The sequence below is a fragment of the Chrysemys picta genome, chromosome 1 (genome assembly GCF_011386835.1).
Source record: "Chrysemys picta bellii isolate R12L10 chromosome 1, ASM1138683v2, whole genome shotgun sequence".
NCBI classification, from domain to species: Eukaryota; Metazoa; Chordata; order Testudines; family Emydidae; genus Chrysemys; species Chrysemys picta.
The window spans coordinates 321,969,127-322,028,170 of NC_088791.1; the positions used below are offsets into that span (position 1 = coordinate 321,969,127).

The 59,044-nt window shown below is 42.7% G+C and overlaps 1 protein-coding gene across 3 annotated transcripts; it reads left to right on the forward strand.

Annotated features, from left to right (window-relative positions):
• The first annotated feature begins 16,596 nt into the window (after positions 1 to 16,596).
• Positions 16,597 to 50,184, forward strand: TMEM123 (transmembrane protein 123). Of its 3 annotated transcripts, none has more exons than XM_042854821.2 (6): positions 16,597 to 17,052; positions 29,040 to 29,102; positions 33,654 to 33,683; positions 40,190 to 40,375; positions 42,987 to 43,140; positions 45,739 to 47,406. In XM_042854821.2, exons 1-6 carry the CDS (start codon positions 16,971 to 16,973, stop codon positions 45,761 to 45,763), a joined length of 540 nt encoding a protein of 179 aa, XP_042710755.2. In that variant the 5' UTR covers positions 16,597 to 16,970; the 3' UTR covers positions 45,764 to 47,406. The 3 variants fall into 3 exon arrangements, with proteins under 3 accessions (XP_042710755.2, XP_065437620.1, XP_005300408.2); XM_005300351.5 differs by lacking the exon at positions 45,739 to 47,406 and adding an exon at positions 47,413 to 50,184 and having other exon boundaries at positions 16,603 to 17,052; XM_065581548.1 differs by lacking the exons at positions 29,040 to 29,102; positions 45,739 to 47,406 and adding an exon at positions 47,413 to 50,184 and having other exon boundaries at positions 16,600 to 17,052.
• The last annotated feature ends 8,860 nt before the right edge of the window (positions 50,185 to 59,044 follow it).

Genomic DNA, 59,044 nt, shown 5'->3' on the forward strand with positions numbered 1-59,044 from the left:
AAGGGATCTAGAGGTTATAGTGGACAACAAGCTAAATATGAGTCAACAGTGTGATGGTGTTGCAAAAAAAGCAAACATGATTCTGGGATGAATTAAGAGGTGTGTTGTGAGCAAGACATGAGAAGTCATTCTTCCGCTCTACTCTGCGCTGGTTAGGCCTCAACTGGAGTATTGTGTCCAGTTCTGGGCACCGCATTTCAAGAAAGATGTGGAGAAATTGGAGAGGGTCCAGAGAAGAGCAACAAGAATGATTAAAGGTCTTGAGAACATGACCTATGAAGGAAGGCTGAAAGAATTGGGTTTGTTTAGTTTGGAAAAGAGAAGACTGAGAAGGGACATGATAGCAGTTTTCAGGTATCTAAAAAAGTGTCATAGGGAGGAGGGAGAGAACTTGTTCACCTTAGCCTCTAAGGATAGAACAAGAAGCAGTGGGCTTAAACTGCAGCAAGGGAGGTCTAGGTTGGATATTAGGAAAAAGTTTGTAACTGTCAGGGTGGTTAAACACTGGAATAAATTGCCTAGGGAGGTTGTGGAATCTCCATCGCTGGAGATATTTAAGAGTAGGTTATATAAATGTCTGTCAGGGATGGTCTAGACAGTATTTGGTCCTGCCATGAGGGCAGGGGATGGGACTCGATGACCTCTCGAGTTCCATTCCAGTCCTGGAATCTATGAATCTAATGGTCCCTTCTGGCCTTAAACTCTATGAAACTATGAAATAGCTGATGTATTTAAAAAATCTGGATTTTATCTCCCATGTATCTCTTAGCTGTGGGCAGAAATTCTCCAGGAGACTTAATATTTAACAAGAAATTTGAAATGCCCTATTTATCTGTCTCCATTGTAACAGCATTCCAAAGCATGAAGGAGGAACTAATCAGACTGCTTGGGGTTAGGTGATTGCCCATCCTTTATGCAAATTGCATCCTTCAGTTCTAACACCCAGATGCAAACTGAATCATAACTGTAACCTCCATTGCCCATCCAGCTGCAGTAGTGATAGTGTGGGATTAGGAGCACTAGTGTTGCTAAGAAATGTGACCCCATGCTTTGTTATCCTGCATTTAAGATATTAACAGAGCTTCATTTAGACAGCTAGAGGAGAAGTCCTTCTGCATTTTTTGTTCTAATTTCCCCCATCTCTGATGGATTACACAGCTAGATGTTGGCTCCATGGATGCAGAAGACACAAAATGAGGACCCATAATAAACATAAAACAACTGGGAGAAAAGAAAGAAGACCTTTCCCATAACATTCAATAGAAACTCAGATTCTCGGGAAAGTTTCCAGGTCCAGAGGCTGTAGGCCAACTCCTCAACTAGTGTAAATCAACACAGCTACAAGGAAGTCAACAGAGCGACACTGGTTCACAGCAGCTGAGGTTCTGGTCATATAAATGGAGAACATTACAGCTAATCTATCTGTATGCCTATGCTTTCTGATTGTGTGTGTGACTATAGAATGGATATAGAGAATACAATGGTGACCCTTACCTCTGTCGGTTACCTCCTGCTCACTCACAAATTTATTTATGTTTTAATCTTTCCCCAACACTTCCTCCAGTCCTTTCTCCAAAGAGATCCAGTACTGATAGGCAGCTGGCCTCCCAGTCTGTCATGTCCAGGATAGCCAGTTAAGATTATGCAAGCACTATTATGACATCCATGTGACTGTGGCATACCACATAAACTGCTGCTGACCAGGTACGTGCTGTTATTACATGAACTCTCTCACTTTGCTGGAAAGGACTATGGACAAGATCCTCAAAGGTATTTAGGCTCCTAACGCACTGAAATCAATAGATGTTAGGAACCCTAAATACATTTCAATATCTGGGCCCATACATGTAAGTAGTCCAATAGGTGGCTAAATTTGCTCCAGTGTAGAATTTCTCATTCCCTCTAAATCATTTTGAATTTTGGTTCAGTCCCTCTCTCAGTTTGCCATACTTTCCAATATTGGTTTTATCTGAAAATCTGCTCTTGGTTGAATTTATATAAAATAAAAGCACCAAACAAAGAAAGAGAAGAAACTGCCTTGGAGAATGCACAATGACATTTGAGTGTGGTTGGTTGGTTTCCTTTGCTTTTTAATTCGGTTGATCAAAAAGCTTGATTAAACCTTATTGGACTGTATTACAAATATTGATTTTTATATTTGTCGCAGCCCTACGCTCTGTCATGGTGTCTGGATGGCCAATTGCCGGTCAGAAGGTCACATCGGTGTCGTGTGCAGCACCTTGGTGCTGAATGCAGTGCCTTGGTGTCGTGTGCAACACATTGGGGCCGTGTAACCGTTCTCGAACCTTCCGCCTGCTCAATTGTAGGTCACATTGGTACCATTCATAGATTCATAGATTATAGGACTGGAAGGGACCTTGAGAGGTCATCGAGTCCAGTCCCCTGCCCGCATGGCAGGACCAAATACTGTCTAGACCATCCCTGATAGACATTTATCTAACCTACTCTTAAATATCTCCAGAGACGGAGATTCCACAACCTCCCTAGGCAATTTGTTCCAGTGTTTAACCACCCTGACAGTTAGGAACTTTTTCCTAATATCCAACCTAGACCTCCCTTGCTGCAGTTTAAGCCCACTGCTTCCAAGTTCTCTCCCTCCTCCTTATGACACCCTTTTAGATACCTGTAAACTGCTATCATGTCCCCTCTCAGTCTTCTCTTTTCCAAACTAAACAAACCCAATTCTTTCAGCCTTCCTTCATAGGTCATGTTCTCAAGACCTTTAATCATTCTTGTTGCTCTTCTTTGGACCCTTTCCAATTTCTCCACATCTTTTTTAAAATGCGGCGCCCAGAACTGGACACAATACTCCAGCTGAGGCCTAACCAGAGCAGAGTAGAGCGGAAGAATGACTTCTCGTGTCTTGCTCACAACACACCTGTTAATACATCCCAGAATCATGTTTGCTTTTTTTGCAACACCATCACACTGTTGACTCATATTTAGCTTGTGGTCCACTATAACCCCTAGATCCCTTTCTGCCGTACTCCTACCTAGACAGTCTTTTCCCATTCTGTATGTGTGAAATTGATTTTTCCTTCCTAAGTGGAGCACTTTGCATTTGTCTTTGTTAAACTTCATCCTGTTTAACTCAGACCATTTCTCCAATTTGTCCAGATCATTTTGAATTATGACCCTGTCCTCCAAAGTAGTTGCAATCCCTCCCAGTTTGGTATCATCCGCAAACTTAATAAGCGTACTTTCTATGCCAATATCTAAGTCGTTGATGAAGATATTGAACAGAGCCGGTCCCAAAACAGACCCCTGTGCTACAATTCCAGTGGGCCGTGTGCATAAGCCTAGTGTGCCGTGTGCAGTGCCTGTTACGTAGAGGGCACCAGCTCGGAGCCTGGTTGGTGTAGGGGCGGAGAACCAATTAGATGCTAGCACGTGCAAGGATCTTTGATCAAAACTATGTCCCTAGTCTAAATCAGCAGGAGTGTCCGCATGTTAGCTGGAAGGCCTGATCACCCTTTCAGCCAGGATCTCCTCCGGATTTAGCCGGCTCGTGTCGTGTTCTTTTGGATTACATCTCTTCATGTCCCTGGTGTCTGTATTGCTGGTCAGCTGCGCCTGGAGTGTGGTATGCATGTATTAATTTTTGTAGACATTTTGTTGGTTAGGCCCTTTTTCTGTATTACTTGGTACCAAATCTCTTGTACAGTGTACAGAGGGCGAATTGTTACAGTTTATTCAGTTTTGTATACTTGTTCTGGCTTTTGGTAAATAGTTGGTTGTAAATTACCTGATTCCTTGTTGTTAACTGTATATAGCTTGTTTTATACTACTGCTTCTTTGTGTTAAGTGTATATAGACTGTTTTATAGTGCTGCTCTGGTGACAGTTTTGGTTGGTCACTTGTTCCTTTTTCAATTGAGTTTGTATTGTTAGTTGATAAAAGTGCTCCTCCCCAGTCCAAGTTGTGATTTGTTCCCTATTAATAAACTGCCACCTGTTTTTTTTTTTTATTACAATCTGCCTCCGTTTTCAATTTCCCTCCTCCACTCAAGTATTCGAACCTGTATTGATTTCGGACAATATTGTTTTACAATGAATTGAAATTTATACTTCATTTCCATGTCCTGCCAAACGAATCAACTAAATTAATTTTTATTTGTGTTTAATACAGTGTGATGTCATATGTATGGCCATATGTAAAGCCAACACTTGATTTTGGAAGTATGTTGCCTTGCATTTGTGTATAGACATCTAAAATGCTCCCAACCAGATGCCCCCATGGATTTCCCTCGTTTCTCCTATAATTCTACTGCAATTTGCCACATCTACTTCTCCCCAAACATCTAGTTCTCTATTAAGGTCACCTTTTTTTACCTGGTGGCTTTTTTCACCTACCCCCTCTGAACTTAATTTTAAGCTCTTCTCATAAGGTTGGTAAGTCAGTGCATGAAGATGTTCTTCTCCTTCTTGGTCAGACAGACCCCATCTCTTCCCAGCAAACCTCCTTCCTGCAATAGCTTCCCATGGTAGAGGAAGTCAAACCCTTCCAGAGACCCATTTTCATATTATGTGAACTTGCCTACCATTGAGTGTGTATTGAGCAGAAAGAACACTCAGTGCAGGAGACAAGGGGGCTGAGTTAAACTGCAGATGTCAAGTTCACATACTTCCATTTTCAGTGACTAATCTCTTAAGCCAGTGGGGATGGCCACGGTACAAAAGTATTTCTGTAGATCAGCATAGTCCCAGTCACAGACCAGGATCCCATTGTGCTAGGACCTGTACAAACATAGAACAAGATGTCCTTAACTGTCATTAATTAACACATATTAACAGCACAACAAACAGACAAGAGGATAATAAAGCAAGCAAAAAAACCCACTTTTGACCAGGTAGTGTACGGAGAGATTTTGGCAAACCAGTAAAGTGCCTGAAACCACTATAGCTTATTGCTAAAAGCAACCTAGTCAGCAGGCTGTAAAGTGGCCATGCAGCTTGATCAAGGCAGGAGGGGAGGGAGTTTTGGGTGCCACAGAAAGGGCAGCTTGACCCCGCGTCCTTCCTGATAAGAATTGTGTTGAAGTTGCTGATACATGCATTTTAAAAAAGCAGGATGTGACCCAGGAATGTCTATTGGGGTCTCAAGGCTGCAAACTCTGGAAAAACCCACACCTGGTTAATCAATAATCAGAAGGAACCTCTTGCTTGACCATTGAAACTGCGTACGTAATGAGTTTTCTTTAAGGGACATGTCATTCTATTACTAATGTATAAATAAGGGGGAAAGTTTGAGGGAATTGGACTCTTTTTGGACTCTCCCTCTGGATACATCTTGCGGTCACCACTGGTGAAGATTTGGCCACCGGAAGCCTGCCGCTGTGTCACTCGAGAGCCACACTCAGCTTTGGTAATTATCAAGGGTTGAGGGCGTTTTACTAACTTGTTGCGGATGTGTGTAAGTGCGTGAGACTAAGTAAAGTTTAGCTTTAAGTGAAAGCACTCTTGTGTTGTCCTGTTTGTGACAGCCATCTATCGGTCAGACAGCCGTGTCTCCCCTGATTTATTTCCTGACACAACCTAGCACAGAGTAAAAGTTATCAAGAGCTTTGGGTTGAAAGAACCCCGGGTAACAGTACCAGCATATAACTAATATAATGCTACATATTTAGGGAACTTTCTCCCTGATTCAGGATCTGATGTGACTAAGCCCCTGTTCCATACCATTGTGTAAACTGGGGACTTGTACAATTGCACAAGATGGAAAGTATACAGTGGCACACAGCTGAAGCCTACTCCATTTTTAGTACATAAACAGGAGGCCACTCTGCAAGAAGCTAAGGGCATGGTCAGCACAGAGAAAGTTTGCCTGTCTCTGTGCTGGTGTTATGCACCCCTCACTGTCTACACCTGGCTCCACGAAGTCGGGCCTTTCAAAAATGCAGCATCATGTAGGAGCACAGGTAATTGTAATAATCCTTGTTCATTGCAGCTATTAACATTAGAGCAAGGCATCCACATATAAGTCCACTACGGATGGACCACTGATAGGAAGAGTGTTCATGCATGTGACAAGTAACACCATGAACTATGTAACGCCACAGAACAAATTAAGATCAATAACAGAACAACATTATGTGTGGCAAAGCCATGACAAACACTGTGCAGACAGCAAGGAGCTCATAAATTAGCACATCATCACCCAAACACTTCCTCCAGTCGACTTAGATCTTGGGCAATAGTAGACCCTCAAAAGGAAGCCACACAGCTTTACATCCATGGTCACTGTGGTGTTAATTGGCTGCACTTTACAAGAGCTGGATCATCAGTTGACTTTGAGTGTATTTACAGGGGGCAAGGTTTTCACAACACAAGCCTTGTGCACGCACACAAATAGTGTTCTGCAGCAGTCCAAGTTGAGCTGCAGCAATGAGCTGTGGGATCCTGCCTGTAGCAGGTCTTGGGCTTGGAATTCATACACTTCTCTCACTAATGAGGATCAACCCATACTGAATGCAGCTTGACAATACTCCATCACTTAAAACACATTACAGTCAGAGAGGATGGTAAATATTCCATTTATACACATTATGTACAAGGCCCAAAATGTCTGAGGATGCAAGAAAACAAATGTGGTAAATACAGAAAATGCATTACTACAAAAAGAGCTAGCAGATTGACTCCTGCTAGCAAGAAGCTTCTTTACAATGTACAGTAAGATATTGGGCTTAGCCCAACTCAGTGCTAGGTTGAATTGTTAAAGTCAGTGAAAGTTTTGTCTGAGTAGGGTATGAGGCCCAGATCCTCAAAGGGATCAATGAGAGCTTAAATACCTCTTAGGATCTGAGCAAGATAACAGAATTTGACCCGATAACAACAATAATAATAATTTGCATTTCTAGAGAGATTTTCTTCTTCAAAGCATTTTACAAACATGTTTTCTAACTCTCTGCTTCAAATAAAACCCATTATTAACAGACAATTATATTTTTCTATCACAGCACAGACAAATAGGAGAATGAAGATGACACAATTTATTAAAGGGATTTTAAGCAGGTTCTAGTATGGAAAAAAAATTAAAAGATCCAGCACTCTAGAGATGACTCTTAGCTGTGTGCCTTATAGCTTAAAGCAAAATTCCAAGAACATTACTTCGCTCTTTGAAATAGTTTCTCAATAAATGACAACTCAAAATATCTGCTTCCACCTAGTGGTGCAGGTTTGCATACCATGTGTTATTTATATTCCCTTTTTTAGATATCTTTGCCTAAAGGATAAAATACATCAGAATCTATGGAGACAATTCACACTTCTGCACAAAGCCACAAAAGCACTAAGAATGTATATATTTGTTAGCAAATAGGATCATTAGGGAGAAGGAAATGGATAATCTCAGAGAGAGGCTCTCTCTTTCTCCTTCACTTTATTCTATATAGGTTTTTATACTGTTATCATCAATGCAGTATCTGAGCAGTTTCCCCTAGTACATTAATAATATGACTAACCTCTGTCATAGTAATATCTTTTATTGGACTAACTTCTGTTGGTGATAGAACTGCATAGAATTCTTCTTCGGGTCCTTGAAAGATTGTTTATTTCGCCAACAGAAGATATTCCCTCGGCTAGGTGACCAGATGTCCTAATTTTATAGGGACAGTCCAGATATTCGGGGTTTAGGTGCCTTCCAACCCCACCCCACCCCCATCACGATTTTTCATACTTACTATCTGGTCACCCTATACCTCACCCACCTTGTCTCTCTAATATCCTGGGAATGACATGGCTACTACACGGTTGCAAATAACATTTGTCATGTCCAGTTCATTCTCTCTCATCCTCCTCTCATGGGGAGAATTGTGTGTGCAGTTTTGTTTTGGTAGGGCTTTGATTTTCGGTTTGTTTGGGGGTGAGGTTATGTGTACACATTGCTCTGTATTTATATTAGAGAAGCCAGGCGGAAGAAATGCACCTTGCACTGGGAAAGGTGGGGAGGTTTGTGGTGGTCCTTAGTTCCTTTGGGAGTTTGTTCCACTGTCACAGACTGTCCCTTGAGAAAGCTCTATCTCCTGCACAGACAAACCTCACCCTTATAGTAGAAAACTTCATGGTACCTGAGAAATAGGACCTGTCAGCCACAGTCCTAATCCCAGGGATTTACCTGATATTTTAGATATACTGGGCCCTGGCCATTGAGCACCTTGAAGAGAAGGACTGAGACCTGAAACCTGACTTGATATGTTCATGTTGCAGAAGTATGTACACAGGTTCACAGTGTCTGAAGGCAAACAACAAACAAAACTTCAATTACCACTGAATGAGGGGGCCTGTGGAAAAGAATAGTACAATTGTGTAATTAAAGAGTGTGTCAAAATGCACATACACAGTACTCAGACTACCTGAATCCTGGCATTTCCTAACTTTCCATTGCTCAATTTTTCAAACTTACTAATCGTTATTTTAATGCAGATTTTATATATTTGTTTGGCGTATAAATATATAAAAATACAGACATTGATTCATATAATTTTAGTGCAAACATCCCCATTTCATTGTTTGTTTATTTTTAAATAAAAAGTACAGGACTAGATTCTGGCATTTTCTATATTGAGCTGTAAAGAAAAATATTTTGAAGGGTTTTAAATTGTCGAAACAGAGGAACAGAGATTGTCTCACATAGGGAGGAGTGGGTGATGCAGTGCACACTTTCCCAAGCCAGCAGAGTTGCTGGACCCCAAGAGATTCCCCCTCTATTCCTGAGTCAACCTTTGCCAGAAGCAAGCAGACAGAAGGACAAAAGTAGCTCTCCATTTTAATAAAGACTCTTGTAACTTCCTAGGTAAACTGTTCCCTTCCATTCTTTAGTTTGACTATTACTCAGGCTCTTTTCTTACTGGCAAACTTGAATTTTGATTTTTCTACATTATGGCCAGTCTTTATCATCTCTCTTGTAAACTAAAATATGCCAATCCCTGAGAGGACATACTTTCTTGTTTTTTCCTGATTCAGCAATCATAGCTCTGGGGATTGAGCTCCCATTTAAGGTACTTTTAATGATGACTCCCAGTCCTTTATTTCATCTATCAGGATGTTCAAAGAGAGCAGCTATCCTTCACTGAACGCCATTGCTCTGACTTTGGATTCCCTTGTAGAATGTGTGGGACTGGGGTAGCTGTCTCAGCTGGATTCTTAATCCAGAGGAAAGACGCTCTGGATCAAGATCACAAATGGCACATAGATTTGGGATTAAAAGTACATTTTACTTTTACTCTATTTTTTTATTTCTCAAAAGGAACAGGACAACAAAGATAAAAAACATTGTGAATAAACAATATAGATATTGATGTATCTTGTATGAAATGGGACAGCTGCTCTTCTACTATAGGGATGGATGACATATCAATAGATAAGATAAAAAGACAGGCCCAACTGAGAGACTAAACCCATATTAGGGCCAAATTCTGCTCCTCAGTTACATGAGTATGTCACCCCCTGACCAGGGCCCAAATCTGTGTAAAGAAGAGTAAATCTGGTCCAGAGGGAGTATAAAACAACTTCCAACTGTTTTTATTTTCTGTGTCTTCCAGCAGATGGTGGTAGAAGTCAATAGTATTGTTCATGCTGTAGCTGTATTACATTTCCTTGACTTTGGCTTGCTCTATGATAATTTTATATTTGTTATCAGGGCCAAACCCTCAGCTAATGTAAGTAATATCATTTCATTAAAATCAAGGAAACTTTACCAATTTACCACACCTGAGAATCTGATCTTTGCAGTTTAATACTAATTAATCCCCTTCTATATTTATAGGGAATCATGTTTCCTCAAATGGTTTTAAATCTGATGTCAAATCATTTCAAGTTTAAATGTGTTTAACAAAGATTAACTGGTTCAAGTTAACATACTTGGAAGCCCAGATATGTTAAAACTGTTTAAGAAGGGTGGTTGGGTCTAAACTATAAAGACAGTTCCAAATATGGACCACAATTCAGGAAAGCAGCCCTATTCATCATAGCACATGAATGATGTAAGCAAGTTCTTAAAATTTGGATCTTAGATCATGGTCATAATTTAAAAAAATTAATTGACACAGCTGGACACCATTCACATTTGAAACATAAAGTAGCTTAAAACTTTCCTAGCTTGAAGTGGTTTGAAACTGCTTCAGAAAATGTGGTCCTCTTACAAGTGTAGATGCGAGGTTGCATATATGGTAAAGCCATGTATACAGAGTACATGCTGATCTTAATCATACAAATTTCCTAAGCACTTTACAGAATATCTAATTGCTTATTTTTAAATCCTAATCAGAGAAAAATTAAAATGATTTGTGCAAATAATTGAATTCTAAGTATTGTGTAACAACACTCTTATTTTCTAGATCTACTGATAGCTAGCTCTGAGCCAACAAAACAGTATTTTCAGCGTTTATGGTTCTTTACTGAAGCAGGTCTATTCTTTATCTAAGAACATGAAAACAAAAGAATTCATAATATTGTTATCCCTTTTGACCTGAGCAATTAGGGAATATTTTGGGTCTTGTGAGTTGTTTCCACTAGGGGGAGAAATGGATGATGGAGTCAGGTATTTTTTTTTATGCAATCCTTTTTATTTACAAAGAATGTACACAAAGTTCTATTTCCCCAACGACAGCAGGAATAGTTTCTTGGCTCACAACTCCAAGCCTCTTTCTATCCAGCAGTTTACCCAAAAGCTCTCTCTCTCTCAGCTTTTTCTGAGATCACACTACAAATACTTCTCTGGGACTCCTTTGTGCTTCTGTGGTGTCACACTCCCTCTCCCCCAACCCCATCCCCCTGCATTTGCATTCAGACCCCAGTGAAAGCTCCTTCGACTGTATGACTTAACTCCTATTCCAGCTTTACTTGATGGTGGCTTCTATTATGTTAGCGATCTATTTAGGGTGACCAGACGTCCCGATTTTATCGGGACTGTCCCGATATTTCCTTGTTTGTCCCGCGTCCCGACCGACATGCGGTCGGGACACTGGACAAACAAGGAAATGCCCCGAGCCTAGAGCCCGGAAGTGCTCGCACCCCCCCCCCCCGCCCCGACTCCGCCCCCTCCTCCCCCGATTGGCTCCCTCCCCGAATCCCCGCCTCTTCCCCGGGCTCACCATTCCCCCTCCCTCCGCAAGCGCTGGAGGGAGGCCCGGGAGACTCAGAGGAAGCGCGGGGCCGGGGTGAGTAACAGTCCGGCCTGGCCGTAGGGCGAGGAGGGGGGCGGCCCGCGGGGCCAGGCGGCGGCTGCTCTCCCCCCCGGGCAGCGGGACTCGGGAGCAGCCGCTGCTGCAGCTCCCACTGCCGCGGGGGAGGAAGCGGCCATGGCGCTCCGCGGCTGCAGCTCTAGCGCCCCCGAACCCCCCGAGCCGGGGCCTGCTGCGGGGACCCAGCAGCGCGTACGCTGGGCCCAGCCCCTGGCTAGGCACGTCTGGGCTGCCCAGCTGGTGCTATCCTGCGGCGGCCCCGGGGCGGAGGCATCGGCAGCCCAGCCCCGTTCGTTCCCCTGCGGGACGGGGGGGCTGGGGCCTGCTGCCCCCACTCCGGGGCCGCCGCGGGATAGTACCAGCTGGGCAGCAGCCCAGACGCGCCTGGCCAGGGGCTGGGCGCAGCATGCGCGCTGCTGGGTCCCCGCAGCAGGCCCTGACTCGGGGGGTTCGGGGGCGCCGCAGCCGCGGAGCGCCATGGCCGCTTCCTGCCCCCGCGGCAGTGGGAGCTGCAGCAGCGGCTGCTCCCGAGTCCCGCTGCCCGGGGGGGAGAACAGCCGCCGCCTGGCCCCGCGGGCCGCCCCCCTCCTCGCCCTACCTCCCAACTGAGTCCTGCCTGCTCGGGGCCAGGCCGGACTGTTACTCACCCCGGCCCCGCGCTTCCCCTGAGTCTCCTGGGCCTCCCTCCAGCACTTGCGGAGGAAGGTTTTTTTTTTTTTTTTTGCCCCCCCCCCCCCCCGCGTCACCCCCCCCCCCCCCCCCCCCCGCGTCCCGATATTTGTCTTGGGTGATCTGGTCACCCTAGATCTATTCCACAAAAGAGCTTGATTGTTTTTACATTTATCCTGAATAAAGGACAACTAGTAGGTCTACCAGCTTCAATAAGGCTTCCCCTTTCCAGAGCATAACTACCTATTTTCATGTTGTTTTTATAAATCTGTATCTTGTACACTCTCACAAAACCTACAACATTATTTTATTTTTACTAACTTGAAACAGGATATTGAATGCATAATTTCAGTTACACCAATGTAAATCTGTGGTAATTCATTAGAATTATTCCATATTTATCCTGGTGGCCAAATATGTTAGCAAGTTACTAGAGAAAACATTAAACTTTTTGATAATTGTTATAACAGATCTATCACAAGCCCAGAGAATTGAGATAATCATTTTTGGTTGGAAAATGTTGGTGAAAATTAAACACTTTGTGAAATTTTTTCCCCATTTTCTAATCAGCCCAACAAATAATGTTTATAGCCAAAAAACCTAAGGAGCATTCAGAAAGGGCAGCTCCAAGAATTTAGTAGAAAGAAAATCAAATGGTATTAAAGTGATGAGGAGGCTGTTTCTATAGCACTTAATTTCCAACAGATTTGGATTGAACAAGTCAAATAGAGCATATTTGCAGGTATCAGTAAAGCTATTGCTACATGGATATCTTCCAAAGCAATTGTATGTTCCATTAAATAGTTATTCCCCACCCTTGCCTAAACCAGTGGTTCGAGGCGATAAGTTGAAGATAAACATCTGTCTCTCTGACTACACTTGAAAGATTTCAGAAGAGAGCAGGATTTGTGAGGGACAGGAAAGCAGAGCAGATAGTATGCTCAGGGAAACCATGATGTATGATGACAAAGGTAAGTGTTGTTTCTTCTCCTTCTCTCTCTTCTCTTTACAAATGAGGCTGCAAGTAAGACCTGTGATCCATGATCCTGCCACTCAGATGGACAGCCCCGAGGCTGTGTCCAGGGCAGCCTTTTATACGCTTGCCCAGGAAACCCCTTAGAAAAGGCAGGAAGCCCTTCTGGGAAACCCCTTAGAAAAGGCGGGAAGCCCCTCCAGGGAAACCCCTTAGGAAAACTGGTTCTGACTGGAACTTGTTTACAACTTCCAGGAGACCTAAAAGAGCAGGAAAATGGACCTATGGTGCAAAACTCCATTTTGAAAACAATATGGATTCCTGTAGTATGAAAGTGAGCCCTACCTAACAGAGGCTGGCAGAGTCTTCCTGAACAGAGTGATCAGAATGGAAATTTGACAATACTTAAATTATTTTAATCCCGAAGTTGTTAATAATTAGAGGCCTGATTCTGCCACGGTCATTTACATTAGTTAGTACTTTATTTCATGAGTAGTGCTCATGTAGTAAGATAATTCCATGTAAGTGTGATGGCCACCATCTTGCAGAGTTAAGAGCACAAGATGCTAGAGCTTAAGCTAAAAAAACAAGGCACTGTAGCTGGAGCCTGTCACAGCTCATATGTTCTGTGGCTCGGTAGAGTAGGACCTGTAACACACACTCACCGCTGGGTTACAGAAGGGTGGGAAAATCAGGCCCCATGACTGGCTGTGTGGGTGTGCAATGGAAACAGAGGATACAAAAAGTCCCTCTCGTGTATCTACCAGCACAGCTGAAACAGCCAAGAACTTAGTCCTCAAACGCAAGGGCTGAAGGTGTGCTAGCACCATCAGTGGCAATAGAAAATCCAAAGGGGCCAGAATTAGGCGTCATGCCTTTCTGCACAGGTTGGTGGGTGTAGCCAGCCCTATACCTCTAAAAAGGAAATGCGGGAGCCATATCTGAACTCCCAGCCAGAGCCCGTATGTGCTCCACCACTAGAGGCCCTGATGCAGCAAGCCACCCCTATTCAGCAAAGCATATGCTTAACAAGCTTTTGCTTTAATCCCATTAAAGTCATTGGGTTGTAAGCACATGCTGAAAGTTAAACGTGATTATGCAATGTAGTTGTAGCTGTGTCCGCCCCAGAATATTAGAGAGACGAGGTGGGTGAGGTAATATCTTTTACTGGACCAACTTCTTACTTGTCACTCTCACCAGCAGAAGTTGCTCCAATAAAAGATATTACCTTACCCATTTTGTCTCTCTAAGCATGTGCTTAGGTGGTCTAGCTGAATCAGGGTCAATTTAAACATATGCTTACCTCACTCAGGACTCATTGAGGACTAGTTCTGGTGCGGTACCCCTCGACACCCTATATACATGGCTGTACATTCTAAAGGCAGAGTCCTTGATGTTGTGCGACACAAAGGTAGTCATTTCTAGCATAGGATTCAAAATACTAGAATTAGAAGGAAAACTGTTTGAATGCATTAATCTCTGGCCAAATATTGCATAACACTAAATCCTGTGGGGGGAACTGGCAAAGCTGATTGAAAGTGCATTTCAACTCAAATGATGTATGTGCTAAGGAATTAGACTGTGAAAACAGCTAAGATTTTTGGAGGGAATAAAAGAGGGCTTGGGAGGGTGGTATCAAGTGAAGCCAGCAGACCAAAGTGGAAACGCCTAGCCAAATTCTGCTTTCAGTCATACCAGTAACAGAATAATTCTGGATTTGCACTGGGGCACCGGAATGAGGTGCAGGGGGGCACTATTTTACCAGCCGTAAGGGTAAGCAAGGGGTGGAGGGGCGAAGAAGAGGGAGCGGGGGGTGGGGCCTTGAGGGAAGGGGAGGTGAGAGTGCGGGGCCACGGTTCAGGGACGGGTAGCCACCACACACACACTTCTGCCAAACCTGATTCACACCAGCTAAGAGCAAAATTTGACCAATATTATTGATAATATAGAACACATTATCTGAAGTTTACATTTGGTGTTCTAATCTAAACTATCTTATTCCACAACATTTTTGTCCAAAATAATGGTGTAATTTAAAAATCAGTGCAACAAAATGTGTAATTCTCTTTTCTGTTGACTTCTTCCAAGGACCGATATACAAAATATTTTTACTTTCAAAGAAAAAGGATAACTATAGCACTGCATTGTTTTTCAATTTGCTGATTAAGAGTCTCATTTTCAGATATGCCAAGTTCTCAGACCTAAAGTCAATGGGAGCTGCAGGTGCTCAGCCATCTTTGAAAAGCAGGCCTTGTGAACTCCCAGTCCAAGATTTTCAACAACTGGTAGCTAAAATTAGGCTCCTAAATCCATATTAAACAATAGGTATCCATTTTAAAAAAAACCTATCCTTATTGCAAACTCATTTTTGGAATAACTATAGCCATTCAATTTGCAGAAGTCTCTATTAAGAAACAAAAACAAAAAGAAGGAAGAAGGTTGTTTGCATTTCTAAGTGTATTTATTTCTGCAAACTGAGAGTAATTCATTTTTTCTGATTTGACTAACAGAAGATTTCATAACCAAAAAACTTCTGGTTTCTGATGTTTAGAGCATGCTGTGCTGGACATCCTGTGCAGTGAGGAATCTAACTTGTATCCGGCTTCCAATGTACTGGTGAAGTGTCTTTGAAGAAGAGTTAACTGTTTGAAGTGCAATATTAATTGAGTTAGTACCTGAAAATATGCATTTCCATCTTGAAAAAACTATTCCCATGCTTATTTCAGAACATTACAGTAATAAATGGGCTGTTTTGACTTTTGATTTGTTATTTTACTTTATTGACAGTTCAAAACTGAGTAGTTAAATCGTTTTTAATAGTTCCATTGCTATCAGATCTCTCTACACTGTCTATATACCAGTAAGTATTTCCCAAGAAGGATCACCACATTAGTCTCAGTCTTAATGACCTCTTGTAAAACAACAGATAATGAAAAGATAGTGGCATCCTGCATTGTATTGTGAACCTGTCAGATCTCAGAAGCTATCGCTGGTTCAGTCAATACTTAGACAGGACATCTCCAAGCACTGTAGAAAATAGCATTGGTATGAAGAATTTCACCTGTCTGGGTCAATATGGAACTGGTGCCCAACAATGTGTCTGTCGGGGCAGTGTGTTTCAAATGAGAGGTAAAACTGACACCTGTGTGATCAGTAAGGGTCCCATGGTGAATTTTGTAAAAGTAGGCATTTTTTAACTCCAGTGATCTAGCCAGGATCCAAATCAGCTAATTACATTTTAATCTAAGTGTTCCTGCAGTTGCAATTAGATAATGTATTCTTCATCACTTCCTACCCTAAACTGTTGTGCTATAAAACAGTTGCTGCATCCCATCTCAGAACCAGGCAAGTCACCCCTTGTCGACAACACAAGGCCGTTGTGAGACTTAAGCTTTCTACATATGAGAGGCAGGGCTGGCCCTAGCTATTTTTGCTGCCCTACGCAGCCTCTCCACGCGGGGGAGACTTGGGGGAGCGCTGGCCCCAGACCTAGGCGGGTGTGGGAGCGGGGAGCAGGCCTGCAGGGGGGGCTGTGTGGGGTCCCACCCCAGGCCTCCACGGAAGCGGGGGGACGACGACTGGCCACTTTCTGCGGGCAGTGGAGCGACCCGGCCCCAGCCTGCTCCGCTCCCCGGGCTCCCAGCCGCGCCATCGGCGAGTGCAGGGGGATGGTTCCCCCTCCCCCCGAGCCAGGGGAGCGGAGCAGGCTGGGGCCGGGTCGCTCCACTTACCCTGCAGTGAGTGCAGGGTCGGGCCTGGTTGCAATCTTCAGGGGAGCGGGGGCGGGGCCGGCGAAGAGCCGGAGCTGCGCGGGACACTAGGGAACTTGGTGCCCCACGCAGCTGCCCGTGGGTAAGGACGGCCCTGCCGGGAGGGAACCGCTAGGGCGGAGCAGCTTCCTCCTCCCCCTGCCGCAAAGGAAGCCGCCGCTACAGCCTGCTCCGCCCCTCCACGTGAGCTCCCTGCCCCGGGGCCCTGCTCTCCGCCTGGCCGCTCCAGAGAGGCGCGGAGCTGGGGAGGGCGCAGCCGGCCAGTGTCTAGGTAGCAGCAGCGCTCGGCCCTCGCCTCCTGCCCTGGGGGTGTCTCGGGCTAGACACGGGGCAAGGCCTCCCACTTCCTCCCGGGACCATGAGACTCTCCGCGGGGGCTGCCAGCCCTTTGCACGCTGCGGCGCTGCTGCTGCTCGCCGCCGTCTGTCTCTCCGCGTCCGGTAAGTCAGAGCCGCGGGTAATGGGGCGCCCAGAAAAGGCTTTGCCCTGTGTGCCTGCGCCTTGCCCCAAGTGGGGACCCGATCCGGCCCCTGGCCTCTGACCGGCGCTCCCCTCCCACATGGGTGAAGGGCCCCTGGCAGAGCAAATCACAGGGGAAACCTAGCGGGCTGGCGAGTGCTCCTTGTCGGGGCTGCCCGGACATTGGAAGTGGCCTTAGGTCACCTAGCTCAGTGTTTCTCAACCTTTTTTATACCAGGGACCGGCTTGCTGCCTTCCTAAACTGTGTCAGAGATGCCAGGGGCCGGTTGCTAAGAAATCTAGTGTATTGCCCTGGCACAGTTGCCACGCTGCTGTTCAGGGATCGCTGTCCTGAGGTCCCAGTTAAGAATTGTTTTTTAATTCCATAGCTTGGTGAGATGTAAATCCCGCTTTCATGAGAGTCCTGGGAGCTGCTGGTCATGCAGGCTTATAAAAGCATGTTTCCGTACCTCAGGGATACTAATCGGGGTGTTAGTCTCTAAGTAGAGCAGTCATCATCTTCGTTTGTTTTGCACTAGGGCTTTTTAAGATAAGGGATCAAATACAGGTCTAGCAGAAATGTGTTGTGCCTTTCAAAGACACTTGCAAAAGATACTTTTCACCCTTCTAGGATGATCTAATCCAGGGGTTCTCAAAGTGGGGGGTCAGGACCCCTCAGGGGGTCGTGAGCTATCAACTTCCACCCCAAACCCGGCTTGCCTCCAGCATGTATAATGGTGTTACATATATTTAAAAGGGTGTTTAATTTATTATGGGGATCGCACTCAGAGGCTTGCGATGTGAAAGGGGTCATCAGTAAAAAAAAGTTTGAGACCCCCTGAATCTAATCTAATCCGTAAATGGCTACTTTATGTCAGAATCACACTTTGCAATCAGGATTACAGTTTTACAGTGTGCAGAAAGGTTTGTGATCTGCAATTACTGAGCGATGGTATCATATTTATTGGCTTAGTTGTGTACATCTTATCCACCCTGTAAGTGATGACATGCCAAGCTATGTCCCAATATAAGTTTCCCTCCCTTAGGGAGGGATGTAGGGAGTGGACCAGGTTTGCCAAGTACAGAGTCTGAGAATCTGTTGTGCACACTTCCAAAATGACCCTCATTTCAAACACACAGTTTACCTTTGGTTTATCATGTTTACTGTTTGGTTACATTGTAAACTTTTTTCCTAATAAAATCTGGACCATGGCACTGAGATTGCAGAAATAATCTCATAATTTAACATGTTTATCTAGGGTAGGAATTGAAATCAAAATAAAATTTCATTAGTCATTGGATTAGTGAAGAAGCAAAATCTCAGAAAACCAGACCAAAAAATTATTATATTGGAGAGAATAGGCATCTATCTGTTTTAAGGGTGGCTTGCAAAGGAAAAGAAAATTGGTTTTGATGTATAAAAAGGCCCAAAGTATGTGGGTTTTTTTTTTTTTTTTTTTTTTTTTTTAAAGTCTGCTGCTTTCTTTACAATGGAAATTCAGGTCAGATCTTCCCAGTTTTTCTTGGAGGATCCTATGGATGACTAGTAGGCTTTGATTTCACAGATACCAAGGAAGTGAAACATGACCGAATAAAAATCACTTCCCCTCTTAATTACAGTGTTTAAAACTTTCTTTTTGGTTTCTGTTAAGATGCATTTGATTCAATTGTCTAACAAAAGACCTTTCTCTTCCAATCGCTTGTTAAAGAATCAACTCCTAACCCCTTCAATTTATAGCTGAAAGCTCCCAATCCATAACTCTGATTCCTCTAAAGGAGACCTCCAACAAACTAGGGAAGACAAGACTTGATATTCTTGATACTTCTAAAATGAAAAAACAAGTAGAGTCCTCCCCCCCTTCTCATCCCCATAAACCTTCTTGTACATTGCAAGAAAGCAGAAAAGGCAACAATTCCCCTAGATTTACTTTCTTGTTCAACTTTGAATTCCACTATCCCCTCTTCCCTTCAACAAAGAAAAATACTAATATATCTGGATACAAAATAGGGAGAGATGATACTTATATATGAGATCAGAACAACCAAAACCATAGCTGATAGAAGCAACAGGAACAATGGAACAAGGCGCATAGATCAAGGTCCTTCTGGTGAACTGTCCTAGGGGCCTACACTAGATGTCAGAGAAAGGAGAGGAGGCAGCCATAATACTCCTGGCCAGTTGTGTAGTATAGTGTCATAAATTGGGAGAGGGGGGGAAATAGTTTTCCTGATCCCAGCTGAAGGTCAGCAAATGCCTTAAGGCAGTGCTACATTTATGGCAAGTCTGGTATCTGCTGCTCTTTCTGCGGTTGTGGGATTACTCTTTAATGCAAGGAAGGGCCCCTTTTTGTCATGCACTGATCTGGTGCTTATGATAATGTTTTCTTTTAGTGGCTGATCTGTCAAGAATACAGATTGCTGCTTTCTCGCATCAGATGAGTTCTTTAACTCAAGTGGTGAAGGTACCAGATTTAGTCCACACTGATGACCATCTGAAAACACTCAAACCGCAAGGATGACTGTAAAAAGCTAGACAGAATGCCAGAAAAATTACTTTCAAGGAGTCCCACACAAACACAACAATTTTGTTTAAATAAGTAACCAAAATAATCTGCAAAGAAGCAACCTGACATCAGAAACTAAAGTGAAATATCACTTAGTCTAGCAATCCTGAGTTGTTTCTCATGTTACAGATACACAGTTAGTAAAAGTTTTTACACTGAGTTTACTTTGGTGAACCTGCAGTGAAAAATAGAATTCAAAAAGCAGGTGGAGGAACGTGACAAGCTTTAAAGTCTCAGTTTCAGTAGAAAACCACTCTCCCTTGGATAAAAAAATGCTCTTTTGAAGGAACATATGCTGTATCCTGTCTATTGTCTTGTTTAATGCATTATGACCCTGTCATACAATGAAACACTGCAGGAGGTTCTGTTTTATGTAAGGAACAGCATGGTTTGTCTTTGTAAACCAATACAAGACCCTGGTAAGCAAGCTGACTGGCAAATATTGGTTAAATGTTGTAAGAAGATAATTCTGTTTTTATTATCTGTATTTTCCAGGCACTGTAAAGTAGCATTTTCTTTTTTGAGAAATGTGATATTTGAGCTGTGCTTCACTGACTGTAGAAAATAAGCTGTTAGAGCTGATCTAAAGACATTGGAAAGATTCAGATGACTTCAGTGGGCTTGGGATCAAGCAGTTAGTATGATATAGTGATGAAATTACAAGTTCTGTTCCAAGACACTCTCAATTTAAAGGGGTATTTTTATATTAAGTAATTTTAAAACATGGCCAGTTGCTAATAGAGTACCCCTTAAATATTTATGTTCTGACTTTTTAAAAAACTAAATTCTATTAAAAAATGTTGAGGGTTTTTCTGCTCCCTTGTTGATGTTTGTCTATTTCAGCAAGGATGAAAATGATTCAGTAATTGACAATACACTGGAAGGTGTGAAACTGACACTCAAAATGTTGTCAAATACACAAAGTAAATGAGCTAGGAGAAAATAGAGAGAAATAGGTGTAACTATAGTGGGTACAAAATTTTCAGACAGAATTGTAATTTCAAGTTGATAGTGGGTTGTTTTTTTTAATTTGCTACTAAGTTATGAATATGCATCAAATATTTAAGGGAAAAACTTTATTAGAAAATTATGGTTTAAAAATTAAAAAAATCAATTCATGAATGTGTGAAATCCCAGAGATTCAGATGTATGGTTACATTTAAAAACAAAAAAGTGGAAATGCAGAGTTAAGTTATATCAGACAAAACTCTACTCTGTGTTTGTGTCCTCATCCACCGTGCATCCAAAGATAGATAACTGGACATTGACACATTATAAATGTTCAATATTGGCAATACCAGCCACATACCCCTACAGTATAATGCTGTGCTTGACATATGGACATGTGCACTTGCTCGTGAGTTGCTGGTACCAAGCCCTGTGATCACTCCTGTGATTGTGGAGTCTCAACTTGGGAGCTCAGGGCCCCAGAGTGGTCACTACCACCTTTCCTTTCTTTAGCTCTACATGGGAGTGAGAAATAGGTGTCCCCCCTCCCCTCAATGTTTTTATACATAAGAGCGGCCATACTGAGTCAGACCAGTGGACAAGCTATCCTAGTATCTTGTCTTCTGACAGTGGCTAGTGCCAGGTGCTTCAGAGGGAATGAACACAACACTGCGATTGTGATGGGTTGGATCACAGAAACCCCCTTGGGAGCTGCCACCAGATGTGCAAAAGACTACCCCTGCTCCTGTTTTCCCTGCCAGCTCAGGACTCCAGCACCCTGTCTTGCTGAGCCAGACACTCCAGTCTGCTGCAACACCAACCCAGGGTCTGAATCACTTGCCCCAAAGCTGCAAGTTTACCTGAAAACAGCTCCCAGAATTGTGCTTGTCTTTAGCACTCAGATGCCCAATTCCCAATGGGGTCTAAACCCAGATAAATCCGTTTTACCCTGCATAAAGCTTATGCAGGGCAAACTCATAAATTGTTCGCCCTCTATAACGCTGATAGAGAGATATGCACAGTTGTTTGTTCCCCCAGGTATTAATACATACTCTGAGTAAATTACTAAATAAAAAGTGATTTTATTAAATACAGAAAATAGGATTTAAGTGGTTCCAAGTAGTAACAGACAGACCAAAGTAAGTCACCAAGCAAAATAAAATAAAATGCGCAAATCTATGTCTAATCAAACTAAATACAGATAATCTCACCCTCAGAGATGCTTCAGTAAGTTTTTCTCAGACTGGACACCTTCCAGGCCTGGGCACAATTCTTTCCCCTGGTACAGCTCTTGTTCCAGCTCAGGTGATAGCTAGGGGATTCTTCATGATGGCTCCTCTCTCCCTTTGTTCTCTTCCACCCCTTTATATATCTTTTGCATAAGACGGGAACCCTTTGTCCCTCTGGGTTTCCACCCCCCCCCCCAACCCCCCCACTGGAAAAGCACCAGGTTAAAGATGGAATCCAGTTCTGGTGACATGATCACATGTCACTGCAAGACTTCATTGCCCACTTGCCAGCCCACACATATACAGGAAGACTAACAGGTAAACACAGCCATCTGCAGACAATGGTCCTTGTTAATGGGAGTCATCAAGATTCCAAGCCATCATTAATGGCCCACACTTTACATAATTACAATAGGCCCTCAGAGTTATATTTCATATTTCTAGTTTTAGTTACAAGAGTGGTACATTTATACAAATGGGATGATCACACTCAGTAGATAATAAGCTTTGTAATGATACCTTACAAGAGACCTTTTGCATGAAGCAAATTCCAGTTACATTATATTCACTTCTTATTATGTTTTTATAAAACCATATAGACTGCACAACGTCGCAGCGATTACCTAGTGATCCATCCCCTGTTATCCACTCCCAGCTTCTGGCAAACAGAGGCTAGGGACACCCAGCACATGGGGTTGCATCCCTGACCTTCTTGACTAATAGCCATTGATGGACCTGTCCTCCATGAACTTATCTATTACTTTTTTAACCTTGTTATAGTTTTAGCCTTCACATCATTCCCTGGCAACAAGTTCCACAGGTTGGCTGTGTGTTGTGTGAAGCACTTTCTTTAGTTTGTTTTAAACCTGTTGCCTATTAATTTCATTGGGTGTCCTCTGGTTCTTGTGTTAGGGGAAGGAGTGAATAGCACTTCATTACTCACTTTCTCCACACCAGTAAAGATTTTATTGACTTCTATCATATCACCTCTTAGTCTTCTTTTTTTCCAAGCTGAAAAGTCCCAGTCTTTTAAATCTCTTTTCATACAGAAGCTGTTCCATACCCCTAATCATTTTTGTTGTCCTTCTCTGTACCTTTTCCAATTCTAATATATCTTTTTTTTCTGTTGTTACATGGTGTCACAGTATCCGAAGTTGTTCTGGTTAGACTTTGGAGCACCAGGGTCCTTGCATTCTGAGTTATGTTGGTAGAAGTTGAGTGACTCAGGGCTGAACCTAGCCTACCTTGTCCATTGTCTCTCCTACCAATTGCTTTAGTTTTGGTAAAGTTAGATTGGGATTCTGATGAAAGCTAACTTCATCCTCACTACCCATAGTGTGAGATTACATATAGCACAAGCTCTATACAACACTTGGATTACGCCAACAGACTCTCACCCTGATCCTGCAAACACTTCCATATATGCTTAACTTTAAGCGCAGGAGTAGTCCTTCAGTCATCATTTCAATCATAACTTCTATCACAAAGTGCTGGTGAGTGATCTGCAGTGGAAAGGAGTCTATTATAGCCCCAACTGCATAGCTTTAGCTCACTCTCAAGGTATGTCTACGCTACCTGCCGGATCGGCAGGCAGTGATCGATCCAGCAGGGGTCGATTTATCGTGTCTAGTCTAGACACAATAAATCGACCCTGAGCGCTCTCCCGTCAACTCCTGTACTCCACCACCGCAAGAGGCGCAGGCAGAGTCGACGGGGGAGTGGCAGCAGTCGACTCACCATGGTGAGTCGATCTAAGTACATCAACTTCAGCTAGGTTATTCACGTAGCTGAAGTAGCGTTACTTAGATCAACACTCCCACCCCCAGTGTAGACCAGGCCTTAGTTTGAGCAGCTCATGCTTGTAACTCGAAGTCCTAGGTTCAATCCCCATGTATCAGCCAAGATAGCGGCTGTCACAGTTTAGGATCAGGGCCTTTTTTAATATGCAGAATAAAATACATTGTAAATTTTGCTCCTCTTCGTTTTATGCAAGTGACAGAACTGCGTATCTCAGACCTTTTTGGCCCAGCAAAGCAATTCCGTTGCATTTTGTTTGTCTGTCTACCAGACCCTGTGGTACAGTAGAACCTCAGAGTTACAAAAAAACCTCGGGAGTGGAGGTTGTTCATAACTCTGAACAAAATGTTATGGTTGTGCTTTCAAAAGTTTACAGTTGAACATTGACTTAATGCAGCTTTGAAACTTTACTGTGCAGAAGAAAAATGCTACTTTTAACTGTCTTAATTTAAATGAAACAAGCACAGAAACTGTTTCCTTACCTATCAAATCTTTTTTAAAACTTTCCCTTTATTTTTTAGTAGTTTATGTTTAACAAAGTACTATACTGTATTTGCTGTGTGTCTCTCTGCTGTTGCGTACTTCCGGTTCCAAATGAGGTGGATGGTTGATTGCTTGGTCATTTTGAAACTCTGGTGTTTGTAACTCTAAAATTCTACTGTATAAGGGAGGGGTGTTGGGGTTACAGGGAGTCCCTGAAATAGAGTGGGATGGCAGATTGACACACAGGGAGGTTGTGGCGGGGATGGAAGAATGCCAGGAGCCAGGCGTGTGCTGTGAGCTTAGCCTACAGAAGCAACAAAGTGCACAACCCTCTAGTTATGCATAGGTTTAACACACCCACTTTCTATATATACCAGGGGTTGGCAACGTTTGGCACGCGGCTCGCCAGGGTAAGCAGTTTATTTACCTGCTGACGCGGCAGGTTCGGCCGATCGCGGCCCCCACTCACCGTGGTTTGCCGTCCTGGGCCAATGGGGGTGGCGGGAAGCCGCGGCCAGCACATCCTTCGCCCGCGCCACTTCCTGCCACCCCCATTGGCTCGGGACGGCGAACCGCGGCGAGTGGGGGCTGCGATCGGCCGAACCTGCCGCCTCAACAGGTAAATAAACTGGCCCGGCCCGCTAGGGTGCTTAGCCTGGCAAGCCGCGTGCCAAACGTTGCCGACCCCTGATATATACTTATCACACTCAATTTCATCAATACACTCATAGAAATAGCCGTTGGAAATGACTCTGAGACCCTTTCCACATAAAACTGGAACAACTGACTGATTCTCTGTGTATGAAAGTTTTTGTTTCTGGTCTATCCAAGTTAGCTTGTATCAGAGATTTGACACTGCATGTGGTATAGACCACAAGTGTTTTCAGGAGACGGGAATAAATCATCATGACAGACACCATCTTAGATCCCCACAGGAAATGTGCTTTCGTTCAGGCTAAGCCAGCTTGATGCAGCTGATCCACTTCAGCAGAGCAGACCACAAACAGTCATGTTTCAAGATGTATCTACAGATGACACTAGCAAAGGGAAACAGAAGAGTGACTGATAAAATAGCTGGTCGATCAGATAATGCATACACTTTTAACAGAATTAAAAGTAGGTCATTCAAAAAGCACATGATTGAATTCGCATATAAAATGTCATCACTAGAATTTATAAATTGTGGTTATTACATTAGCTGAGACACAAACCATTGCAATAAATTAACTTTTAACAGAATGAAAATCCATTCTTTGGACTGCCAGGGAAAGAGAAGCTTGATCCTTCTGGCCTCTCTCAGGCAAACTCCCCACCCCCTTATACTCTAAGTAAGAACTGCAGGATTGGGTCCTTTCTAGGGGAAAATTTTTTAACTCTGCTCCCATGCTGCTGTTAACGTTACCAGTCTGGGAAATTTCATTGTTATTGTAAACAAGTATTCTACCCATTACGTCAGTCCCATCATAATATCAAAGTGTCTTGTTACACTGCACTCTGTAGGGGCACCTTAGGTTTAAAATACAGTTCACCTCACTGATTTGCAAGCCTGATCATTCTGAGATCTGTACTGGGAAGTAAGAATGGAGGTTTCATTATTACTAAGGCTGTATTGTATTTCTGAAGTAGATTACAGGACATTGACTTATATTTTATGATATATTGTTTTATATATATAATCAGAACTAAACTGTCCTTGTCAGAGTAATAAACAGTATGTTTTCCCATGCAGAATCACTGATCTCTTCTATTGTGCTTGTTTTCTTGCTAAGTCACAAAAATCAGTAACCACAAGTCTCCTAGTCACTTGTGCAAATTTAGTCGTTTCTATTGCATGCATGTCTGTTTTCTCTCACCTCTTTTCTCTTAACAGTTGTATGTAGCCCATGTACTAGCACTAGGCTGACCCTGCTGCAGAGAAGAGGCTCAGAAAAGTTAAAACGAATCAATGAAAGCTTTGAAGTTAAAGTGAATTAAACTCTTGTGTGGGTGCTCTGATTCAGAACTGGGTTTAGTTCGTTGAAGCTTAATCCTCTTTAGGATTTAATTTATGCTCATTAACTTCACAGCGCTAGTTGATTTGTCTTAACTTTCCTGAGTACTTGGTTTCTTAACTTTGACTGAACTAGTCATTGAACAGAACTGGTTAAATAAACTGAAATGAAGAAAATATTCTCTCCGCACTTTAGACGAGGCTACTGCAGTCAAAAGCTGGTTTTAGCACATCAACAGATCCTGGTTCCAGGTGCTTAGCCAGTGACTTCCACCAATTCAGTGGTCTGACTTCCTGTAAAACTTGGTAGCAAACGTGTACAGTATATTGCCAGTTATCCGAGTAGCATGGGGATCACGGATTTCATTTGACTAATTGGGAGTTTAGATAATTGAGAGGGCAGGAGCCATGCTGTGGCCAGGGACTCATTGTCCTGCTCCTCCTTGCAATCCTGGACAGGGATCTCTGCTCTATTATCCGAACATCCATGTTATCTCTATCCCTTGCTGGTCCCCCAGCATGAGATGCATGCTCTCGATAGCATGTGTCTCATGTTGGGGGACCAGGAAGGGGTTCAGATAATGCAGATGTTTGGATAATAGGGTTCTGGATAAACAGGAGTGTAGTTTACTGCTTAATTTTCTTTTTTATTTAATTAAATAATGTGAATAGATTATAATAAATGTAAGCCTTAACATAAGTTGTTAACTTGAAGGTAATGTTAAATAAATTGTTTTTAAATAAACCTGTATTTAATTTAAATTTAAAAAATCTTGCTTGGTTTTTTTGTTTTTTGTTTTTTTTTAAGAGCATTGACTTTTATCCACCCTAATGGGTGGTGTATGTGCTGCACCACCCCACGCAGCATTTTGACTCAGAGGCACACCCTAAAATCAGTTCCTCCCCTGTTTCCTTGCTGCTGTAATTTATTGCTGGCCAACAAGGAGGGCGGTGTAGCCAAGGCTCTGCTTCCTTGCTCTTCCCAACCACTCCCTACCCACCTACTCTAGTTACAGTGGCTCTCCCAGGTCCACGTTCCAGGCAGGCAATGTAGGGTGGTGTCAGTGATTCTCACTCCCATGCATGGGCATGTAACCCATGTCAGAACATTGCACCGAGGTGGCACAGGTTAAGCACTCGGAGGTCAAGAAATTCCACAAGTGAGCATGGACGCCCCCCCCCCCGTACAGGGCTTGTGATAGTGAGGGGTGGTTTCACTAATGTCAGTGGAATTACACAAGTATAAAATCATTGTAGCCAAAAGACTAATCAGGCCCTGTATGTTTAATTATTAATGATCACACACTATTTCTCAAATGCCATAGACTAGACAAGTAACTAATATCATTTTTCTGAGTATTAGATACCCATGTGGCATTTTTGTAGCATTGTTTATTGCTCTGTATGTGCCAAACAGGATGCCTGGAAGTCAGTCTTATGAAAATTACACAGCAAACTGTGTGTGCATGTTCACAGGCTTGCTTGTGTGTAATTTACTTAATCTGTTTTTAAACCTTAACATGCTAATTGCCTGTGTGCAGCTGTTACAGAATCACTTGGAAGGGAGAGGTTTAGAGCAGAGATTCCAAACCTTAGGAACATCAGGACCTTTTAAGGGGGACATGTTTGGTTCTCTGTCCTGCTCCTGCCACCTCTAGCCCTCCCTCCCCCCTAGGCAGCTCTTTACAATATGCTCTCTCACTACAATCATTATGGAAGGAGGTGGAGGGCAGTGGTTGGGTAACACCAGCAACATGGGAGAAGAGAGAAAAAACATGTGGTAGCCACAACTTCAGAGATCCTTAAATGAGGAGAGGGGGACAGCCCAAAACTGGTGTCGGGAAAGGTAGGGAAGGAACAGCCCCAAACATAGATGGGGAGTAACAACCCCATTAAGATATAAGGACTGGAGAGGGAACACACCACAGTGGTGGCTGGAGAGACCATGGGAAAGAGCACGTAGAGAGCGGGAGAACTGAAGAGAAGGGGTTAGCAGAGAAAGTTGGGAGAGAGGAAGAGAAAAACTGAAAGAATAGGACTGTCTTATTGTTCTGGTTTGTATAGTGCCTAGCACAGTGGGGTCCTGATCCATTACTAGGGCTCCTAGACGCTACAGTAATACAAACAATAAATCAATTTTAAAAATGGGACTAGGAAGGTAAGGAGAAAATGGAGACGTAAGACCTAATCTGCATCAGAAAAGGTTTGCACTGCTATCTCAGCAAACTTTTCCAATGTAGACTCAGCTTCTGATGGCCAAAAAGTAATAAACTATACCAGTTCCCTGAGCAAAATAAACTCTATGGTAATTGCACAAACTCTTTTATGCCGGTATAACTGTTTACACTAGGGCTTTTGCTAATATAGAAATGTCATTAAAAATCACACCCCTAATTGACATTACTATTTTTACTGTAGACGTGGCCTAAATCAAATGCAGAAGCAGGAGAGGAGAGAATGTGATGGGGGGCCATGAGAGAAAACAAAACCAAAATACTCATAAGCAAAACTGGGGGGCAAAAAAAGGGGAGACAGAGAAAAATCCAAAATGCAAAAATCCAGACCCGGGCAGTCAGAATGTGGCCACATGCAGCAGCTGTGACAGACCATGAAGTGAAGGGAGAAGGGGGAGGCAATTAGTAAAAAGGCAGGTGAGCAGGGCTCCAACCCAGGAAGGACAGGGATCACTGGACTTAAGGAATGTGGCCCTGATCCTGCTGAAAGGGAAATCAATGGCAAAATTGTCATTGCCTGCAATAGGACAAGACCCACCCTTTGTGTGACTGTGCTTTCTGCCCTGACCCTAGTTGTGGCCTGCAGTTGGATGTCATGAAGAAAAGATGTGCATGCCCTTGGGACTTGCTCATTCAATTGCAATACATTATGATTGTGCAAAAGTGGCTTGTTTTTAATGCTAGACGAGTTCATTCTTTCACTATTTTCTTTTTTCTTTGAAGGGACTACAAATACATCCATTCCAACCACAATCACACAATCCACTTCAAATACTTCAGCAAGTGGTAAGTGTCTGATAACCCTTTTCCTGCTGGTACTATATAGGCAAGCACCAAAAATACCCAAACAGAAAAATTAGACAACGCGATTGAAACAGTGCATTTTATGGAGGTATTAACATTTTCTGCAATGGGATGGCACCACTAAGAGACCTCCCAAGATAGATTTTTATTTTACTGGTAAAATGAAAGGTGACACCGTTCCAGGTAACTTGCTGGCCACAAGCCATGAGCTCCCCAATGCCATAGGAAGAGAAGAGTCAAGAAAGCAAAATCTAAAGCTCCTTGATTAATTTTCTTCTTGGTCGTTCTGAACTTTAGCAAACACACTCCATTTTAGTGCAGTAGAACAGTGAATAGGCTGCCATGCAAGGAGTGGATATTTGTTTGAATTTTCCTTCTCTGTAGTATCCTGTGAATGTAACCAACAGGTGGGAATCCACGTGTCATGGGGCAGGGAAAGAGAGAGAAATTTCTGTTTGGATGAGGCTCCAGGGTAGCTGCGCCATGGAAACGTGCTCTGTCTCCTTGGAGCTTATGTCACAAAACACTGCAGTTCAAACAAGATATTGGCAGTAAGAGCGAGTCACTCTATTAAAGATAATGCCACCAGTTTCCGTCCCCCATTCCTTGGGGAAAGAGCCTTAATACTTGGAAGCCTCCAAATCCTTATTTATAATACAAGTTATTCATACTTTAATGCTCTACCATTAGAGGGAGCAAGAGGGTTCATATTGCCAGGTGTATTATGGTGAAAGAAGTCAATGTGTATAATTAATGTGTGGGAGCTGTAGACGTAGAACCCTGTAAAACTATGCTCCCCTACCCTAGACCCCTGCTCCATCCTTAGCAGGGCTGAAGATATGAATTTTCTATGCAATTTTTAATCTACTACTAAAACAAATTATCCATCTCATTTGATTTGCAACATTCCAGCCTCGGGTTGTTGCAACGTGACATTATTAAAAGAGAACAAATCATGGCAAGAGAACTGAGAAACTCAAAAGTCGTTTCTTGTGGGAGCTTGGCACAGACATGTTTCACCATGTCAGTAAAAGGTTGGTTGAGAGCTAGCACGTCATACCACTGTCCAGTGTGTGTTGAACAAGCATTAGAAAATAATCCGTTGTCATGGCCCGCTGAAATTTCCCACTTGAAAGAGGGAAGAGAAGGAAATCTAGTTTCTTCCACTCATGTCTATTTTGTCACGTATTATTTGCTTTAATATCACAAGTAGAATACTACTTGTTTATTATTTGGATTGCAGTAGCATGTAGGGGCCCAGTCATGGACCAGGACCCCTTCACGAGTGAGGTGCTGTACAAACATGGAACAAAAAAACAGTCTCTGCCTCAGAGTGCTCTGTGTAAATCAAGTGGTTGCTATATCTTTGGTAAGAGCTACTTCTACATCAGTTAATAAGTACCCAGTACTCCTATTTCTGTGGGGTCTTGGTGATTACCAAGTAGCCCGGAGACCTGCAGCAATCAGGGAGGTGAGCAGTGGGCTGTGAACATTCTCACTTGGCTCATTCCTAGAAATTCCTGTTGGGTCTTGAATATTGCCCTGAAGAATGTGGTGATTCATACAGACGAAACTCCATCTGCACTCTCTATAGCCATTAGCATTTTGACTTAAGGATTCAATAGTGGGTACAAAAAAAAAGAACAGAACATAATCTTACCAAAGCCTGGTAGCCTTGGGTAGCGGTGGAAATGGTGCACGTCTTAATTTAACTGTTTGCAGAGTCCCTACTCAGGCATGCAAGCATAGGCATGAATGAAAGAGGGAACAGAGAGATTAGTATTTTACAGTTACCCTGTCCTCAACAGAATTTGACGTCACATTTGAAACCATTGTCAAATGTGGATTGTGTTCACACTCAAGATGGTTCTTAAATCCAGGTTTCCTGTAGAGGTACTAGCTTTATTATTATTTGTATTGTGGTAGCAAGTAAAGGCCGAAGTCCCATTGTGCTAGGCACTGTACAAACCTAACAAAAAGACTGTTTCTGCTCAAACAGCTTACAATATAAGTAAACTTTAAGGGCATGTCTCCACTTACCGGGGGATCGATGCGTGACAATCAATCCATTGGGGGTCGATTTAGCGGGTCTAGTGAAGACCCACTAACTCGACTGCCGATCGCTCTCCCGGCAACTCTGGTACTCCACCGAAACGAGAAGCATAAGGTAAGTTGATGGGAGAGTTTCTCCCATTGACCCAGCACGGTGTAGACACTGCAAAAGGTTGACCTAAGCTACATCGACACCAGCTACATTATTCACATAGCTGGAGTTGCATAACTTAGGTCAACTGAGCCCCATAGTGTAGACCTGCCCTAACACACACACCCATTTGAAACAGATTCGTCAATTTTAAGGACAGAAGGGACCACTGTCATCCTCTAGTCTGACCTCCTGCATAACATAGGCCATAGAACTTGCCTGAATTAATTAGTGATTCAACTCCAAATCTTGTCGTTTAGTTTTTCGCTAGAAAAAGTTTTTTACAGTGTTGGTGAAAAATTTCTCTATTTGTTAGCGGTAAGTAGAAGAATCCCGTTTCCTCTAGAGAAAATAGGATTTGTTTTATTTTAAGAGGCAATCACAGTCATAATCATTAAACATGCCATACTGTGATGCATAAAATTATGGATGCATTTGGATGTGACACTAGATCTTTTTACACTTGTGGTGAGTCGGAATATGCACTAAAAATTAGTATTCGGAACTGATGCCTTCTTTATGCACCCTAAATATTTGACTGAAAGTGTCCAGTATATCTTTAAACGCAGGTAATTTATCATGCTCATACCAGCATAAGAATTGTGATTTATCTTTTAAAAATAAAACAAAAACATATGACATTTAATTGCATTATTAGTTGTTTTCCCTTTTTAAGTAATAAATACGAAATAATGCAATCTAGGTATGTTTAGCATTATGCATATCAGAGTACAGCTGGTCTTCTAGGGGAAAATTAATAGGCGAAGTAGAAAGATAAAAGGACAGATGTTTTTCTTCTGTTGCTATCTGATGTTCTTTCATCTTGGATTGGCTGGTAAAATATGAAGGGTAAGATTTTTTTTTATTTTTTTTTTTCTTCAAAGACACAAAAGAGGAATTGGGTGCCCAGCTCACACTGGCTTTCACTAATTCCTTTTTGTGCCTGTGAAAAGCTCATCCTTCATGTTGGAAATTATTGAGACTAAATAAACTGCAAGAGGCCGGTGTATAGAAAATATACCTCTTTTCTGCAAAGAAAAGGCTTACTGTGTCACTGAGCACTATAGTCTTGGTACAATAAGAAAAAAAAGATAGTTCAGAATGGGACTGCGAGTGCAAACGTGCTGAGGAACTTTATCAAAATCCCTTTGAATAAGAGCAAAGACGTTTTTGGGGGTGACTCAAGGTTTGTATATCGTGGTTCAGTGTGTCTGCTCATTGCCTAGGAACCACATGTGTAATCATGTACTCCTCTACCTCGATATAACGTGACCTGATATAACACGAATTTGGATATAACGTGGTAAAGCAGTGCTCCGGGGGGGCGGAGCTGCGCACTCCGGTGGATCAAAGCAAGTTCAGTATAACGCGGTTTCACCTATAATGCGGTAAGATTTTCTGGCTTCCGAGTACAGTGTTATATCGAGGTAGAAGTGTATATATCTATAGGATTACACAGATAGATAAATAGAGTTCCTGGGATATATATATATATATATATATATATATATATATTACTACACAGTCTGTTTGGAAGTGATGGACTTTTTAAAAATAAAAACCTAAGACTTGAAACCCTTTCACTGGGATTTTCCTTGTTTTTGAATAGACTCCTGTTTTGTTCAGGTTTTATCTTTTGGAGAGCAGTTAGCATTGATGTTTGATACAACTCTCCATGTCGGAAGATCTTTCTAGGTGGATATCTGAAACCTTCATGTAACAAGGAGCCAGTTAGGAGACACTGCTCCAGTTCAACCCCAGAATTCAGTAAAGATGTCATTCATTTGAAAAGGAGCTACATGGCTCTTTCAAAGAAGGGCAATCTGCATTGCCAGCCAGCATCGTCTTGCTCTCCCCAGAGTTGGGGTTCAAGAGTGCAGCCTGCACATCGTATAGGAGACATAGCCAGAGTGGAGTAGTTGAGGTGGCGGCACGTGTTGGGGAGAGTTTTATTTGTGGGTATTGAATTAAAATCAGCATCTGGGGGGTATTTTCTTCCCTTAGCACCTGATCCAAAGCCCATCGGAGTCCGTGGGAGTCCTTCTATTCATTCAGTGAGCGTTGGATCAGGACATTAGGACACACCCAGAGCTCCAATTTCTGTTAATGGGACTTGCACAAAGACATCAAGTGTAGATTCTAAACCAGTGTTTCACCATGGATTAATTATGTGGCAGAAGGCGCTGCAGCCAGGCACTCTGCCATCTGCAAGTCAAAACAAGATGTAAGCAATAGGTAACTGCGGTTTTGTAATGCATTTTAATACCAAAAAACCCTTGATTTTTATGTCTAAGCATTCTTGGATTTATTTATTTTTTTCTTCCTTTTAGGTATAAATGTCACTCGCACGACTACATTGGGTGAGTTAAACTTTTAAATTGTGTGATAACCCTTTTTAATTACACTTTTTAAGCTTTTTAACGGTGCAATCAAGTTCTTAATCATTACTAAGTTAGCTGTTGTAAAAAAATCCTACAGTTGATCTGGTTAGTGTTTATATATTGTGCCCTTTAAATTACATATAAATAGTGCTATGATTTTCTATTTTTGTTTATATAATATTTGATTGGTTTAACCACCTACTGATTTGGATTAATCTGTGATTTCATGACAGGATTCATTATCTTGGAGGTGAAAGAGCATATGGTATTGCTAGAATGGCCCCAAGTTGAGCACACTATAGTCTAGATTGGTCTCTAGCTTCTATATGTGCCTCCTTCAGTTGCTCATGGTTTTCTCAAACAAATTTCTTGTGTGTGGGTGGGGGAACACTGAATAGAAACAGCTGAGTTATTTTTGAGTTTTTAATCGGGGGGGGGAAAATCTTACATGCTTCCCTCTATATGTTCTGATTAAACATTTTGTACGGTGACTACTCAAATGACTGGAGCTACAAAGTTCAGAGTTGCTCTCTTTTGTATCTTTGGATCTCACTGAAATCCAAGGAATAAGCCAAGTTTCAAGAAAATGGTTGAATAATTTTAAAATTTGGAATATATGTTAATTTTGTCTTTTTCATGACTGAATAACTGCCATCAGTAATATGTTCCATTTCTGTTTTCTCTGTTGTGAAAAGTACAATGAATATCGTTAACTGACATGCATTAGTATAAGAAATCCATCCTTTATATTGTTTTATTTTTTATTCCAAATGACTTCAGCACACTTTTAAAACACAAGAATCACTTCACCCACCACTGAAATTCAGACCTCTATGGGGGAGACATCACCGTTATTTATTGTTGCATAGGAACATCAGGTCATGAGCTGAAGAATATTGTAGCCAGTTATACCTTCGGGGGGAATTTAGGCAAAATTTAGGTAGCCACATTGAAGACTATTGCCCCATATCACTCCTCAATGACCACAGTTGGACACATCTCATTTACAAGGCAGGACCTTCAGAAGCATAGTGTCCCCATCACTGGGTTAGGGCATTGGGTCTGTACTGATTCAGAGGGAAGAGTTACCTTGCTTATAGCCAGACTGAATTTGTTTCTGGCTGTTGTGGGTAAGCACTATAGACTCATGCCTATAGCCTCCAGCTTCAGTGGCATCCGTGCACTCCTTAGACTGATGATATGAAAGCAGGTGTAGTTGTCATCAGGGGACAATTTGCTCTGCAGACCATCTATTACTGGTAATGATGGGCTTTTGTTTGACTCTGGATTTTGACTCAAGATCTACATTAAATTCTGGCTCTGTGACAGATTGCCTGTGTAGCCACGGGCAAGTCAATTTCCAACCAGTGCCTTGGTTTCACATCTGTAAAATTTGGACAGTGCAACTTCTGTACCATACAGATGTGTTATGAGGATAAATTCAGGGTATCATCCAGATACTATGGCAATGGAGGCCATGTAAGTATCTGGAGGCATGTAGTGGAGAGAGCACTGGACTAGGATTCTGGAGACCTGGGATCTGTTCCTGGCTCTGCCACTGGCCTGCTGGGTGACCTTGAGCAAATCACTTTCCTGCCCCATGCCTCAGTTTCCCCATCTGAAAAATAGGAATAATGATACTGCCTTCATTTGTAAAGGGCTTTGGGATTTGATGATGAAAAGTATTATATAAGAGCTGGGTAAGAACCGAGCTCAACTGTCAGAGCCCAGGGTGTAATGTGGCAAGGAGAAAGGGCATGGGTGACAATCCAGTGAATGCAAGTGTGTGTTGTCACCAGTTGTTTTAATCATGCTACCACCCAGTAGTTGTGGCTCTGTCGAGTGTGTTTAAGACCTTCTCTTCAAAAACAAGGCCAGCAGAGCCAGCCGGTGACCAGAGACCGGAGCCAGCTGGTGACCAAAAAGTCTGAGGGTCCCAAAGGTATCTATCTCATAGCTTACACTGGAAACAGTGGTCCTTGCCAGTCCACCTACCAGCAGTATGAGCCTCATCCCAGTTTACTCCACTTTACTGGATTATAAGGAACAAAGCTCAGCAACCCTTCTGGTAGCTCAGCACTACTTTTTGTCAACCCTTGTCCCCTCCCCTGCAGGTTCAAGCCCTAAGTGAAATCTTAAATACTACCTATGGTAAGGGCTGTTCTGAGATTTACAGATGATTGTGCCATTTGGAGGGTTTGCATATCATTTTTAAAATGTGTTCTGTATTTTACTTAATGTGTTTTACACATGCTTCAGAGAGGAGCTGAATTTCCTAATTGCTACAAGGTAAGCACATGAATGGAACAGCGCCAGATATTTAATCTGAATGAATGTTGCCTTTGAACTGCATATGAGGGATATGATGTGCCATCTCACAGTATCAAAGGAGAGTGATACATCTTATTTATTATGGGGATGGTGTAGTGTTCTCTACCATATATTTTCTAACATTTTGATGAGTCCAGTTTTAAATTTCTCAAGGAGTAAGGTTTCTACCACTTCCCCTTTAAAGTTTATTTCACAGTCTGGTAGATCTGTACTGCAGCCTCTCAATTCTTTTTCTTGTTCTCAGCTGCATTTGAAGCAGTGCTACTCAATCTTTGGGAGAACCTCATTCCTAAAATCAAAATGTGGCTTCTCAAGTTTTAAATAAAACTTCTCTGTAAGAATGACATTCTGTAAGAGGTTATATGGCGCTGAACAAGGAGTGGAATCCTGGGTCTAATATATATCCGATAGGTATACTTTTGTGCTGTGGTTTCAGAAGTGATACAAAAGACAAGCCTTGTGGATAAGGGGAAGTGGCAGATATGGTATCTCTTGACTTTGATAAGGCTTTTGATACTGTCTCGCATGACCTCTTAAACAAACTAGGGAGATGCAACCTAGATGGAGCTCTTCTATAAGGTGGGTGCATAACTGGTTGGAAAACCATTCCCACAGAGTAGTTATCAGTGGTTCACAGTCAAGCTGGAAGGGCATATCAAATGGAGTCCCGCAGGGATCAGTTCTGAGATTGGTTTGGTTCAATATCTTCATGAATGTTTTAGATAATGGCATAGAGAGTACGCTTAAAAAGTTTCTAGACGATACCAAGCTGGGAGGGGTTGCAAGTGCTTTGGAGGAGAGGATTAACATTCAAAATGATCTGGACAAACTGGAGAAATGGTCTGAAGTAAATATGATAAAATTCAATAAGGACAAATGCAAAGTACTCCACTTAGGAAGGGACAATCAGTTGCAACATACGAAATGGGAAATGACTGCCTAGGAAGGAGTACTGTGGAAAGGGATCTGAGGGTTATAGTGGACCACAAGCTAAATATGAGTCAACAGTGTATCACTTTTGCAAAAAAGCAAAGATCATTCTGGGATGTATTAGCAGGAGTGTTGTAAGCAAGACACAACAAGTAGTTATTCCACTCTACTCTGCACTGATTAGGCCTCGAGTGGAGTATTGTGTCTGGTTCTGTGTGCCACATTTCGGGAAAGATGTAGACAAATTGGAGAGAGTCCGGAGAAGAGCAACAAAAATGATTAAAGGCCTAGAAAACATGATGTATGAGGGAAGATAGAAAAAATTGTGGAACATGGTAACAGTTTTCAAGTACATAAAAAGTTGTTGCAAGGAGGAGGGAGAAAAATTGTTCTCTTTAACCACTGAGGAGAAGACAAAAAGCAATGTACTTAAATTACAGCCAGGGCGGTTTAGATTGAATATTAGGACAAACTTCCTATCAGGATAGTTAAGCACTGGAATAAATTGCCTAGGGAGGTTGTGGAATCTCTGTCATTGGAGATTTTAAGAGTAGGTTAGACAAACACCTGTCAGGGATGATCTAGATCAGTGGTTCTCAACCCATGGCCCACTTACAGCCCAATCAGCACACAGCTGCAGCTCATGTGACATCATCAGGGCTGAAACTAGGGTGGGGCATGAGGGGCACCTGCCCCAGGTGCAGAGCTGGCGGGGAGGGTGTAAAAATGCGGAGATGCAGGATCAGGCCCAGTGGCGTCAGCCCCCCATCCTGGCAGGATTGGGCGCAGCAGCATTAATATGCTCAGCGCTCTCACACCCTGCAGAATCGTGGGTTCAATGACATCGGCTGGAGTAGGCTCCCCAGCCCTAGGACAGCAGGAGCGGGCAGGCTGCATGGCTGAGCTACCTGCTGCCGAGGTAGGAGACCAGTGATCGCGGGGGTGTAGGGAGGAGGGGGCGGGGAGCTGGGAGGAAGATGCAGGGGGCTAAGATCACAGGAAGAGGGTGCAGCTGGGTCATGGGGGACAGACTCTAGGTGTAGGACTGGTGGCTGGCAGCAGTCCCTGAATGGGGCGCTAGATATTGGTGCACAGTCCCTAAATGAGGGGGTGGAGAGCTGAGGGGCAGTCCTTGGGGAGGCTAGGTGTCCCTGGGTGGGGGATGGGATGCTGGAGGGGGCAATCCCTATGAAGGGGGGCATTTTGCCCTGGACAGGGCACCCTGGCTCTACAGGGCAGGTATGTGTGCCAGCCCAGTGTTGGTGGGGTCTGGATGCTGGGGTTGGGTGATGGGGTGGTATTACTTGGCTGAGGGCAGCCTCTGGGTGGAGGGGGCTGGGTATATGGAGGAGAGTCCCTGGCTGTAGGGTACCCTGCATCAGGCAGGGTTCCCCATCTTTGCAAGCAGGCTCTGCACCCGTGCTCTCCGGGTGCTCAGCACAGCCACGCTGCCAGAAGCCCCACCGAAGTGGGGGTGGTAATACACCAAGCAATGCGACCCTTACAGGAAATTAATTGATTTTAACAGTTAATGTTTTGACTCATTTTGCTGATTTAAAATGCTCTGGGTAGACATTTGCCAGCGTTGAAATGAAAGATGTATATCGTATTGCTGTCATATAGCAAATGCTAAACCTTTTTGGTAGCTGTACAGGCAGTATATATATTGTGTGAATGTGGCCCACATAACACAGAGAGCTGCATATGTGGCCCACAATGGTAAATAGGTTGAGAACCACTGCTCTAGATCAGGGGTAGGCAACCTATGGCACGTGCGCCAAAGGCGGCACGTGAGCTGATTTTCAGTGGCACTCGCACTGCCTGGGTCCTGGCCACCGGTCCAGGGGGCTCTGCATTTTAATTTAATTTTAAATGAAGCTTCTTAAACATTTTTAAAACCTTATTTACTTTACATACAACAATAGTTTAGTTATATATTATAGACTTAGAGAAAGAGACCTTCTAAAAACGTTAAAATGTATTACTGGCATGCAAAACCTTAACATAGAGTGAATAAATGAAGACTCGACACACCACTTCTGAAAGGTTGCCAACCCCTGTTCTAGGTAATACTTAGTCCTGCCATGAGTGCAGGGGACTGGAATAGATGACCTCTTGAGGTCCCTTCCAGTCCTATGGTTCTATGATTAATTAAGATTTGTCATGTTGAAAACTCTAAAATCTCTGTCCTGCAAACACTTGCACAAAGCCCTGAATCATGAAAGCACTTAAGCACCTGCGTAACTTCAGCAGTAAAGCATGTGCTTAAGGGCTTTCCTGATTGGGGTTACTTTCCTAAATTGAGGTCATAATTAGGAGTAGGGTTGGGCACAGAAATCTCTGTATATAAACAGGGTTTGACACACCTGCTATGTAAGTAGAGTGAGTATCATCTTCAAGAGGAACTTATGAATTTAGGAATAATCGCTGAAGCCTGTTGGAGTTTTGCCATAGACTTTAATTGGAGCAATATAAATATACTGGTATTTTATAGTAAAATTGTTTTTCAAGGCCAGATTCCTATCGCATTTAGATCATTGTAAATACAAATTAATTCTATTGAATTCAGCAGAGTCTCTGAAGTACACTTGTGAAATTGATCAGAATTTTTCCTCTTTTTGGGTGGGGAGGGGGCTTACAACCATAATGTTTGTATTTACAATATTCTCACCTAATGGACATGAGCATAATTGAATTCACAAGCGCTTTGGAATTCAGATGTTAATGGGACACAGATGAAAGTGAACAATTGTTGCTAACAATTTGCAGAAGTCAAACCCACCTCTCTTCTGTTATGGCTCTGAGCTCAAGTAAAGAAAAAGCAGGATGAAGAAATGCATCATGCATAATGAACTTCCAAATGTGGGCTCTAGCTAGGCACAGGACAGAGCAGATTACACAGCAGAGGGCCCTGTCACCCACTTCTGGAGGTCAGCACTGGGGACTAGCAGTTTAGGAAATGCACGTGGGTAGGTGGCCTCTGAGACCCGATAACAATGTGCTGGAGCATAGGTGCCTGTGGGAGCAGAACAAGACCCAGAGTGATTAACGTGATTCCTCCTTTCTGAAGGGACAGTTTTGTGAAGGAGCAAAAATAGCTATTTTTGACATAGGGAATCTTTCAAAATAGTGTTAATCAAAAGCTGCAGTTTCATTCACAATTAGCATCTTCTTTTTTAAAATATAATTTTCCATGTGATATCATTATTGTACACTGTTTATAGGTTCTACCAAAACAACCGCCACCCAGACCACCACCACCACCACCACCACCACCAACCTGACAACCACCACCACCAACCTGACAACTATATCAACCACCACCTCAAAACCCACAACAACCATACAGTCAACAGCCAGTGTCACAGTGACCACTTCCAAGACTATGTCTCCTTCCAGCTCCATAACAGGTACGTACTATAGACTGCTGCCTATTTCCCACAGTGTGCTAACTTACATTCTTCTGTTATCTGCATTGCTCTGCAATCTTGAAAGCTTGCTCTAAGTATCTCTGGTTACTTTAGCATTAGGAAAAGGCCATTTGACCCAATGTGCATTTGAGATTTTTAAATGGCACAACATGGTTATGAATTCATATTCAGGAAATAAACATGCCAGACTTGCAGCTAATTGTAGTTTTACCTGATTGGGCATTTTAGACCTGTTTTTCCATTGTTTACGACCTGTAGCATTCAAAATTTCCTTAAAAGAAAGAAGAATCTACTGAGTTATTGATGTAAATCTTGAGTAACTCCACAGAAAGATTTACACAGGTATAATTGAGGTCAGATTCTGACCTGTCAACACTTAAATAAGAAGGAAGTTTTGTTAAGATGACTTAAGAACGTAGGACTCTAAGTCAATTTTGAAAATGTTACCTGGGACTTTGAAATGGGCATCCTACTCCTTTAAGACATTTTGAAAATCCAATCCTCAAGCTAATGTAAGGACAGTGTACTCAAAGGTTAATGTAAGATTTGATTGTTTTTTTGTTGAGGTATTAGGGGATGGAATTATATCTCATACACTGTTAGTGGTGACTCAGTTAGTTCAGAGACACTTGTGTTTTACAAGAACAGTTAACTGATATGATGGCTTGATTGTTCATGATGGATTAGATCGTTTATACTGACCTACCAGTAGGGTACTTTTTTAGCAGCTGTTCATCAGACCTTCATATGACCAAAATATGTCCTCTCTCTACTGCTATGAAAATTGAAATTGAAATCAACAAATACATCAGTACAAACATAATAGGTAACAACTGTGCATTGGAAAGGTGACACACATTAGATAACATAATAAGTCTCTCTTATCTCCAGCTTCTGTTATTCTTTGATACCAGCCAAACCAGTCACACTTGTTGAGTTCAGTTAGTTGATGACTTACAACCTCCAGATGCTGGAGAAGAATTTCCAAGAGTTATCTCTGTGCCTATAACAGGGAAAAAACTGTAACGACAACACCATCTTACCATCTTGCAACAGTTATACAGTTAACTAACATCTGTTAGTGTGCTGGCAGTGAAGCCAAGAAAGACTCTACTTGTTGGCTAAAAAGATAAGCCATTCTCTCTTCTAAATGAGAGCCATGTTGGGTAAAAGCCTGTTATAGAAGACAGCAGGAACTCTGCAGGAGGCTAAAGAACTCCTTTTCTGTATTTCTGTCATTCCTTCAGTTCTGTTTTCTTTGAAGGCAATAATTCAGTTTGGGAGAGGATTTCATCATAAGCCCCAAATCTAAATTTCCAGTTGAACTCAACTAATAATCTAAATAACCTCTTTTTGCCCAATACAGCTCCTGTGCATAACAATTCCATTTAGGAAGTATAGGCCCTACTGAGCTTATTTAACACCATGTCCCTGGATCGGTCATTGGCGGCAGGGTTGAATTTGGGACTGCTAGATCTAAACACGTGAGCCTCTAATGCCTGAGCTGAAAGATCTGTTAGCCAAGACTGTAACAGACTCGTGAACCCCTGTGTGTGGCCAGGCACCAGTAGAGGGGGACAGAGTGCCACACTGAGTGAATTACACTTCACATCTGACAACCTTTACTCATATGAATATAAAGCTGTCAGGCAATGTTTCCTAGCAGGCATCTGCTGATCCAAGCCACTTTCATCATTGACACTTATAAACAGATCATGTGCTTCAAGTTAGGTGAAGCCTTTTAACGTGGGAAATGCCTGTTAACCTCACTAGGTGCCATGGCACATTTAGTTGGCCACATCAGCTCAAATTGCATCTTTTGATTGGGATGTTCGATTGGTTAAACCACTTGGGGATTAGAATCTGCCTGGGCGAAGGTGTGGGGTGGGTTACCCAGGCGCATGATCTCTGGGGCAGGAACCTGTCATAGGTGGACAGTGATTGTGCAGGTTTCTGTTGGGCTGAATAGCTGTATCTACAGGTGGGAAACCCAGTTTTCCTAACCCACTGAGTTAGGAGTTAATGCTATGAGTCTTGATTCAGGTGGACTAGTAGTTTCTAAGGAAAAGTGTGTGGTAAAAATATATCATAGCGCAGGAATCTATGGAAATGAATATTCAATTATGATTGATCGGTTTGTTTGCTGTTCCAAAATTCCAGCTCTCCTGTGGATCTCTGGAAAGCACCAACCTTGAAGAGAGTTTGTCACGCTTTCCACTCCATGCCTGGCCAGCTCCACTGACTGGGGCAGAAAGAGGTGTGGGGGTAGAGGGAGTTGCCTGCCAATTGGACTCTTGCCAACCCGTGTGCAAGTGTATAAGGGAGGAGAGTGGCTCCTAGTGCCATCCTCACTCATTTTATGTGCTGAAGCTGGCCAGAATCCGGCACTTAGGAATGTGGCTCTGGGTTCCAGTGGAGTTGGTTGATATTTTACCAGCAGCACGGTATAAAGTTGTCATCTGAGGTCCTCAGATGATGTGATGATTGGGCAGAGAGTATATAAGAACCTAGACAGAGAGATCTACAGTCTCAGTACATTACATCCAAAGTTACAAACGTCATAAAAACTGTCTTTTTGTTTTCTTCTTAGCCACGCCAAAATCTGCAACTGTGCTAGCCAGAACTTCCAGATTTGATGTGGGCAGTTTTTTCGGTGGCATTGTGCTGACACTTGGAATGTTAGCCATTCTCTACGTTGGATGTAAAACATATCACTCAAGAAGAGGTGTTCAGTACAGAACCATGTAAGTTTTTTGGAGGCGTGTTCCCCTGTTAATTTGTTGGTTTCTTGTTGGAAATGAAGAGAAGAAAATGCTCTACTTTCTTGCTCAATGGAGATTTCTTTTAAAAAAGGCAGGTCAGTATCTCAGCCGCTTAGAGCCTTCATCAGTGTCACCTCCTCAACTGATCCTTATTTATTCATGGGGCCTATCTTTATTGGGGATTTTCTTGCTTAGATTTTAAGCTACTTGTTTGTACAGTGCCTAGCACAATGCACCATTATGCTAGGCACTGCAATAAAACAAATAATAATTCTAATCTGTTCTGTAAAATCCTTTCTTACTCCCCTGCCCTTTGGCTAGTCTAAATTCATTCATTCTGCTTTTTTTGTTGTCCTTGTTTATGTCTGACTGATTCTAATCTTGTTCCACTTCCTTCTCCATTTCCACTACAGGGTTAGGGTTGGGTTTTTGGGGGGGTGGAGGGGTTAACCCTCAGATCTTTTGAGAAGTTCCTCAGAAAGATATATTGATCATCTCTTGTTCTCTGCTTTCTTCTTTTGCGTATTACTGTTACGCTGTAATTGTGCTGCCTTTTAGAACCTCCAGCCCTCTTTCAGAATTTTGCATGTTAATATTTACTAGAATTCTTCACTGCTGAATATTTCTTCCATGAACTCTGATGCCTGAAGAATTCTCTCTCTCACCCAGACCCTTATCTCTCTTTCACATCCGCACACTCACCAGTCCTATCATTTCTTGGTTTTCTGCATATAGCTACTCTTCCTCTACTTTCCTCTCTATCCCTCCTGTACTTATTGTACCTATCTGTGGTGACATTCCAGTAGCTGTATGGTCAATAAATAATCATTTGTCGGCACTTTTATTTCTTCTTCTTAGTTTCTCATTCCTTTCCATCTGCGTATAGACTCTTTTGATGGTATTTTTTCTTATTCTTCATTTTCTGTAGTAGAGCAATTCCGCTTTCTATGTTATCCTGGATGTGTTGGATTCACATATCAGATTCTTGGAATTAAATTATCCCTCTTTCCCCCTTACAATCTACCATAATTAACGGACTGGCTAACAAGTTTTGAATCCAGGGTTTATTACCCCATCTGCTTAAGCAGAGACTGTCTAAATCAGTCACCCCTCATCACAGCGAGCATTCCAATGATCTATAGCCAACATTTACAAACTTAAGCCTAACCTGGGGCACTCATGTTGAAAATGTTGAAGTGAACCTCAAATCCTCCTCTCTACAATACAGGCGCATCTCCTGGTTTGTCGCCTATCTTACTCTTGACTCTGCAAGAGATCACATGTATTGAGTCTGCCTTCAGGTCTCTTCCCAAATCCCTGAAGTCAGATAACTTGGTCTTTTGTTTCTTACCTAACACTCCCTTCACTTGTTCCTGTATGGGTTAGAGTTAGTGGAAATGCCCCTATCATTTTCTAGGTTTCTCATCACATTCATTACCAGATCATAGAATCATAGGCTTGGAAGGGACCTTGCGACTTCATCTAGTCCAGTCCCCTGCACTCTTGGCAGGACTAAGTATTAGGATCCTTCATCCTGGTGCCTGTTTCTTTATATGGGTCACATCTTGGGCTGGGTTCCTTGCTGTAGAGTCACTAATTAGGATCACTTGTCTCTGCTTTATTTTTTTAATCCCATGCAGTACTTGTTTCTTAGTCACTGATCAAGCTACTGCATATTTTTGGTTTATTAGTGGTATGTTACTCCTTCTTGTAGGGGAACAATAGCTATTTTGTCAGGACATATTTCAACTGTATAGGTTCAGAGGATGTCTTCTGCTTTTCTTACTAAGCTGCCTTCTCTCTTTTTCCATTGTGCACTACTGTCCAAACTGTAATCTCACCCTGGGGTGTTAGACCCTCTGGGACAGAAGCTGGAACGTCTTTACACTGGATTGCCTTACTCCCTATGGTTTCCATTCTCCATGTCAATTGAAGGTGTTTGTTAGAACTTGATAGTGTCAAAGGATTCTGGTACCTCTCCCTCTTTTGAATTCTGTTTGCTAGTCTCAGGATCCATTGAGTCATGGCTCCACCCCCTCATTATCAACACTGACTCTTCCAACACCCCACTGTTCATCCAGCCTCCACCAGCCCCCTCCAAACAAAGAAGCACATACAAGAGTCATCAACTCGCTCTTATTTTCAGCCATTCTTTTCCCAGTATTGCCAACCCTAAGCATTCAAAAGTCATGTTTCAGCCCCCTTTCCCCCCCAAGATAATAAGATTAGCTTAAAATCAATAATTTTAAAAAATGAACATTCTTTTTATTTGCCTTTTTGTTTTTTGAGTCTTTTGATTAGTGCTTTTTAACTTTTTCTCCACAACAATAAGGACTAGAAACATCTTTGTTTACAAGGAAAGCTGAGATGCCTCATGTACTCACATGACTCCAGGCTTTGAGAATAACATCATATCATGTGGAAGTCTTCATGAAATTGGGAGTTGGCAATGCTGCTTTTCAAAGCATTGTAGTGTTAGTTGCCCCTGTCCTTTCACAAGAATCGCTCTACGGAATACTCCTCTCTGATTTTACTCTCCTCCATTTTTAAAAACTGTCTTGTCTTTATTTTTCTTGTTAGACCTGTATGGACACTTAGGAAATAATGACCACATCGTCAAAATTGCTATTGCTAAAAAGCAGGTAAAGTGAGGTACTTGATCAGTTGGAACATGTGATATACCAATTAGTGAATCTGAGTGAAATGCACCGTGGAAGTTAAGAGCTGGTTAATGAACCTATCAAACGAGTAAAATCTATTTTGAAAGGGGTGTGGATAACTGAAAAAGCATTAGACAATTAGGAGATAAAAACAAATGTTTCTCAGAAGTGATGTCCTGGTAGTTACCATTTGGCATCTTTAAATCCAAATGTTAGGAAAATCTAGAAGAAGTTGGAGAAAATATAAAGAACAGATATCAGGGGTCTTATTTTCAGAGCAACTGGGCACTAGCAGCTCCCTCCTGGACTTCAATTGGAATTTTGGATGCTCAGCACTTCCAAAAGTCAAGGCCAAAAAGGATGACACAACCGTAAGCAAGAAGCAATGCAGGTTTATAGACACAAATCAGGCTAAACAAACTTAATTGTTTTTTCTGACAAAATTTCAAAATTATTGATTTAAAGAGAAGTAAGGTAGATGACGACTTGCCACCAAAACTGTCATTGCCTTCAACCATTATTACACATCAGACATTTTATTTTGATTGCAAGTTCTCCATCATTAGCAAAGCAGCTAATGCAGGCAATCATTACACATCAAGAAATTTGTTACCAGAATGCCCTATATTAAAATCCTGTTGTTATTAATAATTATTTATATTGCAGTAAGACCCATAGATCCCACCCCAATTGTACTAGGCACAATACAAACGTAACAGAGAGATGATCCCTGCCCTGAAGAGTGTACAATCTGTGGGTCAATGGAGCCATTCTTTTTCTAAAGCCGATTCTTTTTTCTAAAGCCAAAAAGGGAGCATCAGATATCCAAAGAATATCGGATTGGGCCTGTGTGCAGCAAGAAAAAATGTTCTCTGTGTTCTGGTGACATACTTGTTGTTTCTCTTAGTTTGTGTAACTGCTGTGGTAATGTCTGTGGGTAGTAAATATAACACCAAGTAAAACATTTGATGTGTAATAGCAATTGAAGTCACAGGAGTGTTGGGTGAACAAGACATGCAGAGCCCAAGTGTCTTGTTTGGCCAAATAATACACTATTAGCCATTTGTTTCAAAATGTTTACCTGCCCCAAAAAGGGTATCTACATTGGATTGGGGTTTTCAGAAGCCATTAAAAAAATGCAATCCAGTACATAAATTCATGTAGGATTAACACTAGAAAATTGTCTTGTTTGTTTTTAAATAATTTCATTTTTGAGAGTAAAAGAGAAGAGAGAGAAATAGTGACTAGCTTCAATCACTAATATAGGCAAGGGAAGATAGAATAAAATGTACCCATTGTGAACTTTGGTAGTTACTTAGCTAGATGAATGAAATATGAAAACACTGCAATGTCTTATATGTTGAGCAAGGCTTAAGGCATGTGGTGAAAGATAAGTGTTTTAACATCAGGCCTGGTTCCAAGAAGCACTGAGTAACAGAAAATCCCATACAGGCATTGTGGGTGGTCAGCACTTGCCAGTAGCAAATAAACCTTGCTGGCAGTAAAGTGGGTCATGACATTCTGAAACTTTTGATATTGTGTTGTAGACCATTGATGCTTTTGCAAATGATTAATTACCGTGTTTCTGTTACAGTGATGAACATGATGCTATCATTTAAAGATACTTCAGAGAAGACATGGGGAAATTCCACCCGATCACTGCTTTTAGAACATCTGTTTGAAAAAGTTTTTTTCCTTTCATATAGTCCCAGGTTCTAATGCATCCATAGATCTGATCCCGCACAGTGTCAAGATCTTCCCAAGCACCCTGAGCTCCCATTTATTTCAATGGGAGCTGGAGGAAGTTAGTACTTTGAGAAACATGCCCTGTTGTTGATGCAATTAAAAAAAAATCCTTTAAAGTTTGTTACCTAATGATGAACTGAAATGCTTTTTAAAATAAATGCATAGAAACTTTGAGATACCAAATCATTACCATAATATACCACGTGACATTACAATTGTGAATACATTTGATTATTGCCTACATACTCCATAAATGCAGATGGTTCTACGCTGGGTACAATAGGCTGAAAAAATACTAATTGCAGTTAAGGAAAAATGCAATAGGCTTGGCAGGTAAAATACAAGAGGAACTGACTTTGCTACTATTTTGTATTAAAATGTATTTATTTGTAACTTGAAACTTGAGATGAACTTTTGTTAATGATTTGGGAACCTCAGACTTTGTTTTTTAACAAAAATATTTCAGTTCAGTGCTGATGCAAGTAAAGGGATGTGAGATTGTTCATATTTATCAAATTACAAATTATAATGTTGTAAACTATCCAGAACAGGATGATAGAAAACGTACTTAAAATATGCTCTACCGATGATCAGTGATCTGTGGGCATATTCCTTGATGGGTCTGCCCAGAGACTACTGTTCATAGTGGGGGGACACAATTTAAACGTTCTGGTGGTATGCAGCAGGGTTCAGGGCAGGGCATATCAACCCTGGCAGAAATCTGAGGGAGCACGTGACCCTATGTGCTTCTTCCACCACATTGTCTCTGGGTCTGCAGAATAAAATATAGTGAGAATCAAGCTGTGGGGAACTGGGAGGGGGAGGAGATACAGTCTACGCGAGTACTTGTCTCTTATGAAGTGGTCTATAAGTTGAAATGGGCTAGATAATCATTGTAATATACAGGTTTTATTTAGAATTAAATTAGTGGTTCATATCCAGCAAGGCACAATGGTATGATTGAGATAAACTGTATTTTTTTTTTAAAGGTTTGCCTCCTACTGTGAATATGAAGATTTCCACTGAAAATTGTTCTAGCTTGAATGTAATTTAAAATCCCTGCTTTGTTTTATTCGGAAGCTTTATACAGGGTTTCTAGTAGGATTTTAGGAAGAGTTGGGAATAACTCTCCAAATGCAAATGGTAAAATATATATCTATGCCCTACATTCTTAGCATTGTTTGCAAATCTGGTGCTGCTGTACTAACACATTATGATCTAGTCCAGGGATGGCCAACCTGTGGCTCCAGAGCCACATGCAGCTCTTCAGAAGTTAATATACGGCTCCTTGCATAGGCACCGACTCCGGGGCTGGAGCTACAGGTGCCAACTTTCCAATGTGCTGTGGGGTACTCACTGCTCAACCACTGGCTGTGCCACAGGCCCTGCCCCCACTCCACCCCTTCCTGCCCCCTCCCCTCAGCCTGCCGTGCCCTCGCTCCTCCCCTCCCCCCCAAACTCCTGCATGCCACAAAACAGCTGATTGGGAGGTGCAGGGAGAGAGGGGGAGGTGCTGATCAGCAGGGCTGCCGGTGGGTGGGAGGTGCTGGGAGTGGGGGTGGGAGCTGATGGGGGGGGCTGCTGATGTATTACTGTGGCTCTTTGCCAATGTACATTGGTAAATTCTGACGACTCCTCAGGTTGGCCACCCCTGATCTAGTCAAAAGTCCATTGAAGTCAATGAAAAGACTCCCATTGGGTGATATCAATGGACTTTGAATCAGATCTTTGGGAGTCATATGCAAGGGGCCTGAGACTGATTTCTAATTCCCTTCCCGTTTACACTGGTGTAATTGTATTGACTTCAGTGGATGTAGTCCTGATTTACACTGTTATAAGAAGATCCGAGTGAGGCTCAAAGACTACAAATTTGGAGTTCCTTTAGATTATTTCAGCAGCAATGAGCTAATGTTCAATCCCAGTCAGTTTCCCTTTGCAGCTGGCCCTGTATGGAAAAGTGTCTCTGATGGAGAGCTGCGTTGATGATTACTACTAACTATAATTCACCATCCAAGACACAACCACATAAATATTAGACAGCTATTGAAAAGTTTGCCCAGGGGCATTTTTGCATGCAAGATGGCCAGTAGTGTGTCATGCAGCACTTTGGTGGAAACAGGTCTTATACCAGTTACTATTTTGTTTAGAAATATTTCACTCTTTTAAGTCTTGCACTTTCAGAGGATTTTATTTAAAAAAATAAAAAAAAAATCTGTTCTAATCATAAAATTCTTTCTGTATATGATAAGACCTAGTCCTGCAAACCCTTCCTGCTGTGGGTTGTCCTTACTCACGCACTCCCTTTGCAATCAGTAGAGTTACTTGTTTGAATAGTCCCAGGAGGAAGGGTTTGCAGGGCTATGCCATTAAAACTTTTTTTTTCTCTTGTTTAAAAAAAAATTGAAATATTTTAAGTGTTTGTTAATTTCACTGTCTTTTTCTTTTTATATGTATATATAAAGAGTACAGCTAAACTTTACCAGTTTGCAAATCATTGTTCTACAGAATTTTTTTTGTAGTTACCGAGAGTTTTACTGTATTAAGTGCTACTCAGTAGAGTTACTGAGATCCTCTGACCTCTGTTGTGCAGATGAATAATAAAATGAAATGTTTGCCTTTATTACCAGAATGTCAGGTCCAATGTATTTTTGGTTTTATTAAACAGTGTTTTAATTCCTTAAGAATCATTCCCAAAAAAATGTTGGATGAAAATGTCAATTTACAATATACAGGTGTTTAAAATGATCTGCTTTTTAGATGGTAGAACATGAGAGTTTAATTTTTTGCCAGAACTTCTGCAGTTTAAAATACATTGTATTTTGTTTGGAGTTTGTGTGTGGAAAACAACATTAATGTTTGCAGTTAAGATGTAGCAGTAAATGAGGCAAAGGAAAGTTAAATTCCTTTTGGAGGGAGGGTATACTGTAGGAATTGAAAATTGAGTCCTACTCACCATTAAGGTTCAGAATTTAAATTCTAATGAAAGGGAAATGGATTTCAGCCTTAAGGTCAGTTGATGGTTAAAATAATAGTAGTCAGATAATGACAGAACTCTTTGCTGTACCATAATATGTGTAAAGTACATACATAGACCTCAGTCCTGCAAGTTGCTCCATGTTTGTGGTCACTTGTACCCAGGTGCAGCGGGACTTGAATTCAGTGGGACGCCATATGGATGCAGGGGTCTACCCATATGTAGTAACTTGAAGAATCAGGGCCTTAAAATTCACAGTTATTTAACTAACTTGATTGTCTGAACATTGCTAACCCTCTATGCCTATCCTATGGACACGCAGCTGATCTGTGGCAAAAATCCCAGCCCTGTGCTTAGCCCTCTAGGCTGTGTTGTCTTATTGTAAAGCTGTTTGAACTTATCTACTCTGGAAATGTTATAGCTGCATTACGAGAGCATACAATAGAAAGTTCCCAAGATCTAACAATGCATCCATTCTGGAAATGTTATACAGAATATGCAGGTAGTCTCTGAGTTGTAAAACTGGTTGCCTTATAATGAAATACAAGATGTTGAAGCCTCAATTCAACAAAACGCTTAAGCACATGCTTAACATCAGTGGGATTTATGCACATATTTACATGCATTATTGAATCAGTGTCTAAGAAAACTAGAATAAACAGTGGCTCAATCTCGCTGCACAATTATTTTGGACCTCCCTCCCCCTGGAAGGAGAATAAGAAGTTGAAAGATGTTCTTCCTTTTGTCATCAAGTACTCTTGCCTTTCAGAATCTGTTATATAATACTCACCATGGCCCCCTAAAATAAGTTGCCTTGAAAGTTTAAGTGCTGCCTAGCATCCAATGTGTTTTTAAAAAAGGGGGGGGGGAGAAAGAAAACTACAGTGCAGGCATCATATTTGAGATTTTAAATTCTCATAGCTATTCAAATGACTTCCTTCAGTCTTGGCTTGAGCTTTTGATCTCAATGTGATGTACAAAATGAGCCTATGGTTTACCTTCAGACATTATTCAAGTTACCTGTATGGGGGGGAAAAACAACATTTTGGATTTTTTCCCACACTGGTAACTTACAAAAGGGCAATCTGTTTTTGCCCAACTTCCATTTAATAAAAAAATTAAAAATTTGGACTAAGACCAAAAGTGCAAAATTGGACCACAGAAGGAATCTGAGAATTATGGGTATCTGTGGATGTTATAATAATGCAAAGAGTTTTCAAAGCCAACAACAAAAAATGGGCAGGGCTAGAGTTCATGAGTTATTCCAGGGTTTTTTTAACCCCTGCATGTTTGCCTTATTTTTTCTTTTGTAAAGTGTTTATGCTTCACTTAAACTAAATTCACTTTTTGTCATAGCCTGAAAATTCTGCTCTCCATTATATACACAGCAGGAGAACAGGATTGCAACTGAATTACATTATGCAGGTTTCAGAGGACATCTTTCCTCAAAACAAAAGGCTATCCCGTCTAACTCGAATTATCATGTGATTTTTAGAAACTGTTTGCAATTTTCATTCTTCAGCTTTATCATAATGAAATCTATCAGGCTAAACCTTAAGTTGAAGCTAGCTGCTGTGATTTTTTTCCTCTGACTGCAAGTGTTCTTGTAGGTCTCTATTTAATCTTGAGGCATGTACTTGCATAGCTGTTTCACCCTGCTGCTCTATTTTTATCTTCTTGAAATGGAAAATTACTGACTTGTAACTTTGCTTCTCTGAAGATAGTATAACAGGATGCTCACTTCTGTGTTTTAGCTTCCTAGGGCAAAACCTGAAGCATATCCCCAAACTGTTAAGATTATGAGCCCCTAAACCATTGTAAGAGTGGGGAGCAAGAGCCTAGTTTAAGTAGCAGTTGCACACCATCTGTTCAGCTTAACCTCTGACCTTGGAGCTTTCCAGTTGGTGGTGCAGGGGTCAGAACTCCCAAGGGAAGTAAGACCAGCAACAAAGGCTTGAAGATCTTCTTTAAAAAAAAATGAAAGTCTACTAGCATTTCTCCTATAAATATAAAGCCCCCACCCACACACACACACTCATCTCTAGTGGAGAGGAAGGCAGGTGCCTAAGAAGCCTGTCAGAACGGTTTCAAAGGAAATAGAATTACAGGTCAATAACATTTCCCTTCTGAAAACATAGTACCTGAGTAGATTCACACCCCTGGAGAATAAGAAATTCTAGGGACTGTCATGGATTCAGAGGGTCTGGTCTATGCCCCAGCCTGTCACCAGTCTCTTGGGAGTGACTTCTTTAATGGGCTGAGTCCCAAGGGCCCACACAGTTCCACCAGGGCAGCCCTGTGGCATCCAAGACTCTGAGATGGGGCCTTCAGTACCAGCAATCCCTGTCTCTCTCCATGGCTCCCTGCAGGGAATCCAGCCACGCCAGACTCCTGTGGAAGGCTCATATACCCTATTAGGGCACAAAACTCTCAGTGAGTACTGTATTTGCAGAGACAACAGGCAGCCTTTTCAATCAAGGTAACAATTTATTGGCCACCTGACTATAGAAACTGAAAGTTCTTAGGTTAGCAAAGAGAGGCCAAGCCATTGCCATCAGCCAGACAAGCCATAATGGATTCCATTTCTGACCCTCTGTCCTTAGACCTTAGCCCAGAGCTTCCAGCCTCTTCTAGAAGCCAACTGTATATCTACTCCTGGCCACAGCTCAGGCTTTTGTTCTCCAGGCAGTGCTGTGCTGAGCTCACAACTTCCCTGGCCGGAGCTTCCCGCTGTTGAAAGTTGATGCATGAGTCATTGGAGTTTGCATTGTCTCTCTGGACCCCTTGCTGAGCTGGGTAGGTTTCAGCCAGTTCTTTAATGACACTATTCATTCCACCCAGGCAGGGAAGTGACACCCCCACCCCCTCTTTTAGTCTTCCCCTCCCCCCACTCCTCATTGGCTGGCAATGCTAAGTATGGGGAGAATTGGAGGCATGCGTAGGATTCATAACAATATTACAAAAAATACCCATGTCACGTCTTGCCTGTTCAAGCATGAGCTGAGCAGGGTCACTTTAACCAGTGTTTTGGGGAAGTCTGAATGCACAATTGTTATCCATAGATGCAGGGGTATGGACAAAGGGGAGGGGGCAAGCAGGGGCATGGGCCCCCAAATAATCAGTGAGGGCACAGAACTCTGGATCCACGGCAGCAGGGGGAGAGTGCGCTCCTCCAGCCACAGGGGGAGCCGATAGCTCTTCCGGCCCCAGTGCTGTGGCAGGGGTACAGAACATGCCCCTCCAGAAGCGGTCAAATATTTATTCCTTTCCATGCCCCTGCATAGATGCCAGAGCATATTTCCCATATCCTTGGTAGCTGACCTACCAGGTACTTTAAAGATTCTTATAGCACAGTTTCTAATCAATCAATCTTAGTTTTCATAACACAAGCTAGAGCAGTTTCACATCCTCTCTTAGGTCTTGTCTGACCTAACAGGATGCACATGGGGAGTTTTCATGCAGTCTCCTGAGCCCTTTTGTTACCCAAAATTTTGGGTTTGAAACTGGTATGGGATTGTGGCATAACCTCCCACTCATCTGCCAGGGAGCAAGGAGACCAGTGAACCCACATTCTGTCGTGTGTCAGCCATCTTGGCTGCAGCCTGGGGTGCCCTTACCCTAGGCTGGGGTAGGAAGTGACTAGGGTGACCACCTTTTCAAAATGCAAAAAACGGGACACATGGAGGAGCCCTGCCCCCTCCATGGCCCTGTCCCCTGCTCCTCAGCCTCCTGAGGCCACGCCCCCCTGGCCAAAAGCTGGAGTCAGACAATGGTAAAACCGATCCAAGAACAGCCACCGGCCTGTGGCCCTGCTCACTGGGGCATGCCACCCAGGGCAGGGGCTGGGTCCAGGACTCCAAGGCTCCCCACAATGGTCCAGGCTCCCTGGGCAGCTCTTACTACTGCCTAGCTCTGGCTTGGCCAGGGGCGGGGCTTGGTGGCAGGAAGAGGAGGAGTAGGGCTTCAGCTCCCCACATATACACACTGGGAAGAGGCTGACACCACCCTGAGCCTTGTGCAGGTTCAGGGCAGTGCTGCAGGGCATCTGGGACAAATGTACCTTTCAGGATTGTCCCACCCAATTAGGGATGGGTGGTCACCCTAGAAGTGCCCCTTTGAGCATTTGGGGGGCATTGGTGTAGGTTTGTCCCCTTGCAAAGCTGTTAACCTAGCCATATTGCTGGTGTCCCAAGGTCTGGAGCAGCAGGGATGCAGGGTCCTCTCCCTCATTGGCAGCCCCCTCAGACCAGGTGGCTCTGTTACCAGGTGCATCCTCGTGACTGCTCTATCCTTGTTCAGCTACAGCTATTCCACCACAGGTCCTTGAGCTCCCTCGGCGGGGGAGGTGGCTACTGGGGTCAGCTGTTTCACACACACCCCTGTGAGTTTATCAGAATCCCATATCTGGGGTGCCTCCACTGGTTCCCTTTCTCAGGACCCAGGCTTAGGCCAGTCCCCTTGGTGGTCTCTTCATAGCTGGACCTACTGAAGTGCCAGTCAGCCAGCACTACATGGATTCTTAGGTGCTCGAGCCACTACCCACATATTAAGCTCAGGGGGTTATATTTCATAGACTTGCTCTAAATCAATCAAATCATACAATGATTCCAGGGTTGTACTTACAGAGACGACCTGCGCCTGCAGATCGTGGGGAGGTGAGAAGGGGGTAGAGTGAGAGCAGTCAGTTTCAGCAGTGTTACTGAGCATGCTCAGTCTGTGTGAGCAGTTTCCACACATGGCTCTTGGATTCTGCTGGTCAGAGGGGTACCTTATTCGCTGTTCCTGGTCTCAGGCCTACTGAGTACAGGGACACCCGTGCCGCATGGACAGCAGCATGGAACATTCTGAGCCAACGGCTTGTTTGTTCAGCATTCACAGGCAAAATGAGGAGCACGTTCAATACAACTACAGGAACCCACAAAACACTTGTGGCGCAACTTCCTGATAGTAACATCCCAAAACAGTAGCAGAAAAACCTGGTGGTTGTCTGGGCTAGATCCTCAGCTGACAAAGTGGCAGCACTCCGTTGAAGTCAATTAAACTCTGAACTGCTATAAATCAGCACAATCTTGCCCTCTGACTTCAGCTGATGACAAATCAGATCATCAGGTTCAACGGCTGCTGTTTAACATCATTTTAAAATTTCCCAAAAGCCCGAACATATCTCCTGCCGGTACAAGAAGGGCAGTGGGTTTGGAATGCTGACATTTTACAACCGCCTTGAGTCTCTTGGGCAGCAGCGTTACATAGGAAGTCAGTGTTTATAGTCCCATTTTTGTTTACCGCTGTCCGCTGCAAAACTCTTGCACAACGGGTTGAAGAAAGTTCAATGCTGAAAAGAAACTGTTCTTTTCTATTATTGTATCAGCAACTGAAGCTCTGCCAAGAGACAGCGCTCAAGAACATTTTCAAAGCTGACTCTGGTAACTTTCAAACAAGGCGTTGGGTATGGCATGAAATAAGAACAATAGTTAATTGGTTTATAAAAAGAACAGAAACCACTGGGTCCGCCGAACAATACTTTCCACTATATAGAGATTAATGTCATTAAGCCTCGCTCCCTCTGCCTTCACACTAAAAGTCTCTTAGGGCTCTATGTGCACTGGACCTCAACCACCCCGCTTTTGGTTTCATTTTACACCACTTTGCTTGCCAACAGTGTCACCAGGAGGAGCATATCTGCCTAAGTGCTGTCTGACTGCTTTTCACAGCAGTAGGACCTGGAACTGGCACACAGTCATCTACACCAACCTTTAGTTCACAGCTAGCTGGGGTGTAAATCTACCCTGAACAACTATACCGCACATTAAGAGTCTGGGTGGAACCTGTGGGCATGCACTAAAAGTTCCTCAGTGCACTTTGAGCTATGCTGCATTGAAATGGGAGTAGATCCAAGCACACTGGGGAACATTTAGTGTGCAGCAGCAAGGTCCACACGCACACTTAGTACACAGCAGGTTACTACAGGGTAGCGGGACACCCCCGCTTGCCACAAACTGTTGTCTAGACCAGTGGTCTCAAAACTTTTTTGATCGCGCATCCCTATCAGTAAAAACATTTTGAGCACACACCCCCTGCCGCACTGGCTCTACCATTTTTGCCAAAGCAAAAAAAAAAAAAAAAAAAAAAGCACTCCTCCTGCCGCACCCAAGGATTCTCTTGCGCACCCCACTTTGGAGTCCACTGGTCTAGACAAGCCCTCGAACACAATGTCAAGCTGCACTGCACTGATTCATAGACTTAAAGACCAGAAGGGACCATTATGATCAACTAGACTCACCACCTGCATCACACAGGCGGGAGCTGAGCCCTGGGGCTGCAGGGAAGGGACTGATCAGGACTCTGAGCCAGCTCTTTCTGAAATACAACATCTGCTCCATAAAAATCCCGGACGTTCCTCTTTTTTTGAAAAATCAACCCAGAGCGTGGAGGATCAAACAAAAGGAAATGTCTGGGAAAACCGGACGTATGGTAGCTCTTATGCTCATGGCCAGCACGTAAACACCCCTCTTTGCGAAGGCTAGACCCCCCCACCCATGGCCTTTCTGCTGGAGGCCCTGCCCACCAGTACTGTGAACCCCCTCACAGTCAGATGAGCCCCAGCCAAACTGCCCCAGCTCCAGGCCACCTGCCCAAGCTGAGCTCCCACTGGCTTTAGGGGAGAAGGGGAGCCAGGGCAGGACCTCAGGCCATGGCCAGGACCACAGCCTAGGTTAGGGTAGGCTTAGTCTTCCCTGGCCTATGATATCTGCCACCCACACTTATGCTCCCAACCCCTTAGAAAATTTTGCATTTTTGTACAGTTTCTAAATTCTGCATATATCCTGCTTCTGCTTCCAGTTGTAGAGATTTTAATGTCTGCAAGATGTTGAAACTATGAGGCCAAAGGCACATGAATAACTACCACCGAATTTCTCTAATCTCCAGACAAGACACCCGCTTGCCCTGTATAAAAATCAGTATTGGTGAGCAAATTGGAATACTATAGGTAAGGCAGCTGAACTCATCAGCACTCCTGCAAACTCTAAGTGGTCAGTAGAGGTTCCACTGATCCATGAAAGAATCCTCAATTCTAATTTGCTAATTGGGCATTAAGTAACTTAATAGACTGGTATGCATCCAAAGAAGTGGGCTGTAGTCCACGAAAGCTTATGCTCTAATAAATTTGTTAGTCTCTAAGGTGCCACAAGTACTCCTGTTCTTTTTGCGGATACAGACTAACACGGCTGCTACTCTGAAACCTGTTAATAGACTTTAAATGCCTCATATATAATCCTGTGCACTACTACCAGCAAAGTTCTTTCACAAACTGTCTGAAGTCTCTCCAAGAGGGCAAAAGGGCATGACAAGAATTTCCAAACTGATTTTATTTTTCTACAGCCGATTACTTTAAAGAGGTTTACCCAAATAACCTTATGTGCCAGATTTGAAGCAAAAAATTGTATTGCAAAGGGGGGGGAAAAGGGGTTGAAGAGACAGAAGAACAAAAAGTCTGGTTTATATAAATAGAAATAAATATATCAGCCTTAACTATAGATGAGCTATCTCTGCTCCATAATAAAAAAACCACAATGTTAATGGAAAATTAAAACAGCTTTACACTAGGTGGCAGCATAGTGTCTTTCTAACTACATTCAATTTTTTACCAGCAACAGCTAGTGGGCCTCTGGAACAATTGATGCAGGAACAGAGTTTTTCTTACAATATTGTATTTGTTCAAATGAAAACTAAGAACTCTGAGGTGGCATTTTAGTCAAGCTAGCAGTAATTTCTAAGTCAGTATCTCCAGCATGCTAAAGTTTCTTCCCTCCTACAGTTGCCAGAGCGGAAGGACCCCCGCCGCTGAGAACGCCGCTTCAGAGGAGGAGCTGCCACTGATTACTGAGGAGGAGCGCTGCCGCCTAGGGCAGCAAAAACCCTGGTGCCACTCCTGGATGAGAAGGCTAAAGTCAGGTTATAAATCTCCTTTTAGGCCAGGTAAACAGTTTCAGTTAAAGTGGTGTTTCTGTATTAGGCAACTGAACAATACTATAACCTGGTTTAGCCACGGCTGAGTTTAATCAAGTGGTCCCAAGCTCAATTTACTTTACAGCCAGTGCCAGTCCTCAAATCCTCCCAGCAGGCCAATAATGTCACTGAAGATGGTGTTCAGAAAAGAAAACATTTCTATTGTATTTTTTATTTCAAATGTCTTAGAAATAATAAAACTGTCATACAACTTTATACAATTCTTTGCCTGCCAGAGAGTTTTTAGTGTTTACCAGACACCTGGCAATACTTCAGTTCTGTCAGTTTGGCCTCAGTGACTGAGCAGTTGAAACCTTCAAGTTTGCAGCAAGGTGTGCATCAGAGAGTTGTGTTTGGTATTTTGATTTGTTTATATTCATTGTGGAAAAAAGGGATGCTGCCTCCATGGCTGACTGTGCCTGGTGACTAGTGATGTTCTCTCTTTCCCTCTCCCCCAACCAATGGGAGCTGTAGGAGTCGGGGCCCGCACCAGACAGAG

Bases quoted from the DNA above. Each gene is read 5' to 3' on its own strand.
- TMEM123 (XM_042854821.2), top strand. From the start codon at position 16,971: ATGAGACTCTCCGCGGGGGCTGCCAGCCCTTTGCACGCTGCGGCGCTG. The intron at 33,684-40,189 runs GTGAGTTAAACT...CACTGTTTATAG, and splicing joins CACTCGCACGACTACATTGG to GTTCTACCAAAACAACCGCC. The intron at 43,141-45,738 runs GTAAGTTTTTTG...TTTTCTTGTTAG, and splicing joins GGTGTTCAGTACAGAACCAT to ACCTGTATGGACACTTAGGA.